The following is a 72089-nucleotide window of genomic DNA, read 5'->3' on the forward strand; positions in this document are numbered from 1 at the left end:
CTCCGGTGCAGGGGCGGCGGCTCCGCCGGCGTTTCTTCGCAGCCCGGAGGCCCCCCGCACACCCCTTGCTGGGCGCCGCCATGTTGCGGTGGCCTCCGGGAGCATGGACGCCGGCAAGATGGCCGCCGGTCCGGGGACGGCGCATGCGCAGCTTCAGATCTCGTGCCGAGATCTCGGGGGACGAGATTCAAATCTCGGCAACGAGATCTCGTCCCCCGAGATCTCGGCACAAGATCTGAAGCTGCGCATGCGCTGTCCCCGGACTGGTGGCCATCTTGCCGGCGTCCATGCTCCCGGAGGCCACCGCAACATGGCGGCGCCCAGCAAGGGGTGTGCGGGGGCCTCCGGGCTGCGAAGAAACGCCGGCGGAGCCGCCGCCCCTGCACCGGAGCACAGCCCGATGCCACCACCGCAGAGCCCACCTGTCCCTGCCACAGCTGCCCCTGCCCACCTGCCCCAGCACAGCTGCCCCTGCCCCAGCTGCCCCTGCCTCAGCTGCCCCTGCCCCAGCACAGCTGCCCCTGCCCACCTGCCCCTGCCACAGCACAGCTGCCCCTGCCCCTGCCACAGCTGCCCCTGTCACAGCTGCCCCTGCCCCAGCTGCCCCTGCCCCAGCACAGCTACCCCTGCACAGCCCACCCGCACCAGCCCCAGCGCAGCTGCCCCAGCACAGAGCCGCCGCCACCGCACGAGCCTGGACCACTGAATGACCCCTGTGACCACTCCTCCACCTGTGCCGGATCCCTTCCCAGGTAAGCTGAATTCGGACTGTAAGACGGACCCCCATTTGACACATTATTATTTTTTTTCCCTATTTTCCTTCTGAAAATAGGGGTGCGTCTTATGGTCCGGTGCGTCGTATAGTCCGAAAAATACGGTATATTACAAAGTTCCTTATTTTCATGTGTACAATTGATTTATGAAATAAAAATTAAAACGAGAGTTACTCTTTAAAGATTATGTCATCTGACGAACAAGTGTTTCGATCATTTGTCAGCTGAATGATTCTTAGGAAAGCTCGCTCCTGATTATCAGCCAGTGGAAATGCATGCATTGCTTTACAGATCCGCTTGAATTATGTTTCATTATAACTTGGTAGCCATTAGGCTCACTACTAGATACACATATAAAGTGACGGTAGACTCAAGAAACTCTAGATAAGGATCCCATGATATTTATGTGCCCATGTAATGCAGTTGGCAAAAAGATTTTCCATCCAGTAGCGCATTAACATCACTATACAACATATATACAGCTAGACACATATGAAGTCCACATCATAGAGCTTAAAAACCCATTAATGAATGGTAAACACTGCTTAACAATTACATTTAGGCATATAAACCATTCCATCAAGACCTTTACTAGGCAAGACCTTTTTGTGCCTGTGAGACCGGTTTGGAGATGTGGATCATAAAGTGGATCCCTCAGGTCTCCTATGCTACCCTGTCTGGGGGCATCTATAGGATAGAATATTTTCATGTAAACATCTGTTAAAACACTGGCAGGACTAATGGAAACGTGGCGCATAATTCATGCCGACCAAACCATGGGCAGCATGAAGAAGAGACCTGCTCCCCTATTACAAACTTACAGGATTTCATATTTATAAATCTTGCCAGGTGACAAATCGGGGACCGGTGTTCATGCTGACTTCTAACTGATGCTCATCTAGACCTACAAACCTCTTCCTATCTACATATAGGGAGAGATTTGTCAGTCTGGCTTAGCGGGTGGGGAGAAAACAGAAGGAACATACCTGCACCAGCTGAGCTGGCGGGAAGAAGCCAGAAGGAACATTCCTCCACCAGCTGAGCAGGCGGGGAGAAGCCAGAAGGAACATACCTCCACCAGCTAAGAGGTCGGGGAGAAGCCAGAAGGAACATACCTCCACCAGATGAGAGGGAGGGGAGAAGCCAGAATGTACATACCTCCACCAATAGTCAACTCTACTCTGGTTTTAAATATGTTATCCTCTGAATTACAGAATAATTTTATCATAAAACATGCATGTTTGTAATGAGGGAGCTGTCAATGCATTGATTGCACAGTGTTAGATCGGGTTGGGATATGTGTATTGAAAATGGAAGAACATCGTAATATAGAGCTCTAAGAAAAGATACTTGCAATTAATATTTTATGTGGAATACCATTATCTACTAAAACAGACATTTCAGGAGAACTAATGATCTACTGATCAAACTAATGAACTCCCAGCAATGGGATTCTATGATTAGCTCGCCTACTGTATTACCACCCATCCCTTGAAGATTGTGAGCCCTCGCGGGCAGGGTCCTCTCTCCTCCTGTACCAGTTATGACTTGTATTGTTTAAGATTATTGTACTTGTTTTTATGTATACCCCTCCTCACATGTAAAGCGCCATGGAATAAATGGCGCTATAACAATAAATAATAATAATAATAATAATAATAATTAGCTAGCTTTCGGGTGACCAATGAACTAAAAGGGAGTTGCTCACCATCTTTATCAAAATTGATAACAATAACTTATTTAAAGCAAACATTACTGATAGGAATTGATTCGGTAATATACGTCTGTTCTTTTTATATAATTAATAAGCAGAATACAGCATCAATAATATTTAGTAGTTGAATGTATAATAATCACAGATAACCATTTTAACTAATTGATCTTTCCCATTAATGAGGCTTTGTCTTCTTGTGAAATTTAGTCTACTTTTTTCAGTCTGTGCTTAATATTGGCAATCTTCAAAAAGTCATTGAGCACCGGGCATCATTATATCGCGACACTTGACTAAACACTGGCTAATACGTATTGAATGGCTTTTACTAGAATTAAAAATTAGTGTTCATTCATTTGTATCATGTAATATTAGGCTTAGTTCTTATCAATATTACCAGCAGGCTCCTCATCTGGTCTAACTTTGAAGCAACTTGTTATTTTTTTGCGACCTTTATTATGTGTTTCTTAGTATATAATGTGACAGAGTCACTGGCATAGTATGAAAAGGGAAATACGTGTCACTGCGCATACTGCGGTCAGTGATGTAAAACCAGTGTGTTTTTGCCTCCAGCACGCTAAGTGCTGAAAGAGTTAGTAGTAACCTATGTTATGGGCTGGTTTTAGTGGACCTCCATAGAGCGGGTGGGCGGAGGTCCATCATATGTTCACATGCAGAGTCCTGCCAGGATCTGTGTGAGGTCAAGGTCATGTGACCATCACATGGGTGTTAAATACCTGGCCATGAGAGTCAGTGTGTGTTGTTTAATGGGAGAGTAGGAGCTCCCACATAACTCCCTAAAGGACTGTAAGGGATAACTGCAGTTGAACCCTGCCGGGAATGGACTCATAAGGATTGTGTTTTTGTTCGTTTTACCATTATGCCAGCAAGGCTCCGTGTATTTTGCTGAACTCTGCCAAGGTTTCGGCTATCCACAGTAAACCAGCAGATGAACCTCTACCAGAACGTTTTCTGTGTCTACCTGAGCAAGCAGCTAAATGTGTCAACCCCTCACATGTGGTGTTTTCAGTGCAGGCAGAGTTCCAGAAACACGAATAGAAACTGAGGACAACTGGGTGAAATCTGCCATTCAGGATGAGACGTCCGGCAGCATAGAAGAGCATGTGAAACATCTCATCCAACTACATCAGCAACACCAGCTCGCCAGTCAACAACATAATTTGGCGCAACAGGAGACAAATAAGCTGTTAGCACAGCAGCTTCAATCAATCAGGAACACCGACTGATAGCACTCTGGTCACTTCACGTGTCCTGCTGGGTGCAAGACAAGCAGCGCTCGCAGCTCACGGAGAGATAGCCGAGTCGATGCGCGACCACTGGCGTGCAGGACCTGTGGCACGTGTCTGCAGAGAGAGGGCCCAGGGCAGAGCCAGCCACCGCACTCCCAAAAGAGGTAGCAGATAGCGTCGGGGACCGGCAGGACAGAACAATGGTCAGGCGAGCCGAGGTCAATACCGGAAGGACAGCGAGGTACAAGCGCAAGATACAGAAGAGAGGTCAGGTACAAGCCAAGTGTCAAAAACCATGGAGAGTGACAGAGGTACCAAGGGAACAGGCAAAACGGGCAGTCAAGGCGAAGCAGGAGTCAAAAACCAGGCAAGCAAACAGACAGTACCGAATCAACAGACAAATACCAAACGGGGAAACAGACCGGGAAAGAAACAGGAGATCATGCGAAAAGCATGCACAAGGCACAAACACAAAGGGGTCAACTATCTCAGCCGAGAGCAGAAATATAACTGACAAAGAACGAAGCCCAATATAGGCTATTTAAAGCCCTCCCATAGCCATAGAGAGGCAAACAGCATTAACCCCTGACGTACAAGCCAACAACTTTCACACAAACCATGACAGTACCCCCCTCTCAATGGGGGGGCCATTGGACCCCCAGGCCTCTCAGGATGTCTGGCATGAAATGCCCGAACCAGACGGTCAGCATGTACAGAGTGAGCAGGAACCCACTACCGATCCTCTGGACCATACCAATGAACCAGATACTGCAACGAGTGGCGTACCAGACGAGAATCCACAATGTATCCAACCTCATACTCTATGTGACCCTCAACCAACACCGGGGGAACAGCTGACACAGAGTCATCTTCAACCGACCCCAAAGGTTTCAAAAGGGATTTATGGAATACATTAGAAACCTTAAAGGATGCTGGGAGGCGTAAACTATATGCTACCGGATTGATTTTCTCCACAATTTCATATGGACCAATGACTTTGGACCCTATTTGGATGATGAAACCTTGAGGTTGATATTCCGTGTGGAAAGCCAATCCTTCTCCCCAACCCAAAATGCATGACCAGAGATTCTCCTCTTACCTGCGAAAAACGTATACCTCCTCTGAGACTTGGAGATATTTCGACTAATGATAGGCGATCACTAAAATGCTTGGGTGGTCGTTGCTCGGGTTGAGCAAATTGGAATACTAAGGTACTCGGACAGAACAACGAGCCCAATGTAAGTCTATGGGTGACCCGAGCATTTTTACCACGATCTCTTTTTAAGGTCTAAAAACATCTGAAAATGATGGAAACACTGCTCAAATGACACTGGGACATCATGGGGATCACCCCTGGAAGCATTCCTGACTCCTAGTTCACAGCTTTAAACAATGTTGTCAGAGTTTCATGCCATTTTTACCGGTGCACCAAAAAACATACCAAAACTAAACCAAAATGGATTTTGCTGGGAAATATGTTAAGGTACATCCTTTCCAGGTTAATGACTTGTATATAAGGCAAAATAATTAACCCCAGACCAAAATGTTCCTCCCCCACTTGGGCTATGTTCAGACGCAGCGTTTTTGAACTTTAACATTGCTTTGAACTAGAGATGAGCGACTTTGCCTTTTTTTCTTAAAAGTCGGGTAGAACGAAATCGGCCGACTATAGGGAAAAGTCGGGGTGCAACTGAAACACGAAACCCAATGCAAGTCAATGGGGAAGCAAAGTCGGCAGTGAGTGGAGGACAGTAAACACACCTACAGTGCCCATTTCAATGCCAACGACATCAATTTTTATTACTTAAGCTTGTCAACCTTAATTTACTTTGTAATAATAGTTACGCATTGAAAACTGGGGGTTATTTGGCTAAAGTTGTGGGGGGGTAGGGCTGGCGCCAGGTTTTCGTGTGCCCTGGGCCAAAGTGTGTCAGTGCGCCCTTTTAACACATTACCACAATTCATAATGCTCCGATATGGCACAGGAATATAGGTATAGTACAATGAAAAATACTTCACTGCTTACATGACATGACTGATATCTATTTTAAATTCTACAATAGCTCAAAAAACGGACAGTCTATTACTCCATACAGTATTATGGCCACCACCTAATGCGCCATACAGAATAATGAGCCCCATATAATTCTCCCTACAGAATAATTGGTCCCATATGATGTTCCATACAGTATATGATGAGCTCCACATAATGCTACAGTCTATGTTGGTCCCAATGGATAATGCAACACTGTCTTATGGGCCCAAATAATGCTCCATAGAGTCCATATATAATGGGCCCCATTTCTAATGCTCCAGTGTATAATGGGCCCCGTAAATGCTGCTCCAGTGTCTGATGTCCCCCATTTGGAATGCTCCAGTATATGTTGGTCCCCATGGACGATGCTCCAGTGTGTTATGGGCCCAAATTATGCTCCATATATAATGGGCCCCATTTCTAATGCTCCAGTGTATAATGGGCCGCGTAAATGCTGCTCCAGTGTCTGATGTCCCCCATTTGGAATGCTCCAGCATATGATGGGCCAAATGGATGATGCTCCAGTGTATGATGGGCCCCATATATCATTGTCCAGTGTATATTGCTCCCCCAAAAATGCTCCCAACATTTGAAAAAATTAAATTACCTCTCCTCGCTGGGCACTGCTCTACTCTGGACTCCTCAGCATTGCCATCTTCAAGCTCTCTGCACTTGTACTGTTTCAGTAGAGGGCATACAGACGTGATGTCATCGCGCTCTGTAACCTGAATGTCACTGTCAGGAAAGGCGGAAGACGTCATGGCAGTGGAGCAGGGAGAGGTAAGTATTGCAAGTGCTGTGGCCCTGAGCAAGCATGGGGGGCCCACTCGTGGGAGACGGCACTGGCACAGGACCCCTCATAGTACTATGGTATAGAATCATAGAATCGTAGAGTTGGAAGGGACCTCCTGGGCCATCTGGTCCAACCCCCTGCTCAAAGCAGGATTCGCTAAATCATCCCAGTCAGATGTCTGTCCAGCCTCTGTTTGAAGACTTCCATTGAAGGAGAACTCACCACTTCTCGTGGCAGCTTGTTCCACTCATTGATCACTCTAACTGTCAAAAAGTTTTTTCTAATTTTTAATCTGTGTCTCCTCCCATTCAGTTTCATCGCATTGCTTCTAGTCTCTCCTTGTGCAAATGAGAATAAAGTTGATCCTTCTACAATGTGACAGCCCTTTAGATATTTGTAGACAGCTATTAAGTCTCCTCTCAATCTTCACTTTTGCAAACTAAACAATCCCAAATCCTGCAACCTTTCCTCATAAGACAGGGTTTGCAGACCGGTCACCATTCTGGTTGCTCTTTTCTGAACTTGCTCCAGTTTGTTGATGTCTTTTTTAAAATGTGGTGCCCAAAACTGGATACAATATTCCAGATGAGGTCTGACCAAAGAGGAGTAGAGGGAAATAATGACTTCACGTGATCTAGACTGTATGCTTCTGTTAATACATCCTAGAATTGCATTTGCCTTTTTTGCTGCTGCATCACACTGTTGACTCATATTCAGTCTGTGATCTATTAGTATACCCAAGTCTTTTTCACATGTGCTGTTGCTTAGGCCTATTCCTCCCATTCTGTATATGCTTTTTTCATTTTTATTGCCCAGATGTAGTACGTTGCATTTTTCCCTGTTAAAAACCATTCTGACGGAGAGTGGGCCCTCCCACCGGCAGAGACACTTTTGCGTACTATGTGGGGCCCTGTGCCACTGCCGTCGCCCACGAGTAGGACCACCCACCTGCTCAGGGAACCGGCACCTTCATCTGCACCTTCCTCTGTGTCACCGTGTAAGGTGGTATAGCATGCGGGAAGGGGCACCTGAGTTTCATCAGTGTCACATTCTGGTTCTGTAGAGTGCGAGGGGAATGTAGTGCTGTGGGTCAATGTACCAGCAGAATCATCTAGCATTGGCTGTGCATCAGTGCACTCCATCTCCAATTCATGTTGGACTGGGGAATTCAGCATTTCACTTCATAACACAGGCATGGCATGTGAAAAGAGCTTCATGGAGTAATCTGAAGTGTGGGCTGCCGCATCCTTCACTTTTAGTGGGGGTGAAGGAGACAAGGAAAGGGGTGGTTCCTAACCAGAAGCCTGCACTGACGACTTAGTGCTTCCATTTTTTTAAACTTCAGAAAAGGAGGCGATAGAGCTGGAGGCTTTTTCGGCAATGTAAGGCAAAACCAGTTCCTGATGGTCCGGCTTTCAAAGCAGTTTACCTACTCCCAGAAAAGGGAGCCTTAAAGGCCTTCTTGTGCCAGATGATGACACAGGCTCAACACCTCCTGCCTTAGCTGCTATTGTGCTTTTGGCACTACCAGCAGATGCACCACCACCACCATCAGTACCAGTTGGCCCCCCACACCCTCAACCGCGGCCTCTTCCATCATATTTAATAATTTTTGTGAAAATGGACTCAAAATTCCAGCAGATATATGGTACTGTTTCAGAGGCGGACAGCTCTACACAGTCTAGGGATAATTGTAAATCTCTGTATATATTTCAGGAGTCAGACACAGATGGTCACAGGCTCAGTATGGATTAGACAATAATATAAAAATTTGCAAAAGGGTACAGTATCACTAGATACAAGGTATATATAGTATAGTTTAAACATACTGAATCTCTGTATACATTTCAGGAGGCAAACACAGACACTCTCAGGCCCTGTATGGATCAGACAACAATATAGAAAGTTGAGAAAGGGTACTATGGCGTCCCTAAGGGTACGGTCGCCACAGAGGTACTGCACCTCATCCAAAGGTGTGGTATCCCACCCTCAGGTAAGGAGGGATCACCACTCAGGAATCCTAACCCTGCACTCAACACATACACTCGTTAGTCAGTGCTTTCTGGGTGTACCTGGATGGAGGATGGCCTCATCCCAGACTGACTAGGAAAGGGTGTTGGGGTTAGTGTGGAAGGTAGGTATCAATCAGAGAGAGCAGGGTGAAAGTTGGTGGGTGGAGCTAGTCTGAGGTAAATGGATCTTTCTAGAGAGTTGTCAGTCGGTGACAGGACAGAGTAAGAGCAGGATTGCTGTGAGAGGGCTGAGGGTCAGAGAAGAGAGAAAAATCTTGTTCAAGCTCCTAGACTGGAAGGAAGGGGTCCTTGGGGCACAGGAAGTGCAATAAGCCACCAGTGAAGGCCGTTTCTGGAGAAGGAAGGACCAGGCCTCGATGGGGAAGGTGGCTCCTGAAGGGAGTAGAAAAATACAGGGCTCAGCAAGAAAGACGGAGGCTGAAGTAACTTTAAGTGCCTCAGTTGCAGCCACATTCAATACTCAAAAAGGCAGCAGTTGGAATAAAGGACCCCGGAGCCTGACCCACGTCGCCTGGTGTGAGAGAGATCAGCGCAGAGACACGGCCTAGAAAGGATACACAAGGAGGAGTCTTGAACAGGTGTTCCTGATCTACCTTGGAGTTTGCCGGACCCCTGCCTCGGATGACACAGTACCAATCAGGTCATCTTGTGCACAAAACTTACATAAAGTCACATACAGATAGTCAGCATGTATGTCTCCGTGATACCAGCCGGGACACGGTACTGTGTGAGGAGCGTACAGCTGTATACGGTGTGGGAAATAATGAACGTTCGTTCACTGTGCAGAAAAAAGAATAAAAGTATTAGTGCTGTGTAAAAAGCTGTCTGTACAGCAGTGTACACACAGCAATACTGCTATAAGGCAGGCTAATAATTGGCACTGCTGCACACCAGAAAATCCTCCCCTGTGACTGCACAATAACTGTACCCAACAATTGCGTTCAGCACAAGCACGTAAGAACTTCTGTTTACAGGCCTAAGTGTCTCCCTAAAGACAGGGGCCAGAGCGAGCTAAACCCCCCTCCACAGAGGTGTAAGTGGAGGCCCACATGACAGTGGGTTGGAGGGAGGGGGTTAACTGTCCCTGGGGGTGGAGTATGGAAATAAGGGGGGCATTTGAAGTCGACTTATGGGGTGGTTACCTCAGTTCCCCGCTACAGAGCTGCAGAGACTGTCCCACGCCCAGATGGCATGGAGTCAATAACAGCTGGATTGGAGAGGCTGTGCACTGCAGCGTAGTTGCAGCCTGCCGGAGTGGATCGAGGAGCAGGTCACGGGGATCATCGGTGGAAGCAGCGGGTCGGCCGCTGCTGTCTCTTCCTGTGCGAGGCGGTGGTCAAGGGCCACGGAGCGTTTATTCCCCAACGCAGATCCCAGGACCCAGCGCTGGCGATGGAGCCCCTTCCAGGGACCCTCCGGGTTGGGTGCCTGCTGGTAAGTGTGCGGGCAAGGCCCCGGGCTGGGAGGAATCAATGAGCCATGCTGGGGTTAAGTCGGAACTGTTGTTGTCCATTTTCAGTGACGGGTTTAACCTTCCCGCCCCTCCTTTTGAGATACCACGGGTGATTAACAATCTGAGGTCAGCTGACCAATATGCTGAGGTGGTGTCGTAACAGTTGGGGAAGGAGGCTAAGTTGGGAAGGATGTCTGTGCTGTTTAGGGATCCTCCGTTTTATGATTTGGTAGTCTCGCCCCTGGGTGTAGTGCCTAAGAAAGAGCAGCATAAGTTTAGGCTCATTCATCATCTGTCTTTCCCTCGTGGTAGGTCGTTGACTGATGGAATTGACCCGGAGCTGCGCTATTTGTTTTATAAGTCATTTGAGGAGGCGGCAAAGTTTGTCCGGAAATGTTGGAAGGGGGCACTTTTGACTAAAACGGATATTGAGTCGGCATTTATGTTGATCCCTGTTCATCCTGATAGTGTTAAGTTGTTGATGTGTTACTGGGGTAGTGTTTTTTTGGGTTGATAGGTGTTTGACAATGGGTTGATCGGTGTCTTGTGCGTTTTTTGAGGCACATTCTTTTCTCGAATGGGTTGTCTGTGAAGTATCGGCTTTTGATTCCTTGATTCATTACCTGGATGATTGTTTGTGTATCGGTTGGGCTAATTCTGTTTGTTGGGAGAGGTTAGTTAGAGCGGCGGAATGGGTGGTGGAGCGTTGTGTTGTACCGCTTGCTCCCGGTAAAACAGAGGGGCCTTGTACGTGCCTAGTGTTTTTGTGAATCGTGATTGATTCGTTAAAATGTGAGCTCCGTTTGACGCAGAATAAGGTAAAGGCGTTGCGGGATGCGATGTCTGGGGCAAGACGGTTGAAGAAATTGTTGTTGACATAGGTGCAGTCACTACTTGTGAATTTGACTTTCGGTTGTCGCATTATTACAATGGGGCGGGTCTTTTCTCGGCGGCTGGCGCTTTACAGTGAACATAAGGCTGATTTGGAATTGTGGGACTATTTTTTGGAGCAATACAACGGACGTTTTTGGCTCATGGAGGAGGCAGTTGTAAATGATGACTTGGAGTTGTTCACAGATGCGTGTGATGGAGTGTGTTTTTGGTCATATTTTCGGGGCCTGTGGTGCGCGGCTGCATGGCCTGAGGAGTGGTTTCAGCTGGGCCTTGTTAGGAATATTGCTTGGTTGGATATTTTGCCTATACTGGTGGCTGTGAACCTATGGAAGGAGGAGTTTCGGGACAGAAGGATCCGTTTTAATCGTGACAACATGGGAGTTGTGTGTTCCATTAACAGCTTGACGGCTTCCTCTCCTCCAGTTATTCGAGTCCTACGGCATTTAATTTTGACTTGTTTAACGCTTAATGCTCATGTGACGGCTAATCAGGTGGCAGGTATTAGGAATTCCATTGCTGATTCTTGATCTCGTTCACAGTGGTAGCGTTTTCGGTAATTGTCCCCGGATGCTGAAGAAATGGGATTCTTTGAGTCCAGCCGGGCTTTGGAAGATGGTCTCAGGGCTGCAGAACCTATCATACGGGCATCTCTGTCTTCTATTACTTGGTCGATCTATCAGTCAGTATGGATTTAACCGTAATACAAAATGTTGGAAAAAGGTACTGTATCAGTAGATCCCAGGTGTTTCCAGGCTAGGGGTAATTGTAAATCTCCATCTATACTTCAGGCTTCAGACAAAGACAATCACAGGCTCAGTATGGATTACACAAGAATATAAAAACTTGAAAAAGGGTAATGTTTTACAAGTGTTTAGCTGCATACAGTGTTGGTGTCATTTTATATCTCCTTATATTTTACCAGAGTAAGACAGAAACTCTCACAGGCTCAGTATGGATTACACCAGAATATAAAAATGAGAAAAAGGGAAATGTATTTGAAACGTACACTAGTCTACAGTGTTGGAGTACTTTGAAATCTTCGTTTATATTTCAGTGTCAGTCAGCCAGTCCAGACTCACCGCAAGTACAGACGTAAAGTTGAGTGATTTCAGAAGTGTTGGAATTACTAATCACCGGAAAACCTGCCGGGAGAATTCGCAGAGGCGATGCTGACCCTCAATAACTTTTACTGTGGATACAGCTAGAATGCAAATTATTGATGAAAGGGTTGCTGTATCGCAGTAGCGTCGATCCCATCACCGTTACTCATCTCCATCAAATTGTGATCACAGGGGGAGCTGTAGACATGGTCCTCACTGCCTATCATGATCTGTCTGGTCACTTTTGAGTGCAAAACACAAAAGCCACAGGCCATAGGGGATTCTATTGGATTGCCATGAGAGGATACATTGAAAAATGGTGGCAGGAATGTCACATGTTTGTGACTATGAAAAATGTGAAAGGTGATCCAAAAGCACCACTGCATCCAATTGGGAGTTGATGTCCATTACTAATGTTAGCCATTGGTAATCTGAAGGTAGAGGCCAGCAGGACAGGACATAGCTATATCTTCACCATCATCGATCAGTACACCAAATTTGTAGTGTCCGTCCCTGTGAAGGATTTAACTGGCCAGACTACACAGCAGTGGAGCAGGGAGAGGTAAGTATTGCATGTGCTGTGTCCCTGAGCAAGCAGGGGGGACTCACTCGTGGGTGCCAGTACTGGCACAGGGCCCCTCATGGTACGCCAGTGTGTCTGACGGCAAGTGGGCCCCCCACTGTCAGAGACACTTTATTGTACTATGAGAGGCCCTGTGCCAGTGCCGTCGCCCAAGGGTGGGGCCACACACCTATTCAGGGCAACAGCACTTGCCCGGGTGAGGCAGGTGGTGACCCTGGTTCTGGTGTGGGGGGCAGCCCATTTAGGGAGGTTTAAATAATGGCATATGTTGATTGTGTAGGCTGGACTTTCAGCTGCTGCAAATGGAGGAATTGGAGAAGTCAGAGGAAGAGTAGGACAAAAGCGAGCCTTTTTTCTGCCAACCTATGTGTTATCAGGGGAGGGTGGGACAAAATCTTTTGAAACCCATGCATGGTTCATTTTAATGAAGGTTAGATCATCAACATTTTGGGTCGACTGACGGGTCCTTTTTCTGTCAGGATTGATCCAGCAGCACTGAAGAATCTTTCAGATAGCACACTACCAGCAGGGCAAGCGAACTCCTGTAAGGCATATTGTGCCAATTCAGGCCATGTGTCCAGTTTTGAGGCCCAATAATCAAAGGGGAATGACCTGTGAGAGAGAACCTCGATAAGGGAGGAGAAGTATTTTGTAACCATAGTTGACAACTGCTGTCTCTTGTCACTTGCAATCGATTCTGTATTAGCTGTCGTGTGCGCGGGACTTGAGAAATCAGACCACAACATGATCAGGAAACCCCTGTCTCCAATGCCAGTTCGGCTGTGTGCACCACGAACACCTCTTCCATTTTGCCCACTACGGCTCATAGGAGAACCAGCTCCGCTGCTGTGTGCTGGGAATGCCTCAAACAACCGGTTTACCAGAGTTGCTTGTTTGTTACCCAATATTAGCTCTAGGCTCTCCTGTGGCATGATGTTGTGTAATTTGCCTTTATAGAGTGGATCCAGGATGCTGGCCAACCAACCAGTAGTCGTCATCCCTCATCATTTTGGCAATGCGGGGGTCCCTTTTTAGGATCCGCAAGGCATAGTCACACAAGTGGGCCAATGTTGCAGGTATCAATGCTGCACTGCCAGTGGTGGGTGGATGAGCACTTTCTGGCAAATCCACATCCCAACAGTCACGCACAAACCCTGTACCTGACCTTGGCAGGCCCACAGTTTCTCTTGCCCCCTGAGAAGCATCCTCCTCCCCAAAATAATCATCCCCTCTTCCTCCTCCTCATCTTCCTCTTCTTCCTCCACTTCGTCCACGCCAGTTCCCTGACCAGACAATGGCTGACTGTCATCAAGGCTTCCCTCCTCCTCCTCCTCCTGTTGCTCCTCTGCGGCAGACGCCTGATCCTTAATGTGCATAAAAGTTTGCATGAGCAGACGCATAAGTGGTATGCTCATGCTTATGATGGCATCGTCTGAGCTTACCAGCCGTGAGCATTCCTCAAAACACTGAAGGACTTTACAGAGGTCTTTCAGCTTTGACCACTGCACACCCGACAACTCCATGTCTGCCCTCAAACTGCCTGCCCGTGTAGCCTCCCAAAAATGCATTACAGCCTGCCTCTGTTCGCACAGCCTCTCAACCATGTGCATGGTGGAGTTCCATCTTGTAGCATTGTCTATGATTAGGCAGTGCTTGGGGAGGTTGAGTGATCGCTGCAGCTTCTGCATATGACTGGAGTGGATGGTCGAGCGACGGATGTGCGAGCACAGACTTCGCACCTTATGGAGCAGGGCTGCTAACTCCGGATAATTATTTAGGAAGCACTGCACCACCAGGTTCAAGGTGTGAGCCAGGCAAGGTATGTGTGTGAGTTTTGAAAGGGCTATGGCTGCCAGAAAATTCTACCCATTATCACTGACTACCTTGCCTGGCTCAAGATGTAGACTGCCCAGCCATGACTCAGTTTGTCGATACAAGTAGTCGGCCAGTACCTCCACGGTGTGTCTGCTGTCGCCCAAAGACATCATTTTTAAAACAGCCTGCTGCCGCTTACCACTAGCTGTTCGATAGTGGGACACCTCGTGTGCAACACTGACAGATGTGGATGGAGTGCTCGTGCGACTGCGCTCTGTCGACGAGCTTTCACTTCTGGAGGAGGAGGAGGGTCTAACGCCTACAGCCAACTGTTTCTTATACCGTGGGCTAGGCAGCACTGTTCTACCGCTGCTGTCCCCTGTGGAGCCTGCATCCACCACATTAACCCAGTGCGCAGTGATGGACGCGTAACGGCCCTGGCCTCGCCTACTGGCCCATGCATCTGTTGTGAGGTGCACCTTTCCACTCACTGATTGTTTTAGTGCATGGACAATGTGGTCTTTCACATGCCGGTAGAGGGCAGGGATGGCTTTTCGAGAAAAGAAGTGCCGACTGGGTAGGTCATAGCGTGGGACAGCGTAGGCCATGAGCTCTCGGAAAGCTTTGCTTTCTACCAAACGAAGGGCATCATCTCTAATGAGATCAGTTTGGCAATGTAAGCATTCAAAGCCAGTGTACTCTGACTAGAGGATGAGTACTTTCTTGTCCTACTCAAAGTAGGGTGAGCTGGACTTGAGAGCTGCATATGGGGGAACTAGCATTGGACATGATGGACTGAGAAGAGGTTGGTGATGGTGAGGGTGTTGATGGCCTAGATTCAGTATTTCCTCATGAAAATATTGTGATTGCCTGACTTCTTTGGCCTAGCGACGACACCTCAACATTTCTTGATGGTGGTGTGCTTAGCGTTGACCTTACAGTGGGGGAAGCGATGGAGTGTTGCCGGCTAACTTCAGTCAGAGCAGGTGCACATGTGCTACCTGAGGTTTTTTAGTCTGTCCATGCCTGCAAGTGCATGTTGGTTAAATGTCTAAGCATGCAACTGGTATTCAAATTTCGTAGATTTTTCCCTCTGCTAAAGGTCCTTCGGCACTTCTTACAGATAATCTTTGCGTAATCAGTAGGATTTTATTCAAAAAAGTGCCACACTGGACTCTTCCTACTATGGTACAAATTTTCAGGGCTTGCACGTTGGTCTAATTTGACCGCCTGGCCAAGCTGTCCTGCAACTCTTAGTTTTCTTGCCAAGTTTTTTGACAGCTACGGGCCTGCCGCATAACCTCTGCTGCGATGACGAAGCCTGCTGCGGATCCTTCTCCTGTTTTGATCTATTGTCACCAGCACCCTCTTCCCCCAATGGATGCCAATCCGAGTCAACAACTGGGTCATCCATGACCTCGTCTTCAATGTCATCTGCACCTTCCTCTGTGTCACCGTGTAAGGTGGTATAGCATGAGGGAAGGGACACCTGGGTTTTATCAGGGTCTGATTTGGGCTCAGTAGACTGCAAGGGCAATGTAGTGTTGTGGGTCAATGTACCAGCAGAATCATCTAGCAGTGGCTGTGCATCAGTGCACTCCATGTAAGATTCATCTTGGACTGGGGAATTCAGGATTTGACTGGATAACCCAGGCATGGTATGTGAAAAGAGCTCCATGGAGTAATCTGAAGTGTGTGCTGCATCCTTCACTTAAGGTGTGGGTGAAGGACACAAGGAAAGGTGTTGTTCCTGACCAGAGGCCTGCACTGACGACTGTTATGAATGGGTCACCGAGGAGAAAAAAACAAAACAAGCTAAGTCACAGAAAACCAGAGAGGTTGGTAACTATGCAGATTGCAGATCCCTGATCCAAACAACACAACTAGCAGCAGCCGTGGAGCGTACCTACGATTATCCTAGACGCTTCGTCACAGCCAGAGAACTACATAAGCCTGAAGCAAGAAAAGGGGAAAACTAACTGCCCCAGAGCAGACCCCAAAGGAAAGATAGCCCCCACACATGTATTGACGGTGAAACAAGATGAAAGCACAAATGCAGGCAGGAAAATAGGCTGAGCAAACGATGTGGCCCAAACTAACTAGAAAGGATAGGAAAGGAAAGACACTGTCTACAATCTGCAAAAAACCCTACAAAAATAATGTCCAACACGTCTGATAAAATTAACCCTGAAGTCACTAGACTTCTCCCACTATATCAGCACTCTGAAATATTCTGAGACAGAGCAAAAAGAGGCCAATCTAATAAGGGACAAAAAGCAAATTGGCAAATACAGGTAAATAAGAGTGGAAATTCAGCACAGCCCCAGCCGGGGCTGGCTGACCACACAAAAAACTGAATAGACCAACAAAATCAAGTGTGAACATTAGCAGAAAAACTTAGCTTTAGATGACTGGAACAGAGCTGAAAACCAAGACCTGACAAGCCAGAAGGAATCACCAGCACCAGAATAGGGAGTCGGCAGTCTTAAATCCAGTCTGAGATTCCTGAGGTCCAATCGTCATCCTCATTATCAGGTGGCAGATCTCTACTGATTAAATCAGTCTCACTACCTCCTGTTACCACCAGAGGGAGCCTGGCAGGAGAACTCACAACTGGTGGACCAGAAAATGAACTCACAACAGTACCCCCCCTTGAGGAGGGGTCACCGTACCCTCATCCACGCCACCAGGCCGATCAGGATGGGCCCGGTGAAAAGCACGAACCAATCTATTGGCATGAATATCAGAGGCAGAGACCCAAGAATTATCCTCCTGGCCATAACCCTTCCATTTGACCAAATACTGGAGTCTCCGTCTAACCAAATGAGAATTCAATATTATCTCTACCTCATATTCCACATTGCCTACACAGGGTCAGGAGGTGCTGCTATAGGCACCACTGGCTCAACAAACCTCTTCAACAGAGATTTGTGAAATACGTTATGGATCTTGAACATAACTGGAAGAGCCAATCGAAAAGAAACAGGATTAAGAATCTTATAAGGTCCAATAAATCTCGGCTTAAATTTTGGAGATGCAACCTTCATAGGAATATTCTTAGACGACAACCAAACCATATCAACCACTTTAAACTGGGGACCAATGGTCCTATGCCAGTTGGAAAATCGCTGGGCCTTTTCCTGAGAGAGTGACAACTTATCCAGCACTTGGTCCCATATCTGCTGCATTCTCTCAACCACAGTGTCCACACCTGGGCAGGACGAAGATTCCACTTGCCCTGAAGAGAATCGAGGATGAAACCCAAAATTACAGAAAAAGGGTGATATCAAAGTGGCAGAACTAGCTCTATTGTTCAGTGCGAATTCGGCCAAGGGCAAAAATGAGACCCAATCATCCTGATCAGCAGATATAAAACATCTCAAATAAGACTCCAAGGTCTGGTTTGTTCTCTCAGTCTGTCCATTGGTCTGGGAATGAAATGCGGACGAGAAGGATAACTGAATTCCCAGATTGGAACAAAAGGCTTTCCAGAATCTGGAAACAAACTGGACTCCTCTGTCGGACACAATGTTCTCAGGAATCCCATGTAACCGAACCACCTGTTGTAAAAACAAGGGCACCAATTCAGCGGAAGATGGCAACTTTGGGAGTGGTACAAGATGGACCATCTTCGAAGATCTATCACAAATCACCCAGATAACAGTCATCCTCTGAGAGACAGGAAGATCAGAAATAAAATCCATTGAGATATGGGTCCATGGCCTCTTTTGCACCGGCAGGGGCATCAGCAACCCACTAGAACGAGAACAGGGTTTAGACCGAGAACAAGTCCCACAGGACTGTACAAAATTCCTGACATCACGAGAAAAGGCAGGCCACCAAAAAGACCGACTCACCAAATCTCTGGTACCAAAAATACCTGGATGACCAGCCAATATGGAGCAATGAATTTCAGACATCACCCTCTTTCTCTACTGGTCAGGAACATACAATTCTCCCATAGGGCAACGCTCAGGTTTATTCTCCTGAAATTCCTCCAGGGCGCGTCTCAAATCGGGCGAAATGGCAGAAAGAACTACCCCCTCACCTAGGATGGTAGTAGGCTCGGTCACACTAAGGGAATCGGCAAAGAAACTCCTAGAAAGGGCGTCTGCCTTAACATTCTTAGTGCCCAGAAGAAAAGAGACCACAAAATTAAAACGCGTGAAAAACAAGGCCCATCTAGCCTGTCTAGGATTCAAGCGTTTGGCCGACTCCAGATAAATCAAATTCTTGTGATCGGTGAGGACCACAACTTGATGTCTAGCTCCCTCCAACCAATGTCTCCACTCCTCAAACGCCCATTTCATGGCCAACAATTCCCGATTCCCCACGTCATAGTTGCGTTCAGATGGGGAGAACTTTCGAGGGAGAACTTTCGAGAAAAGAAGGCACAAGGATTCATCTTAGAAGTCACAGGGTCTTTTTGGGACAAAACAGCTCCTGCACCAATCTCAGAAGCATCTACCTCCACCTGAAATGGAAGTGAGACATCAGGTTGCCGTAAAACTGGAAGTAAATCTCTGCTTAAGCTCCTGAAATGCTGAGACAGCCTCAGGAGACCAATTCAGCACATCAGTGCCCTTCTTGGTCAGATCAGTCAGTGGTTTGACAATACCAGAAAAATTACCTATAAATTTACGATAGAAATTAGCAAAACCCAAAAACTTCTGGAGGGCCTTCAAAGAAGTAGCCTGAACCCAATCATAAATGGCCTGTACCTTGGCCGGGTCCATTTCAATAGTCGATGAAGACAAGATAAATCCCAAAAATGAAATCCTCTGTACATCAAAGATGCATTTCGATCCCTTAACAAACAGGGAACTCTCCCTCAAAATCTGGAACACAGTCCGGACGTGTTCCACATGAGAATCCCATTCACTAGAAAAGATCAAAATATCATCCAGATAGATGATCAAAAACTTATCCACAAAGTCATGGAAAATATCATTCATAAAGGACTGGAAGACAGAAGGGGCATTAGTGAGCCCAAAAGGCATCACCAGGTACTCAAAATGTCCCTCCGGAGTATTAAACGCCGTCTTCCATTCATCCCCGTGCTTGATGCGAATAAGATTATACGCCCCCCTGAGGTCAAGCTTAGTAAACCAGCAGGCACTCTTAACTATGGAGAATAAATCAGACATCAGAGGTAACGGGTACTGATATTTAACCGTCATCTTGTTAAGGGAGCGATAATCAATACACGGTCTTAATGAACCATCTTTCTTGGCCACAAAAAAACCCCAGCACCTAAAGGTGACGAGGATGGTCTAATATGACCCTTTTCCAACGACTCCTTAATATAGGATCGCACAGCATCATGTTCGGGTACTGATAAGATGAAAAGCCGACTCTTGGGAAATTTACACCCAGGCATCAACTCAATTGCACAGTCATAACTCCTATGAGGAGGCAAAGACGCAGACTTGCTCTCACTAAATAAATCAGAAAAATCGGCTAGATAATCAGGAATATCATGAGACGGAGGAGAGGTGGAGAAAACAGGAGTGTCCCTAAGAACACACTGACAACCCCAACTCACCACAGACCCAGATTTCCAATCCAAAACTGAATTATGAGTTTGCAACAAAGGAAAACCCAGAACAATAGTATCATGCAAATTATGCAGCACCAAAAATTTACAATTTTCTTGGTGGTCTGGGGCAACTCGCATTGTCACCTGGGTCCAAAACTGAGGTTTATTCTCCGCCAAAGGAGTAGCATCAATACCCCTCAAAGGAATAGGCATCCGCAGAGGCGTCATGGAAAAACCACAACGTTTAGCAAAGTCCAAATCCATCAGATTCAATGCTGCTCCTGAATCCACAAAAGCCTTCGTGGAAAACGTGGATAAGGAGCAGATCAGTGTAATTGCCAAAAGAAACTTAGGTTGTACACTGCCCACAGCAAATGTGTGTGCAAAACGATTCTCTCGTTTAGGGCAGACAGAAATAGTATGAGAGACGTCTCCACAGAAAAAACACAGCTTATTACGCCTTCTAAACTCCTGACGTTGCGCCCTAGACAAAACCCCATCACATTGCATAGGTTCAGACGTTTGTTCAAAAGGTGGCAGCGCCTCCTGTGTAGTTTTACGTTCACGTAAACGCCGATCAACTTGAATGGCTAATGACATAGAATCATCCAGACCAGAAGGAACAGGAAATCCCACCATAACATCTTTTACGGTCTCTGATAAACCCTTCCGAAATAGAGCTGCCAATGCATCATTCCATGTAGTAAGGACCGCCCACTTTTGGAATTTTTGACAGTATAACTCTGCAGAATCCTGACCCTGGTTTAATGCCAACAGGGTTCTCTCAGCTTGATCAACAGCATTAGGTTCATCATACAACAACCCAAAGGCTTGAAAAAATGCATCCACATTAGTCAGAATAGGATTTTCAGGTGTCAGAGAAAAAGCCCAATCCTGGGGATCGCCGCGCAGCAAGGACATGACAATTTTAACCTGCTGCACAGAGCTCCCCGATGAGTTAGGTCTCAAGGCAAGGAATAATTTACAATTAATCTTAAAATTCAGAAATTTAGACCCATCCCCAGAAAACACATCAGGAGTAGGGATCTTAGGTTCAGCAGCATGTGACTGAATGAGGAAGGTGGAAATTCACAGTACTTCAGCAGCAAGTTGCTCCACACGATCAGTCTATTGCTTAATATCCATTAGGAAAAAAAAATCCTCCTATGGCCCAAGAGAAAAAGAGGAAAAAATATAAAAAAAAAATAAATTCTGATATTTTCTTCTTTTTTTTTTTATACAACTTTTTCCTGCTTTTGAGTACCCTAGAATCTACGGTATGGCTGCTGATTCTGTTATGAATGGGTCACCGAGGAGAAAAAAACAAAACAAGCTAAGTCACAGAAAACCAGAGAAGTTGGTAACTATGCAGATTGCAGATCCCTGATCCTAACCACACAACTAGCAGCAGCCGTGGAGCGTACCTACGATGGTCCTAGACGCTTTGTCACAGCCGGAGAACTACATAAGCCTGAAGCAAGAAAAGGGGAAAACTAACTGCCCCAGAGCAGACCCCAAAGGAAAGACAGCACCCACACATGTATTGATGGTGAAACAAGATGAAAGCACAAACACAGGCAGGAAAATAGGCTGAGCAAACAATGGGGCCCAAACTAACTAGAAAGGATAGGAAAGGAAAGTCACTGTCCACAATCTGCAAAAAACCCTACAAAAATAATGTCCAACACTTCTGATAACAAAATTAACCCTGAAGTCACTAGACTTCTCCCACTATATCAGCACTCTGAAATATTCTGAGACAGAGCAAAAAGAGGCCAATCTAATAAGGGACAAAAAACAAATTGGCAAATACAGGTAAATAAGAGTGGAAATTCAGCACAGTCCCAGCCGGGGCTGGCTGACCACACAAAAAACTGAATAGACCAACAAAATCAAGTGTGAACATTAGCAGAAAAACTTAGCTTTAGATGACTGGAACAGAGCTGAAAACCAAGACCTGACAAGCCAGAAGGAATCACCAGCACCAGAATAGGGAGTCGGCTGTCTTAAATCCAGTCTGAGACTCCTGAGGTCCAATCGTCATCCTCATTATCAGGTGGCAGATCTCTACTGATTAAATCAGCCTCACTACCTCCTGTTACCACTAGAGGGAGCCTGGCAGGAGAACTCACAACTGGTGGACCAGAAAATGAACTCACAACAGATGACTCTGTGCTTGCAGTTTTTGTAACTTCAGAAGAGGAGGCAATAGAGCTGGAGACTGTTTTGGCAATGTAAGCCAAAACCTGTTCCTGATGCTCCGGCTTTAAAAGCGGTTTACCTACTCCCAGAAAAGGGAACCTTAAAGGCCTTCTTGTGCCAGACGATGATGCAGACTCAACACCTCCTGCCTTAGCTGCCATTGTGCTTTTGCCAGAACCAGCTGATGCACCACCACCATCAGTACCAGCTGCACCCCCCCGCCCTCGTCCGTGGCCTCTTCCACCAGACTTCCTCATGTTTGGGAAAATGTACCAAAAACACCAGCAGAGAAATGGTACTGTATGAGTAGTGTACAGCTGTGTAAGGTGTATATAAGAAGTGAAATCTCTGTATATATTTTGTGAGTCACAGACGCTCACCAAGTATGTATTTCACCGTAATCCAACAAGCAGATATACGGTACTGTATCAGAGGTATACAGCTGTATACGTTGTTGGTGAAACTGTCAATCTCCGTATATGTATTTACGGAATGTCACACACACACGCTGACTCTGTGTAGGTGTGACCGTAATAAGAACACCAGATATCCGATACTGTTTGAGAATCGGACAGCTCAATACGGTGTATAGAGAAATGGAAATGTCCGTATATGTATTTACGGAGAGTCACATACACACGCTGACTCTGTGTAGATGTGACCGTAATAAGAACACCAGATATCCGATACTGTTTGATAAGCGGACAGTTCAATACGGTGTATGGAGAAATGGAAATGTCCGTATATGTATTCACAGAGTCTCACAGACACACGCTGAGTCTGTGTAGATGTGACCGTAATAAGAACACCAGATATCCGATACTGTTTGAGAATCGGACAGCAAATACGGTGTATGGAGAAATGGAAATGTCCGTATATGTATTTATGCAGTGTCACACACACATGCTGACTCTGTGTAGATGTGACCGTAATAAGGGCATCAGATATCCGATACTGTTTGATAATCGGACAGCTCAATACGGTGTATGGAGAAATGGAAATGTCCGTATATGTATTTACAGAGTCTCACAGACACACGCTGACTCTGTGTAGATGTGACTGTAATAAGAACACCAGAGATCCAATACGGTTTGAGAATCGGACAGCTCAATGCGGTGTATGGAGAAATGGAAATGTCCGTATATGTATTTGTAGAGTCTCACAGACACACGCTGACTCTGTGTAGATGTGACCGTAATAAGAACACCAGATATCCGATACTGTTTGAGAATGGGACAGCTCAATACAGTGTATGGAGAAATGGAAATGTCCGTATATGTATTTATGGAGTGTCACACACACACACGCTGACTCTGTAGATGTGACCGTAATAAGGACACCAGATATCCGATACTGTTTGATAATCGGACAGCTCAATACGGTGTATGGAGAAATGGAAATGTACGTATATGTATTTATGGAGTGTCACACACACACGCTGACTCTGTGTAGATGTGACCGTAATAAGAACACCAGATATCCGATACTGTTTGAGAATTGGACTGCTCAATACGGTGTATGGATAAATGGAAATGTCCATATATGTATTTATGGAGTGTCTCACACACACACACTGACTCTGTGTAGATGTGACTGTAATAAGAACACCAGATATCCGATACTGTTTGAGAATCGGACTGCTCAATACGGTGTATGGAGAAATGGAAATGTCCGTATATGTATTTATGGAGTGTCACACACACACGCTGACTCTGTGAAGATGTGACCGTAATAAGAACACCAGATATCCGATACTGTTTGAGAATCGGACACCTCTATACGGTGTATGTATGGAAAAATGATAATCTCTGTGTATTTTTTTAAAAGAGTCACACACATATAGCATGTATTTGTCCGTGATACCAGCCGATACACGGTAGTGTGTGAGGAGCATTCACCTCTATACGGTGTGTGAAAAAATTTACATTCAGTATCTACTGTGCAGAAAAAAAGGAATAAAAGGATTTTTGCTTAGAGATGAGCGACTTTGCCTTTTTTCGGGTCGAGTCGGGTTTCATGAAACCCGACTTTCTCAAAAGTCGAAGGCCGACTGAAACACGAAACCCAATGCAAGTCAATGGGAAAGAAAAGTCGTCAGTGAGTGGAGGACAGGAAACACACCTACAGTGCCCATTTTAATGCCAAAAACATCAATTCTTATTACTAAAGTTTGTCAACCTTATTTTACTTTATAATAATAGTTAGGCATTGAAAACTGGGGGTTATTTGGCTAAAGTCGTGGGGGGGGGGGTAGGGCTGGCTCCAGATTTCCGTGTGCCCAGGGCCAAAGAGTGTCAATGGGCTCCTTTAACACATGCCACAATTCATGATCCTCTGATACGGCAGAGAAATAGCGGTATAGTACAATGAAAAATACTTCACTTCTTACATCTCATGACTGATATCCATTTTAAATTCTCCAATAGCTCCAGAAACGGACAGTATATTACTCCATACAGTATTATGGCCACCGCATAGTGCGCTATACAGAGTAATGAGGCCCATATATTTCTCCATACAGAATCATTGGTCCCATATAATGTTTGAAACAGTATATGATGAGTTCCACATAATGCTACAGTATATGTTGGTCCCCATGGATGAAGCTCCACTGTCTTATGGGCCAAAATAATGCTCCATGTATAATGGGCCCCATTTCTAATGCTCCAGTGCATAATGGGCCCTGTAAATGCTGCTCCAGTGTCTGATGTCCACCTTTGGAATGCTCCAGTGTATGGTTGGTCTCATATATCATTCTCCAGAGTATAGTGCTCCCCAAAAATAGCTGTCCCTACATTGAAAACAATTAAATACGTCTCCTCGCTAGGGAATCCCTGTACTAGTCTGGACTCCTTGTCGTCTCCATCTTCCAACTCACTGCACTTGGACTGTTTAGGCAGAGGGCGTACAGACGTGATGTCATCGCGCTCTCTGACCAGAATGTCACTGTCAGGAAACGCGGAAGATGTCGGTGGAGCAGGGAGAGGTAAGTATTTCAATTTTGCAAGTGCTGTGATCCTGAGCAAGCAGGGGGGGCCCACTCGTTGGCGACGGCTCTGGCACAGGGCCCCTCATAGTACGCCGGTGTGTCTGACGGTGGGTGTGCACCCCCACAGTCAGAGACACTTGATTCTACTATGAGGGACCTTGTGCCAGTGCCATTGCCAAACAGTGTGCCCACTCTCCTGTCAAGGGCAACGGCACTCGCACGGGTGCGGCCCTGTGGGATGAGGCAGCCCAGTTAGGGAGGTGGAAAAATCGGCATATGTTGATGATGGACATTCAGCAGCTGCAAATGGAGTAATTGGAGAAGTCCGCGGAAGAGGAGGACAAAAGCAAGCCATTTTTCTGGCAACCTACGTGTCAGCAGGGGAGGGTGGGACAAACTCCTTTGAAACCCATGCATGGTTCATTTTAAAGGTTAGATCATCAACATTTTGGGTCGACAGACGGGTTCTTTTTTTTCTGTCAGGATTGATCCAGCAGCACTGAAGACTCATTCAGATAACACACTAGCAGCAGGGCAAGCGAGCTCCTGTAAGGCATATTGTGCCAATTCAGGCCAGGTGTCAAGTTTACTGGCTCAATAGTCAAAGGGGAATGACTGGTGAGGGAGAACATCGATATGGGAGGAGAAGTAGTTTGTTACCATAGTTGACAACTGCTGTCTCCTGTCACTTTCGATCGATGCAGTATTACCAGTCGTGTGAGCGGTACTTGAAAAATCAGTCCACAACATGGTCATGAAACCCCTGTGTCCAACGCCACTTCGGCTGTGTGCACCACGAACACCTCTTTCATGTTGCTACCTACGATTTGTTGGAAAAACATCTCTGCCGCTGTGTTCTGGGAATGCCTCAAGCAAACGGTTTACCAGAGTTGCATGTTTGTTAGCCAATATTAGCTCTAGGTTCTCCTGTGGCATGATGTTTTGGAATTTGCCTTTATAGCGTGAATCCAGGATGCTGGCCAACTAGTAGTCTTCATCGTTGATCATTTTGGCAATGCGGGGGTCCCTTTTTTGGATCTGCAAGGCATAATCAGACATGTGGGCCAATGTTCCAGGTGTCAATGATGCACTGCGAGTGCTGGGTGGAGGAGCACTTTCTGGCAAATACACATCCATCCAGTCACGCACAAACCTTGTACCTGACCTTGCCACGCCAACATTTTTCTTGCCCCCTGAGAAGCATCCTCATCCCCAAAATGATCATCCCCATCATCCTCCTCCTCTTCCTCCACCTCGTCCACGAGACTTCCCTGACCAGAAAATGGCTGACTGTCATCAAGGCTTCCCTCCTCCTCTTCCTCCTTGGCTGCAGACGCCTGCTCCTTAATGTGTGTCAAAGTTTGCATGAGCAGACGCATAAGTGGGATGCTCATGCTTATGATGGCATCGTCTACGATAACCAGCCGTGTGCATTCCTCAAAACACTGAAGAACTTTACAGAGGTCTTTCAGCTTCGACCACTGCACACCAGATAACTCCATGTATGTCTGCAAACTGCCTGCCCATGTATCCTCCCACAAATTAATTACAGCCTGCCTCTGTTCGCACAGCCTCTGAACCATGTGCAGGGTGGAGTTCCACCTTGTTGCAACGTCGATATTTAGGCGGTGCTTTGGAAGGTGGAGCAATGGCTGCAGCTTCTGCATAAGACTGGAGTGTACGGGCGACCGGTGGATGTGCGAGCACAGTCTTTGCACCTTATGGAGCAGGGGTGTTAACTCCGGAAAATTATTGAGGAAGCACTGCACCACCAGGTTCAAGGTGTGAGCCAGGCAAGGTATGTGTCTGAGTTTTGAAAGGGCTATCGCTGCCATAAAATTCCGGCCGTTATCACCAATTACCTTGCCTGCCTCAAGATGTAGACTGCCCAGCCATGACTCAGTTTGTCGCTGCAAGTAGTCGGCCAGTACCTCCGCGGTGTGTCTGGTGTCGCCCAAACACATCATCTTCAACACAGCCTGCTGACGCTTACCACTAGCTGTTCGATAGTGGGACACATCGTGTGCAACACTGGCAGCTGCGGATGGAGTGCTCGTGCGACTGCGCTCTGTGGACAAGCTTTTGCTTCTGGAGGAGGAGGAGAGTCGAACGCCTACAGCCAACTGTTTCCTATACCGTGGGCTAGGCAGCATTGTCCCACTGCCGCTGTCCCCTGTGGACCCTGCATCCACCACATTAACCCAGTGCGCAGTGATGGACTCGTAATGGTCCTGGCCATGCCTACTCAACCATGCATCTGTTGTGAGGTGCACCTTTCCACTCACTGATTGCTTGAGTGCATGGACAATGCGGTCTTTCACATGCACGTGGAGGGCTGAGATGGCTTTTCGCAAAAAGAAGTGCTGACTGGGTAGGTCATAGCGTGGTACTGTGTAGGCCATGAGCTCGCGGAAAGCTTTGCTTTCAACCAACCGGTAGGGCATCATCTCTAACGAGATTAGTTTGGCAATGTGGGCGTTCAAAGCCAGTGTACGCGGATGAGAGGATGAGTATTTCTTGTCCTACTCAGAGTCTCTGGTAGGGTGAGCTGGACTTGAGAGCTGCATATGGTGGAACTAGCGGTGGACATGGCGGACAGAGAGAGGGTTGGTGATGGTGATGGTGTTGGTGGTGTTGCTGATGGCCTAGATTTAGTCTTTCGTAGCAATAACATTGTGATTCCATGACTGCTTGGCCCTTGCGATGACTCCTCTACATTTGCTGCTGGTGGTGTGCTAACCGGTGGGCTTACAGTGGGGGAAGCGATGTAGCGTTGCTGACAACCTTCATTCGGACCAGGTGCACATGTGGTACGTGAGGTTTGGTAGTCCGTCCATGCTTACAAGTGCATGGTGGTGAAATGTCTAAGCATGCAACTGGTATTCAAATTTCTCAGATTTTTCCCTCAGCTAAAGGTCTTTACGCACTTCTTACAGATAACTTTTGCCTGATCATTAGGATTTTGTTCAAAAAAGTGCCACACTGCACTCTTCCTTCTATGGAAGACATTTTGATAGTGTTGAGCTTTCCGATACCGCAAGTATCGGGTATCGGCCGATATTAGCTGTATCGGAATTCCGATACTGACTTCCGATACTTTTTCATATCGGATACCGGAATCGGAAGTTCCCATAATGCTATCAGCCCGCTCGCTTTGATTCAGCCAATGGGATTCCTCAGAAGTGTGGGCACACCCTGTTAGGCATGTAGGCATGTTAACTATTGGCATGGCTGTGATTGGCTGCTGAAATGATGTCATGATGCACTATAAAAGCCACTGCCGCCGCCATTTCTGGTCACTCTGCTGTGAATTCAGTTAGGGACAGGCTGCTGTTGAAGACTGTGAGGGACAGTTAGAAATAGCGATTCTCAAAACAATATTGTGCTTTACCAAGGCTACATAAACCACCACTGTAGCTTGCTTTTCCCTAGCAGCAGTGTTCACAGCTGTCTGCAAGGGCTGTGTGAGTGCAGCTCAAGCTGTGGAGTGGGTCCTGCAGCCACGTCTGGTTGTAGGCCGCCCAGCATGCCTCACTGCTGCCTCATACATATTTTTCTTTTTGAGCTGCTTATTTTTAAAAAATTCTATCTAGTGTGCTTCCATCCGTATCCATATACGTTGGTTGCAAACACTAGTAGTAGACAGCGGAGCCTTTCTGCAGCCTTTCAGTGCTAGTGCCCACTTAGCTGCACTGTTCACGGCTGTCTGAGAGGTCTCTGACTGTGTGTGAGTGCAGCTCACGCTGAGTAGTGTGTCCTGCAGCTACGTCTGGTTGTAGCCCGCTCAGCGTGTCACTGCCTCACACATTTTTCTTTTATTGCAGCTCATTTTTTCTCCTATTAGTGTGCATCCATCCGTATCCATATACATTGATTGGTTGCAAACACTATATAGGAGTAGATAGAGGAGCCTTTTTCATGGCATGTGCCCTTCAGCTGCAGCCAGATTAGTATTACCCAATTTTTTTGGAGCCTCATCTTTTGCATTGTAGGTTACCTGCCTGCATTGTAATAGCTCCAGAAAGTTGGTGATACTCTGACTTTCAAATCTTTGTTCACATCCTTTTAGTTTTTTTTCTCAGAAAAAAAAACAACAAAGTTCACCAAACAGTACATTTGAAAGTTGTGTAGGCCACATTAGCTCCCATTAAAGTGTAGTCAACACACACACTTCATAAAATTAGTGTTTCTTATACCTGTAACCAGCTGTTCAGGAATAAGCACACTAAGGCCCCCCTTTGTACTTTTCTGCCTATCTTTCTCAGTCTAGCAAGATGAAGAAGGCAGGGAGTAAGGCACGTGGCCATGGAGTTTCAGCAGGGAGAGGACGTGGGGATTCTGCAGGGAGAGGACGTGGGGATTCTGTGCCTGCTGTTGGCACCAGTGAGTCAGCATCCCCCAGTTTTAGCAGACAACAGTCCTTTATGCGCAGCTTTGTAGGACCTCACCGTACCCCACTGCTGCGGGAGGAACAAATTGAAGCCGTTGTCGGATGGATGCAGCTAACGCATCGACTTCAGTTACTTCCACATCCTCTCAGGGCCAGAGCACCGAAGAGCAACCATCTGTCTCTTCACCACCTGCCAAAGTGCCCAGGCAGTCAGAGAGCCCTGGACAGGAGCCATCACAGTCTCTACTTCTGTTCTCGGAATCTGTTGTTTTGGAAAGAGGGGGCCAGCCAGCAGCATTCCAGAATGTGAAGAAGAGGGAGTATGCAGTGATGCGCAACTTCTTTGTCCCTCTGAATCTGAAGAGGCGGGTGGGCCAGTGCCTATGGTCAGCACACCTCAGTACGCATCAGATGATGACGAGACTCAGTTACCACTTTCTGGTGCGTACAGTGCTGGCAAGACAACCCAGGAGAAGCAGGTGTTTGAAGAGGGGAGTGTAGATGATGAGGTCCTTGACCCATCATGGCGTTTGGAACAGGAAGGTGGTGGGAGCAGCTCTGAGGAAGAGATTCCCCGAGCGGCCAAAACCGGAGGGAGAGGGAGGGGGCAGACTTGGTTGCCTGTAGCCTCCACTTCGGCACCCGTTAGGAGCATTCCACTTTTAAAAGGCAAGAAGGGCGCTCCCAAGACTTGCAGTGCGTGGTCCTTTTTTGACACAGTTGCAGATGACATTTGCTTTGTCAAATGCAAGCTGTGTCATCAGAGAGTCAAAAGAGGGAAAAATGTCAGCAACCTCAATACCACTAATATGTGGAAACATGTGCGGACCAAGCACGAGCTGGAATTACACAGACACACTGAAGACTTTTGCCAACGTACAGCACCACCTACCACCTCTTCAGCTCGTGTTGGGGCCTCTTCCTCCAGCTCACACACAGCTGGTTCGGCTTCCTCACAGGATCGCCAAGGAAGAACCTCTGGCACTGTTGTCCGGAGACCCTGTGACATTCCACCCACAGCACCATGTTCCAAGTCATCCTCACACTCCCAGGCCACTCGGCAGCCATCGGTAGCACAGGCATGGGAGAAAAGGCGGCCATACTCGGCAAACCATCCCCGAGCACAGGCTCTGAATGCTGGCATTGCCAAACTACTGGCCCTTGAAATGCTGTCATTCAGGCTGGTGGAGACTGACACCTTCCGGGACTTCATGGCATTGGCAGTCCCACAATACACTGTACCCAGCCGCTTTTATTTCAGCAGGCGAGCCGTCCCTGCCCTGCAGAAACATGTGGAGGCAAACATAAAACATATAAAACATGCGCTACTAAACGCCGTCAGTAGCAAGGTCCACCTGACCACCGATGCGTGGACCAGTAACCATGGACAGGGACGATACCTTTCCCTCACTGCCCATTGGGTCAATGTTGTGGAGCCGGGTACAGATCTGGAGAGTGGCGCTCTACGTGTTCTGCCAACTCCACGGATTGCAGGAATCCAGTCTGTACACATTGACTCCTCCTCCTACTCCAGTTCCTCTGAAACAGCGCAGCAGGAGCCTGTTACGACCGATATGAGCACAGCCGTGGCCAAACGTCAACAGGCCGTACTGAAATTAATTTCATTGGGGAATCGAAGCCACACAGTGCAGGAGCTCTGGAATGCCATCAAGCAGGAGAGCGACGTGTGGTTTCTGCCAGTGAATCTCCAGCCGGGCTTGGTAGTGTGTGACAATGGCCGAAATCTGGTGGCAGCTCTTGGCTTTGGCAACCTCACTCACATCTCATGTCTGGCACATGTGCTCAACTTGGTCGTGCAGAGCTTTCTGAGGGACTATCTGGATCTTGATGCACTGCTGCACAAGGTCCGCATAGAGTGCGCTCACTTGCGGCGTTCCAGCACGGCAAGATCGCGCCTTGCTGCTCTGCAGCGCCGATTACGCCTTCTATAACATCGCATCATATATGACCTACCCACCAGGTGGAATTCAACGTTACATATGTTGGAGCGGTTGTGTGAGCAGCAGGCAACAGTCATGGAGTACCAGCTGCATCAGGCACAAACAAGTCGCAATGTGCGCTGGTCACACTTCAGCACCACTGAGTGGGCCTCTATGAAGGACATCTGCTTCGTTTTGCGTGCCTTCGATGATTCCACGCGGATGGCGAGTGCAGATGATGCACTAGTCAGCATGACTGTCCCCCTTATCTGCATGCTTCAAAAAACACTGCAAGCACTAAGGGATGAGGTTTTGGAAGAGGTGGAGGATGAGGAGTCCCAAATGCCATCTGCTTCTGGACAGTCTGCGTGCTTTCTCACAAATGCCTAGGCAGGGGACACTTTGTGAGGAGGATGAGGAAGAGTCGATGGAGGAGGAAGACATCTCTCCACAGGAGGGAGGTACACAAAGCTCTAGTCAGTATGTACAGTGAGGGTGGGGTGATGCAGAGCAGGCAGAGATCACGCCTCAAGCAGGGGACAGCGGTTCTTTGGCAGCTGGGAGCCTGCAGCACATGGTTGACTTCATGCTGCAGTGCCTGAGAAACGACCGCCGCATCGCCCACATTCTCTACACGGCTGATTATTGGGTGTACACCCTCCTAGATCCTCGCTACCGGGACAACTTGCAAACCCTCATACCAACGTTGAACTGGGAGCGTAAACTGCGGGAGTACCAAGACACACTGGTGCAGTCCATCATGTTTTCCATTCCACCCGACAGCAGTGGTGCTAGTGCTTTACAAAGCACCTCTGTGCGTCGACCCAGTGGAGGAAACTCAGCACAAGGAGGGAGCAGAGGCAGCGCCTCAGCACAAGGCAAGACCACTATGGCCCAAATGTGGCAAAGTTTTGTGTGTCCGCCACAATGGCAACACCATCACTGACGGCTCCAGTCAGCAGGAGGCAACGTTTCCGTCAGATGGTGACAGACTACATGTCTTGCCCTGTGAGTGTACTCCCAGATGGCTCTTCCCCCTTCAAGTTTTGGGTCTCTAAGCTGGATACATGGCCAGAGCTTAGCCAGTATGCATTGGAGGTGCTGGCTTGCCCTGCTGCCAGTGTATTATCGGAACGCGTCTTTAGTGCCGCAGGTGGTGTACTAACAGACCGTCGCACGCGACTTTCTTCCGATAACGTCGACCGGCTTACTTTTCTGAAAATGAACAAGGCCTGGATCTCCCCAGAATTTGCAAGTCCTCTTCCCGACTAAATAATTGGTTGGCAACTGTATCCGGGTCTCCTGTTGTGTTCATGTTTCTACCACCTGAACTATAATCCCTGGGCTTCAACACAGCCAGTTGTTGCTCAGATGTGTCGTCTGCACAGAGAAAAACACTAGCTCCTGTGTTAGTGGGGTTCAGTAACGCCAGCTGCTCCCCTGCTGTGTGGACAGCAAAGTCTCCTGCTCCATCCACATTCAAACTACTACTGATTTTTAACCCTGCTCCACTTAGGCCTCTGGCTCCACTGTCTCTAGTATTTCCCCTGGCCTCAAACCCCGCCAGTGACAGCTCTTAAGTGGCGTCTGCATAATCCACACTTGTTCCAGTGTTACTTGGCCTCAGTCACGTCAGTTGATCCCCTGATGTGTGTCCGGCAAGGTCTCCTGCTCTGTCCACATTCCCATTACTAGTAGTGTGAATGAGGACAGAGCAGGAGACCTTGCCGGACACACATCAGGGGATCAACTGACGGGACTGAGGCCAAGTAACACAGGAACAAGTGTGGATTTTGCTGACGCCACTTCAGAGCTGTCACTGGCGAGGTTGGAGGCCAGGGGAAATACTAGAGACAGTGGAGCCGGAGGCCATAGTGGAGCATGGTTACAATCAGTTGTAGCCTACTACCTCTATAAAACGTGCTGCAAGTTGGCCTCAGCCAGCTCCATGCCTCATCCTGGGCTCCAACAACGTCAGTTGGTGTTCAGAAGTGCCGTCTTCACAGAGAAAAACACACTAGCTCCTGTGTTAGCGGGGTTCAGTAATGCCAGCTGTTCCCCTGCTGTGTAGACGGCAAAGTCTCTTGCTGCCTCCACATGCCAATACCATCAGGCCTCAGCCTGCTCCATGCCTCATCCTCGGCTCCAACAACGTCAGTTGGTGTTCAGAATTGCCGTCTTCACAGAGAAAAATACACTAGCTCCTGTGTTAGCGGGGTTCAGTAACGTCAGCTGTTCCCCTGCTGTGTGGACGGCAATGTCTCCTGCTGCCTCCACATTCAAAAAACAGCAGGCCTCAGCCTGCTCCATGCCTCATCCTGGGCTCCAACAACGCCAGTTGGTGTTCAGAAGTGCCGTCTTCACAGAGAAAAACACACTAGCTCCTGTGTTAGTGGGGTTCAGTAATGCCAGCTGTTCCCCTGCTGTGTAGACGGCAAAGTCTCCTGCTGCCTCCACATGCCAAAACCATCAGGCCTCAGCCTGCTCCATGCTTGATCCTGGGCTCCAACAACGCCAGTTGGTGTTCAGAAATGCCGTCTCCACAGAGAAAAACACACTAGTTCCTGTGTCAGGGGGGTTCAGTAATGCCAGCTGTTCCCCTGCTGTGTAGACGGCAAAGTCTCCTGCTGCCTCCACATGCAAACTACTACAGATTTGTAACTTTGGTCAACTTAGGCCTCTGGCTCCACTGTCTCTAGTATTTCCCCTGGCCAACAACCATGCCAGTTACAGCTGTGAAGTGGCGTCTGCACAATCCACACTTGTTCCTGAGTTACTGTGGCTCAGTCCCGTCAGTTGATCCCCTGATGTGTGTCCGGCAAGGTCTCCTGCTCTGTCCACATTCACATTACTAGTAGTGTGAATGAGGACAGAGCAGGAGACCTTGCCGGGCACACATCAGGGGATCAACTGACAGGACTGAGCCTAAGTAACACAGGAACAACTGTGGATTGTGCTGACGCCACTTCAGAGCTGTCACTCGCGTGGTTGTTGGCCAGGGGAAATACTAGAGACAGTGGAGCCTGAGGCCTAAGTGGAGCACGGTTACAATCAGTAGTAGTCTACAACCTCTACAAAACGTGCTGCAAGTTGGCCTCAGCCTGCTCCATGCCTCATCCTGGGCTCCAACAACGCCAGTTGGTGTTCAGAAGTGCCGTCTTTGCAGAGAAAAACACACTCGCTACTGTGTCTGTGGGGTTCAGTAATGCCAGCTGTTCCCCTGCTGTGTAGACGGCAAAGTCGATTGCTGCCTCCACATGCCAACAACATCAGGCCTGAAGAGAGAAGGAAGATCCGGCACTGGAGACTTAATAAAATCCACGATAAGTTTTATTCACATAATTTCATAATTTTCATTTCAGAGTCTCTGAGGAAGAACCTGGTGTAAGGTTCGAAACGCGTCAGGCGTGGGGGGTCTGTTTTCCCCTTTATGGTTTTATCATGAAATTATGTGAATAAAACTTATCGTGGATTTTATTAAGTCTCCAGTGCCGGATCTTCCTTCTCTCTTCATGTTTGCAACACATGGTGGTCAGCCATTTGATCCCTAGGCACGACCGGCTTACAGGACTATTTTGGTGAGCACAAATTTCCCTTTCCCCTTCCTAATTTTCTAAACATCAGGCCTGAGCCTGCTCCATGCCTCATCCTGGGCTCCAACAACACCAGTTGGTGTTCAGAAGTGCCATCTTCGCAGACAAACACACACTAGCTCCGGTGTTAGTGGGGTTCAGTAATGCCAGCGGTTCCCCTGCTGTGTGGACGGCAAAGTCTCCAGCTGCCTCCAAACTCACACTACAACGCTTTTTCTCCTCGCTCCAAGTAGGCCTCAGCCTGCTCGGAGCATTGATCCTGGGCTACAACACAGCCAGTTGTAGCCTGGAAGTGCCGTCCGCACAGATAGAAACACTCGCTCCTGTGTTAGTGGGGTTCAGTAATGCCAGCTGCTCCCCTGCTGTGTGGACTGCAAAGTCTCCTGCTCCATCCACATTCAAACTACTACTGATTTTTAACCCTGTTCCACTTAGGCCTCTGGCTCCACTGTCTCTAGTATTTCCCCTGGCCTCAAACCCCGCCAGTGACAGCTCTGAAGTGGCGTCAGCACAATCCACACTTGTTCCTGTGTTACTTGGCCTCAGTCACGTCAGTTGAGCCCCTGATGTGTGTCCGTAAAGGTCTCCTGCTCTGTCCACATTCCCATTACTAGTAGTGTGAATGAGGACAGAGCAGGAGACCTTGCCGGACACACATCGGGGGATCAACTGACGGGACTGAGGCCAAGTAACACAGGAACAAGTGTGGATTGTGCTGACGCCACTTCGGAGCTGTCACTGGCGGGGTTGGAGGCCAGGGGAAATACTAGAGACAGTGGAGCCAGAGGCCTAAGTGGAGCACGGTTACAATCAGTAGTAGTCTACAACCTCTATAAAACGTGCTGCAAGTTGGCCTCAGCCAACTCCATGCCTCCTCCTGGGCTCCAACAATGCCAGTTGGTGTTCAGAAGTGCCATTTTAACAGAGAAACACACACTAGCTCCTGTGTTAGTGGGGTTCATTAATGTCAGCTGTTCCCCTGCTGTGCGGATGGCAAAGTCTCCTGCTGCCTCCAACATCACACTACATGTTATTTTCCACTTGCTCCAAGTAGGCCTCAGCCTGCTCGGAGCATTGATACTGGGCTTCAACACAGCCAGTTGTAGCTTGGAAGTGCAGTCCGCACACATAGAAACACTCGCTCCTGTGTCTGTGGGGTTTAGTAACGCCAGCTGTTCCCCTGCTGTGCGGATGGCAAAGTCTCCTGCTGCCTCCAACATCACACTACATGTTATTTTCCACTTGCTCCAAGTAGGCCTCAGCCTGCTCGGAGCATTGATCCTGGGCTACAACACAGCCAGTTGTAGCTTGGAAGTGCCGTCCGCACAGATAGAAACACTCGCTCCTGTGTCTGTGGGGTTCAGTGACGCCAGCTGTTCCCCTGCTGTGCGGATGGCAAAGTCTCCTGCTGCCTCCAACATCACACTACATATTATTTTCCACTTGCTCCAAGTAGGCCTCAGCCTGCTCGGAGCATTGATCCTGGGCTTCAACACAGCCAGTTGTAGCTTGGAAGTGCCATCCACACAGATAGAAACACTCGCTCCTGTGTCTGTGGGGTTCAGTGACGCCAGCTGTTCCCCTGCTGTGCGGATGGCAAAGTCTCCTGCTGCCTCCAACATCACACTACATGTTATTTTCCACTTGCTCCAAGTAGGCCTCAGCCTGCTCGGAACATTGATCCTGGGCTTCTACACAGCCAGTTGTAGCTTGGAAGTGCCGTCCGCACAGATAGAAACACTCGCTCCTGTGTCTGTGGGATTCAGTGACGCCAGCTGTTCCCCTACTGTGCGGATGGCAAAGTCGCCTGCTGCCTCCAACATCACACTACTACTGACTTTTAACCGAGGTCCACTTAGGCCTCTGGCTGTACTGTCTCTAGTATTTCCCCTGGCCTCCAACCCCGCCAGTCGCTGCTCTGATGTGTCGTCTGCACAATCCACACTTGTTCCTGTGTTACTGGGGCTCAGTCACGTCAGTTGATCCCCTGTGGTGTGTCCGGCAATGTCTCCTGCTCTGTCCCCATTCCCATTAATAGTTGTGGGAATGTGGACAGAGCAGGACACCTTGCCGGACACACATCAGGGGATCAACTGACGTGACTGAGCCCCAGTAACTCAGGAACAAGTGTGGATTGTGCAGACAACTCTGCAGAGCAGCAACTGCCGTGGTTGGAGGCCAGGGGAAATACTAGAGACAGTAGAGCCAGAGGCCAAAGTGGATCACAGTTACAATCAGTAGTTGTGTACAACCAATATAAAACTCGCTCCAAGTTGGCCTCAGCCTGCTGCCTGATTGACCCCTGGGCTTCAACATAGCATGTTGCTGCTCAGAAGTGTGTTTGCCACTGGTACTCCCTCCTGCCCAGCCGGGTTCCAGCAACGTCAGCTGTTTCTCAGCAGAGCCTTTGGCCTAGGTGCCTCCTTCATGGTATCCGAGTTCCGGCAATGTCTGCTGGTCCTTGGTAGTGCTTTTTAGCACAGGTACCTCCTGCTTAGAAACCGTGTTCCAGCACCGTCAGCTGGTCCACGGTTGTGCCATTGGCTCTTGTTCCTTTTGCTGCCCCTCCGGGTTCCAGCACCGTCAGCTGGTTCTCGGCAGTGTCTTTGGCACGGGTACTCCCTCCTGCCCAGCCTGGTTACAGCATGCCTGCTGTTTCCGGGTAGTGTCGACGTCACTTTGCCACTGATACTTTGTCCTGTCGTGTTGCGGTCGGGTTAGCCGAGTCTATGGTGCCTGCAGTTTCAGTGCTTCCTATGTGGGCAGCGGGTTCTGGTAACAAAGGCTGGTTCCATAGTGCCAATAGGACAAGCACTCACTGTAGGACTGTGGGTTTCGGTAACTGCGGCCGGCTCGCGGCCTTGCAACTTTGTTTTTCGTGGGTACCTTCTGCTACCCATCCGGGTTCCAGCACCATCAGCTGGTTCTCGGCAGTGCCTTTGGCCTAGGTGCCTCCTTCTTCGTATCTGAGTTCCAGCAACGTCTGCTGGTCCTTGGTAGTGCTTTGGAGCACAGGTACCTCCTGCTTAGAAACCGTGTTCTAGCACCGTCAGCTGGTCCACGGTTGTCCCATTGGCTGTTGTTCCTTCTGCTGCCCCTCCGGGTTCCAGCACCATCAGCTGGTTCTCGGTAGTTCCATTGACTCTTGTAGCTAATGCTACCCATCCAGGTTCCAGCACCGTCAGCTGGTTCTCGGAAGTGTCTTTGGCACGGGCACTCCCTCCTGCCCAGCCTGGTTCCAGCACGCCTGCTGTTTCCGGGTAGTGTCAACGTCACTTTGCCACCGATACGTTGTCCTGATGGTGTTGTGGTCGGGTTAGCCGAGTCTATGGTGCCTGCAGTTTCGGTGCTTCCTATGTGGGCTGCGGGTTCTGGTAATAAAGGCTGGTTCCGTAGTGCCAATAGGACAAGCACCCCCTGTAGGACTGTGGGTTTCGGTAACTGCGGCCGGCTCACGGCCTTGCAACTTTGTTTTTTTCCTGGGTACCTTCTGCTACCCATCCGGGTTCCAGCACCGTCAGCTGGTTCTCGGCAGAGCCTTTGGCCTAGGTGTCTCCTTCTTGGTATCCGAGTTCCAGCAACGTCAGCTGGTCCTTGGTAGTGCTTTGTAGGACAGGTACCTCCTGCTTAGAAACCGTGTTATAGCACCGTCAGCTGCTCCACGGTTCTCCCATTGGCTCTTGTACCTTCTGCTGCCCCACCGGGTTCCAGCACCATCAGCTGGTCCTCGCTAGTGTCATTTGCTCTTGCAGCTTCTGCTACCCATCCGGGTTCCAGCACCGTCAGCTGGTTCTCGGAAGTGCCTTTGGCCTAGGTGCCTCCTTCTTGTTATCCGAGTTCCAGCAACGTCTGCTGGTCCTTGGTAGTGCTTTGGAGCACAGGTACCTCCTGCTTAGTAACCGTGTTCCAGCAACGTCAGCTGGTCCACGGTTGTGCCATTGGCTCTAGTTCATTCTGCTGCCCCTCCGGGTTCCAGTACCGTCAGCTGGTTCTCGGCAGTTCCTCAGCCTTCTTGTACCTTCTGCTACTTTTCCAAGATCAAGCTTGTGGAAATGGTTTTTGATTCTCACTCTGGATCTCCCTGACAATGACCCTGAAGACGACCCTGAAGACCACACAGAAGAATACCTAAAAGATGACCCTGAAGAAGATGACCAAGAGGACAAAGAGCTCGAAGACAACCACCAAGATGCAGAACAACAAGAGACAGAAGACCAAGAAGCATAAAAACCAAAAGCAGAAGAACATGAAGCATAAGACTAACAATCAGAGCAAATGATATTATCTAATTTATAAGCAGAAGAAGACAAAGCAGTGTATGGGGGTGAGTCCGTTCCTCCTCGTGGTGCCCCTGGAAAAGGCCTGCTGTTGCAGGCCAAACTGAACATGGACAAATCCTGTTGTAAATCTTTTGTGACAGGTTGAACAGAAGGTGTAATCTTCAAACTTTTATAGATAACAACTACAGGAATGCCTGACACAAATAAGAATATGATGAAGAAGACTAGGAAGAAGAATAAAAGAAGAAGAAGAATAAGAAGAATAAAAGAAGAAGAAGAATAAGAAGAATAAAAGAAGAAGAAGAAGAAGAATAAAAGAAGAAGAAGAAGAAGAAGAAGAATAAAAGAAGAAGAAGAAGAAGAAGAAGAAGAAGAATAAAAGAAGAAGAAGAAGAAGAAGAATAAAAGAAGAAGAAGAAGAATAAAAGAAGAAGAAGAAGAAGAAGAAGAAGAAGAAGAAGAAAAGAAGAAGAAGAAGAAGAAGAAGAAGAAGAAGAAGAAGAAGAAAAGAAGAAGAATAAAAGAAGAAGAAGAAGAAGAAGAAGAAGAAGAATAAAAGAAGAAGAAGAAGAAGAATAAAAGAAGAAGAAGAATAAAAAGAATAAAAGAAGAAGAAGAAGAAGAAGAAGAATAAAAGAAGAAGAAGAAGAAGAAGAAGAAGAAGAAGAATAAAAGAAGAAGAAGAAGAAGAATAAAAGAAGAAGAAGAAGAAGAAGAAGAATAAAAGAAGAAGAAGAAGAAGAATAAAAGAAGAAGAAGAATAAAAGAAGAAGAAGAAGAAGAATAAAAGAAGAAGAAGAATAAGAAGAATAAAAGAAGAAGAAGAAGAAGAAGAAGAAGAATAAAAGAAGAAGAAGAAGAAGAATAAAAGAAGAAGAAGAAGAAGAATAAAAGAAGAAGAAGAAGAAGAAGAATAAAAGAAGAAGAAGAAGAAGAATAAAAGAAGAAGAAGAAGAAGAAGAAGAATAAAAGAAGAAGAAGAAGAAGAAGAAGAAGAAGAATAAAAGAAGAAGAAGAAGAAGAAGAAGAATAAAAGAAGAAGAAGAATAAAAGAATAAAAGAAGAAGAAGAAGAAGAAGAAGAAGAAGAAGAAGAAGAAGAAGAATAAAAGAAGAAGAAGAAGAAGAAGAAGAAGAAGAAGAAGATACTGCTGCTGCTGCTGAAGATGAAGGCGAAAGTGTGGGAGAAGTAAAAAAGAAGGTGAAGAGCATGGAAGTAGTGAAACATACATATCTGACAAAAAATTAAAGACTTTAACATAGTCAATATCTTTGTAACTACGAATGTCTTTAAAAAAAAAAAAAAAAAATACTGCGATTCCATTTGATTGGGCTAAAGCTCTATGTCTCCTACACCTCCCACAATACATTCTACATAATTATTAGATGTTTTTCTCCATGTAGAATTAACCAACAGGGAAAGAAAGGGTTTTTTTTAATTCCGATATTTCTGTTCCATTGACTTGAATGGGACTTCCGGGATCGGAATCGACGATACCCGATACTTTTTTTAGATCAGCCGATCCATTCCGATACGATATTTTTTAGTATCGGGTGGTATCGCTCAACACTACATTTTGAGACTATCAGAAACACCGCACTGAACTTGCTCACTGAGCCAGTGCGCGTGTTCTGAGTAAAGCGAACTGTGCTCAAAGATACCTGTGGAGCGGGCAGCAGCCAAGTAGATGCGTACTTCAGAGCTGCAGGACCTGTAGCACGTGACTGCTAGGGGCATGGCCTAAACTCCAGAGAGCTAGGAGCTGCAAGAGAACTCCAAGCAGGGTAACTGCGAGACAAAGTTACCAAGTGGCATAGACAGGGAGGATAGTCAGGACGTAGCCAATGAGTCATACACAGAGATAGCTGCAAGGTACAAGAGGGGCGAGCAGAGAGTAGTCAGATCACAGGCAATGAGTCATACACAGAGAGGATAGCACAGTACAGAATCAACAGGCAAACTCACAATGGGGAACAGAATCGGGTCAGAACCATATAAACAAGCTATAGCAACTAATAGGCACAGGCACACAGAGGTCAGCACACTCGGCCAAAGGCAAAAGTATAACTGGCAGGGATTGGAGCTTCCCAGGGGTTTAAGAAGCTCTCCCAGAACCAGAAAGAGGCCACAATCATTAACCCCAGGTGTGCAGGTCAAAACCTGCACTGAGCTCCAGACATTAACCCCTGACGTGCAGCTCAAAAACCTGCACTGGGATCATGACAGAGACTTTGCACGCTGTGCTAATTTGACCATCTGGCCAAGCTGTCCTGCAACCCTTTTGGTTTTTATAACACGTTTTTGGACTGCTACGGTCCTGCCACATAACAGCTGTTGCGATGTCGTTGCCTGCTGCGGATCCTCCTCCTCCTCTTCTGAGCTATTGGCAGCGGCACCCTCTTCCCCCAATGGATGCCAATCTGGGTCAACAACTGGGTCATCCATCACTTCCTCTTCAATTTCATGTGCACCTTCCTCTGTGTCACCGTGTAAGGTGGTATAGTATGCGGGAAGAGGCACCTGAGTTTCATCAGGGCCAGATTCTGGCTCAGTACACTGCGAGGACAATGTAGTGCTCTGAGTGAATGTACCAGCAGAAAAATCTAGCAGTGGCTGTGCATCAGTGCACTCCATGTCAGATTCATCTTGGACTGGGGAATTCACAATTTGACTTGCTAACCCAGGCATGGTATGTGAAAAGAGCTCCAAGGAGTAATCGGTAGTGTGGCCTGCCACATCCTTCACTTTTGGTAGGGGTGAAGGACACAAGGAAAGGTGTTGTTCCTGACCAGGAGCCTCCAATGACGACTCAGTGCTTTTATTTTTTGAAACTCCAGAAGAGGAGGCGAGAGAGCAGGAGGCTGTGTCAGCAATGTAAGCCAAAACTTGTTCCTGAAGCTCCGGCTTTAAAAGTGGTTTACCTACTCCCAGAAAAGAGAGCCTTCGAGGCCTTGTGGAGCCAGACGATGACGCAGGCTCAACACCTACTGCCTTAGGTGCTATTGTGCTTTAGCCACTACCAACAGATGCAACACCACCACCATAGGGACCAGCTGGCAACCCCCGCCCACTTCCATGGCGTCTTCCACCATACTTGCTCATTTTTGTGAAAATGTACCCAAAATACCACCAGCTATATGGTACTGTAAAACAAGGTAGAAGGTGTATCCACTATTGGTGAGAATTTGAATCTCACTATAGATTTGAGGACGCAGAGCTATTGTCTCTGGCCCAGTAGAGATTACACCTCAATGTAACAGACTGAAATTGGATGGTGTATGACAAGGTGTAGGGTGTTTATAGGATTGGTGAGAATTTGAATCTCACTATAGATTTGAGGACGCTGTACTATGGTCTCAGCCCAGTAGAGATTACACGTCAATGTAATAGGCTGAAATTGGATGGTGAATGACAAGGTGGAGGGTGTCTATAGGATTGGTGAGAATTTGGATCTCACTATATATTTGAGGACGCAGAACTATTGTCTCTGGCTCAGAAGAGATTATACCTCAATGTAACAGACTGAAATTGGATTGTGTATGACAAGGTGTAGGGTGTCTATAGGATTGGTGAGAATTTGAATCTCACTATAGATTTGAGGACACAGAACTATTGTCTCTGGCCCAGTAGAGATTACACCTCAATGTAACAGACTGAAATTGGATTGTGTATGACAAGGTGTCTATAGGATTGGTGAGAATTTGAATCTCACTATAGATTTGAGGATGCAGAACTATTGTCTCAGGCCCAGTAGAGATTACACCTCAATGTAACAGGCTGAAATTTGATGGTGAATGACAAGGTGGAGGGTGTCTATAGGATTGGTGAGATTTTGAATCTCACTATAGATTTGAGGACGCAGAACTATTGTCTCTGGCCCAGTAGAGATTACACCACAATGTAACAGGCTGAAATTGGATGGTGAATGAAAAGGTGGAGGGTGTCTACAGGATTGGTGAGATTTTGAATCTCACTATAGATTTGAGGACGCAGAACTATTGTCTCTGGCCCAGTAGAGATTACACCTCAATGTAACAGACTGAAATTGGATTGTGTATGACCAGGTGTAGGGTGTCTATAGGATTGGTGACAATTTGAATCTCACTATAGATTTGAGGATGCAGAACTATTGTCTCAGGCCCAGGAGAGATTACACCTCAATGTAACAGGCTGAAATTGCATGGTGTATGACAAGGTGTAGGGTGTCTATAAGATTGGTGAGAATTTGAATCTCACTATAGATTTGAGGATGCAGAACTATTGTCTCTGGCCCAGTAGAGATCACACCTCAATGTAGCAGGCTGAAATTGGATGGTGTATGACAAGGTGGAGGGTGTCTATAGGATTGGTGAGAATTTGGATCTCACTATATATTTGAGGACGCAGAACTAGTGTCTCTGGCTCAGAAGAGATTATACCTCAATGTAACAGACTGAAATTGGATTGTGTATGACAAGGTGTAGGGTGTCTATAGGATTGGTGAGAATTTGAATCTCACTATAGATTTGAGGACGCAGAACTATTGTCTCAGGCCCAGTTGGATTACACCTCAATGTAACAGGCTGAAATTGGATGGTGAATGACAAGGTGGAGGGTGTCTATAGGATTGGTGAGATTTTGAATCTCACTATAGATTTGAGGACGCAGAACTATTGTCTCTGGCCCAGTAGAGATTACACCTCAATGTAGCAGGCTGAAATTGGATGGTGTATGACAAGGTGTAGGGTGTCTATAGGATTGGTGAGATTTTGGATCTCACTAGAGATTTGAGGATGCTGACAATGATGCTCTCAGTCCAAGTATGGACACAGGCAGCCTAATAAGCAGGACTGCTGCACAGTGCACACACAAAAAGGTGGAAAAATGAACCCTTGGTAACTGTGCAGAAAAGAGGAAGAAAAGTATTTTTGCTTTTAGAAAAGCAGCTTGCACAGCAGTGTGCAAACAGCAATGCAGCTATCAGGGAGCCTCATAAGGCAGCTTAATAACCTACAGAGCTGATGCACAAAAATAGAGCCTCCCCTGTCACTGCACACAAAGTGTTGTGTTGTAAGTGGAAATTGTTAACAGCAGAAGTGGTTTTTTGGTTCTTCTTCCCTGCCTAACGCTCTCCCTACAGAATCAGCAGCAGCAGCTCTCCCTATGCTAAGATCGGCATAAGTAAGATGGAGGTCGGCGTTCACGCTCTTTTATAGCCCCTGTGACGCCACACAAAGCCAGCCAATCACTTGCATCTTCTCAAAGATGGTGGTGACCGATGCCTATGTCATCGCGTTGCTCACAGTGTGCGTCCTCCATCATTGGCTGAAAAAGGGCGCTGGAAGCATCTTTTGAAACGCGACTTTGGCGCTCTGGTCGCCGACCTCGTGGCCGACCTCACGCTATGGTCGGGTTTCATTTCATGAAACCCGACTTCAGCTAAAGTCGCCGACTTTTGAATGTGACCGACCCGTTTCGCTCAACTCTATTTTTGCTTTTAAAAAAGCAGTCTGCACAGCAGTGTGCAAACAGCAATGCAGCTATTAGGGAGCCTTATAAGGCAGCCTAATAACCAACAGAGCTGCTGCACACAAATATAGCCTCCCCTGTCACTGCACACTATACTGTTGTGTTGTACAGTGACATTCCCTATCAGCAGAAGCAATTTTTTTGTGGTCTGCCTAAGCACTCTCCCTATTGAGAACGAGCAGCAGCAACCTCTCCCTATGCTAAGAGCGGCAGAAGTAAGATGGCGGTTGGCGGTCACAGCCTTTTATAGGCACTGTCACGCCACACGAAGCCAGCCAATCACTTGAATGCCCTTCTCTAACATGGTGAGGGCCGCTGCCTATATAATCACATTGCCCAGAATGTGTGCGTCCTCCATCATTGGCTGAAAAAGGGCGCTTGAAGCATCTTTTGAAACGCGACTTTGGCGCTCTGGTCGCCGACCTCATGGCCGACCTCACGCTATGGTCGGGTTTCAATCGGCGAAACCCGACTTTAGCCAAGGTGGCGGATTCTGAATTTGGCCGACCCGTTTCGCTCTACTCTACTTTCAATCAATACAAATGCATTTACTTGGAAATTTCATTGCAACATTTAACAACCCTAGCTGGCCATGTGGTGTGTGACACATAAGCAGACACATCTTGCTTCATTTAGGAAGGAGGGACTCTTAAAGTCACAGAGACTATTTTTACCAGGGCATCAGGCGGCATTAATCTTCTTAAAGGGCCATTATTATACAGTGGGTCTCCGAAACGGTTATTGCCTATGCAGTGAGTTGATGGGCTGCCAAGAATTACGACACACCACAATACCCCTTTCACGAGAGGTACAGGAGGGCTTCAAGAAAAAATGTGGCATTGAATGCAAGGCCTGGCTTGCCCCAAGGTTACATGCACCCCAATAAGCTTTTCAAGCCACGTACTGGATGGCCACTGGAAAATCCACTTCACATTATTCATTTTGTACTCCCATTCTGTTTTCTTATGCATTGACTGCAAGGCCTGCCCTGCTACCAAGTCATATGCACCCCAATAAGCCTTTGAACCCACATACTGGATGGGCACAGGAAAATCCACTTCATATTGTTCGTTTTGTACTCCCATTCTGTTTTCTTATGCATTGACTGCAAGGCCTGTGCTGCTACCAAGTCATATGCACCCCAATAAGCCTTTGAACCCACATACTGGATGGGCACAGGAAAATCCACTTCACATTATTCATTTTGTACTCCCATTCTGTTTTTTTATGCATTGACTGCAAGGCCTGCCCTGCTACCAAGTCATATGCACCACAATAACCTGAATCCCCCTTGGAAGAAACATGTAGGAGGGACTCTTAACAAAAAATGTCCCATTAAAAAGGAGCGGGTCTCCTAGACTTGTAATGGCCATACACTAAGTGTATTGGGCTGACAAACATTTTCCTCTGTGGGGTACATCTCAACCTTTTCCATAACAAGTATTTAACGCCCAGCAAAACCCCCCACCCTTGTTAGGATTTCAACACTGACTGTAGCAGCACGGAACATGCTAACGCTGGTGATCTAGTGGCGGCGGATGATGAGACATGGAGGAAAGCCTGATTAAAAACTATGCCCAATTTAACCACTTTCTGACATCTGACGTACTATCCTGTCCATTGGACCTGGGCCCCTAGGCCGATGGATGGGATAGTACGTCATAGCGATTAGTGGCGCTCACGTGGTGAGCGCCGCTGATCGCGGCCGGGTGTCAGCTGACACCCGGCACTATGTGTCAGGGGTGGTCACGGACCGCCCCCGACATGTTAACCCCTGGCACACTGCGATCTAACACGATCGCAGTGTAACGGGGGTTTAGGGAAGCATCGGCAGGGAGAGGGTTCCCTCCGTGCTTCCCTGAGACCCCCACAGCAGCACAATGTGCAGCGCTGCTGCGGGGGCCTCCTTCCCTGCAGGTCCTCGGATCTAAAATGGGGGCGGGGACCTTTGGGGGCCTGCAGGGAGCCGGCTTCCTCATGCCTGCAAAGCGCCAGCATGAGGAAGCCTCCAGCACTGCCAAAAGAAATTCATGAAATGCTGGTTTTTGTTCATTCTGCGTCCCAAAAATCGGAATAAAAAGCGATCAAAAAATGTCACGTGCCTGAAAATGGTACCAATAAAAATGTCAACTCGTACCGCAAAAAATAAGACCTCACATGACTCGGTGGGTCAAAATATGGAAAAATTATAGCTCTCAAAATGTGGTGATGCATAAACTATTTTTACAATAAAATGCATCTTTTAGCGTATGACAGCTGCCAAACGTAAAAACCCACCATATATAGTAAATCAAACCCCCCTTTATCATCCCCTAAGTTAGGGAAAAATAATAAAATTAAAAAAATGTATTTATTTCCATTTTCGCATTAGGGTTAGGGTTAGGGCTAGGGTTAGGGTTAAGGTTAGGGCTGGGGCTAGGGTTAGGGCTGAGATTAGGGTTATGGGTGTGTTGGGGTTAGGGTTGGAGTTAGAATTGGGGGGTTTCCACTGTTTGGGCACATCAGGTTCTCTCCAAATGCAACATGGCATCTGATCTCAATTCCACCCAATTCTGAGTTGAAAAAGTCAAACGGTGCTCCTTCCCTTCTAAGCTCTGTTAAGCGCCCAGTCTTTTACCCCCACATATGGGGTATCAGCCTACTCAGGACAAATTGCACAACTTTTGGGGTCCAATTTCTCCTGTTACCCTTAGGAAAATAAAAAATTGGGGGAAAACATCATTTTTGTGGAAAAAAAAATGATTTTTTTTACTTTCACGCCCGGACGTTATAAACTTCTGTGAAGCCCTTGGGGGTTCAAAGTGCTCACTACACATCTAGATAAGTTCCTTAAGGGGTCTAGTTTCCAAAATGGGGTCACTTGTGGGGGGTTTCCACAATGTGATTTTCTGGATTTTTTTTTCTCAGTTTGTCTCCCATAGTTGAGGTCTACCTATGATGTAAATTACAGACGTCTCTCATCTTTTTAAGTGGTGGAACTTGCACTATTGCTGACTGACTAAATACTTTTTTGCCCCACTGTATAAGACTACCAGAGTACTCAGCACTGATAGTCACGGATCGACTCCAAGAAACATTTCTTATATAGTGTTAATCATGTGAAAACATTTACAAGAAAATAGGGAATACCATACACTCATCCCTTACTATAATGTTTTCACCACTCATATATCCAATGGAGCCATTAATACCATTCCTCCAATTTATAGGAGTAAATGCTTAGACGGTCTATGGTGTTAAACTCGCTCAATCAAAGCATCAGACCCAGTATATATCCAACATCATCAATGCCTGGGTTTCCATAGACCCTCTAGCAGCAACAGCAATATCTTATGTATTCAAAAGTGGCATATCCGGCAGACTGAGGTACAGCTTATTTATATAACATCTCCCCATTCAGGGATACACATGATGTAAAGGTACCTCCTTCAATACAGCAAAAAAATTTTTGCACTCATAACAAATAAAAAGGGAGGATCTCACCCATGTTACACATCAAAGGGTTCCTCCATATAATACATCTCCCGTCTCCCACAACATTTTATTGGGCCCTGCTGTCTCAATTTAGTTTGATTGATTAACGAGAAGAGAGGAAAAAAAAAAACAAAACAATCCTTAGCCTTCTATATATTCAGACATAGTTTGGGGAAAGCATTTATGCAGGGGGCATTTATGCACACTTTATCGACGTACTGACAGTTATAACATGGCAGTTAGACAGGGCAGGAGAGAGGTAAGACATTTATATACATCTACTCCCTGTACATTTGGAGTATAACAAATATATACCATATGCATTTGTGTAATTTATATCCTGGCCGCTGCATTCACACACATCCACCGCCCTGGCATTAACTCTCCAATATCGGCCCCAAGCTTCTTTCCTCTCCTGTGTATAGCACTCACGCTCTTTTACATTGTTAAATTGCACAGATCCAGTCAGTCCCCTGTTATGAATGAGTCACCGAAGGAGGAAAAAACAAAAATACAAGCTAAGTCCAGAAAACCGGAGAGGTTGGTAGCTATCGGATTGCAGACCCCTGATCCTATCCACAACAACTAACAGTAGCCGTGGGGGGTTCCTACGATGCCCTAGACTCCTCAATCACAGCCGGAGAACTAAATAGGCCTAAAGAAAGAAAGGGGAAATCTAAACTGCCCCAGAGCAGAGCCCAAAGCAATAGGCAGCCCCCAACATATAATGACGGTGAAGCAAGAGGAAAACACTAACACAGATAGAAAGATAGGTTGAGCAAACGATGGGGCCCAAGCTAACTAAAAAGGACAGGATAGAAAAGCTGCAGTCTGCAATCCGTAAAAAAACCCTACCAAAATATGTCCCAACCGTCTGATAGGAAAAACAGGCCGTGAAGTCGCTAGGACTTCAAAAAGACTATATCAGCACTTAGGTAAATTCTGAAGACAGAGCAAAGAGACAAACTGATCAGAGACAAAAATGGAACTCAGCACACCCCCCGGTCGGGGATGGCTGAACTCCAAAAAACAAGGTAAACAAAACAAAACTAAAAAGTTCAATAGCAGAGCAAAAATTTATCTTTGGGAAGCAGGAATCAGACTGGTCTCCAAGAATCCAGCAGCGAAATCACCAGCGACTCAGAAGGGCGTCGGCTGCCTTATATCCAGTCAAAAATTCCTGTTACCCAGTCATCATCTACCAGATCAGGTGTTTGGTAATCAGCCTCACTACCTTCCTTCACCAGAAGAGGGAGTTCATCAGACATCGACGGTGAAGGGGAAAATGAACTCACAACAGCACCTCCCCCTTGAGGAGGGGTCACCGAACCCTCATCCACGCCACCAGGGTGATCAGGATGGGCCCGATGAAAGGCACGAACCAATCTTTCGGCATGAATATCGGATGCAGGGACCCAAGAATTATCCTCCTGGCCATAACCCTTCCATTTAACCAAATACTGGAGTCTCCGTCTAGCCAGGCGAGAATCCAGTATCTTCTCAGCTTCATATTCCACATTACCTTCAACCAATACCGGGTCAGTAGGTGCCACCACAGGAACTACTGGCTCCACAAACCTCTTTAACAGAGACTTATGAAACACGTTATGGATCTTAAATGTAACAGGAAGAGCCAATCGCAAAAGAGACGGGATTAAGAATCTCAAAAATCTTGTAAGGTCCAATAAACCTAGGTTTAAACTTTGGAGAAGCCACCTTCATAGCAATATTCTTTGATGACAACCACACCATATCACCCACCTTAAACTGGGGACCAATGGTCCTATGCCGGTTGGAAAACCGCTGGGCCTTTTCCTGGGAGAGAGACAACTTATCCACCACTTGGTCCCAGATCTGGTGCATTCTCTCCACCACAGTGTCAACACCTGGGCAGGCAGAAGGCTCCACCTGCCCTGAAGAGAATCGAGGATGAAACTCAAAGTTACAAAAAAAAGGTGACATCAAAGTGGCAGAACTAGCTCTATTATTTAAAATAAATTCGGCCAAGGGCAAAAATGAAACCCAATCATCCTGATCAGCAGAAATAAAACATCTCAAATACGACTCCAAAGTCTGGTTTGTTCTCTCCGTCTGCCCATTGGTCTGAGGGTGAAATGCAGAGAAGGACAACTGAATTCCCAGCTTGGAACAGAAAGTCCTCCAAAATCTAGACACAAACTGAACTCCTCTGTCAGATGCAATGTTCTCAGGAATCCCGTGCAAGCGAACCACCTGTTGCAAAAACAAGGGAACCAACTCTGAGGAAGATGGCAACTTAGGGAGTGGTGTTGTGAGTTCATTTTCCCCTTCGTCACTGAGGTCTGGTGAACTCCCTATTCTGGTAAAGGAAGGTAATGAGCCTGATTATCAGGCACCTGAGCCTAATGATGATGACTGGCTGAGTGGAGTCACGGACTGGATATAAGGCTGTCGACGCCCTTCTGCCCTGCGGGTGATTTCTCTGTGGACTTCTAGGAGACCAGTCTGATTCCTGCTCCTCTAAAGCTAAGTTTTCTGCTTTGCCTGTTAGCATTTGTGTTTTATTTTTGTTTGCCTTGCTTTTCTGGATTCTGCCATTCCCTGCTGGGGTGAGCTGAATCTCCTTTTGCCGGTTGCTCTGTCTTCAGAATATTCCTGAGTACTGACATAGCTTTTTTGAAGCCTAGCGTCTTCAGGGCCTTTTTCACTGTCAGTCTGTTGGCTCTTATTTTCATAGGGTTTTTCACGGATTGCAGACAGCAGCCTTCCTGTCCTTTCCTATCTAGTTAGCTTGGGCCCCGTCTTTGCTCAGTCTATCTTTCTGTCTGTGTTAGTGTTCTTTCTTCACCGTCATTATATGTTGGGGGCTGCCTTTTGCTTTGGGGTCTGCTCTGGGGCAGTTTAGATTTCCCTTTCTGTCTTTAGGCTATATAGTCCTCCGGCTGTGATCGAGGGGTCTAGGGCATCGTAGGAACCCCCCACGGCTACTGCTAGTTGTGTTGATAGGTTCAGGGGTCTGCAATCCGATAGCTGCCAACTTCTCTGGTTTTCTGGACTTAGCTAGCATTTCTGTTTTTGCCTCCTACGGTGACTCATTCATAACAGAATCACCCGCCATACCGCAGATCCAAGGGTACTCAATAGCAGGAAAGAATTGTGTTTAAAAAAAAAAAAAAGAGTGTGTATATTCTTTCCTCTATATCTCTGAGGCCGTAGGGGGAATTTTTTTTTTCTCTCAATGGAGATAAAGCAATTGTCTGATCATGTGGAGCAGCTCGCTGCGGAAGTGCGGGGAATTTCCGCCTACCTTGCTCGTTCGCATGCTGTTGAACCAAAGATCCCTACACCTGATATATTTTTTGGGGATCGATCTAAATTTTTGATTTTCAAAAATAATTGTAAATTATTTTTTGCCTTGAAGCCTAACTCGTCAGGGAGCTCCTCGCAGCAGGTTAAAATTGTCATCTCTTTGCTGCGTGGCGATCCCCAGGATTGGGCGTTTTCTTTGAAACCAGATGATCCTATTCTGACTAATGTGAACGCATTCTTTCAAGCCTTGGGGTTGTTGTATGACGAACCTAATGCTATTGATCAGGCTGAAAAGACCCTGTTGGCATTGAACCAGGGTCGAGATTCTGCAGAGTTGTACTGTCAAAAGTTCCGAAAGTGGGCGGTCCTTACTACCTGGAATGATAATGCCTTGGCTGCTCTCTTTTGGAAGGGTTTGTCAGAAGCCGTAAAAGATACTATGGTGGGATTTCCTGTTCCCTCTGGTCTGGACGATTCTATGTCATTAGCCATTCAGGTTGATCGGCGTTTACGTGAACGCAGGATTGCACGAGAGGTGTTGCCACCGGTTGAACAGACGTCTGAACCTATGCAATGTGATAGAGTTTTGTCTAGGGCGCAACGTCAGGAGTTCAGAAGGCGTAGTAAGCTGTGTTTTTTCTGTGGAGATGCCTCGCATATTATTTCTGTTTGTCCTAAACGAGAGAAACACTTTGCACACACGTTTTCTGTTGTTGGTGTTCAACCTAAGTTTCTTCTGGCAATTACTCTGATCTGCTCCCTGTCCACATTTTCCGCCAAGGCTTTTGTGGATTCAGGAGCAGCGCTAAACCTAATGGACTTGGATTTTGCTAAACGTTGTGGATTTCCGATGACACCTCTGCAGACGCCTATCCCTTTGAGGGGGATTGATGCTACTCCTTTGGCGAAAAATAAACCTCAGTTTTGGACCCAGGTGGTCATGCGGGTCGCCCCAGACCATCAAGAAAATTGCAGATTTTTGGTGTTGCATGGTCTGCATGATGCCGTTGTTCTGGGGTTTCCCTGGTTGCAAATTCATAATCCAGTTTTGGATTGGAAATCTGTGTCTGTGGTGAGTTGCGGTTGTTGGTGTGCCTTTAGTGAGGCTCCGGTTTTTTCCACCTCTCCTCAGTCGCATGATGTTCCTGACTATTTGGCGGACTTTTATGATGTATTTAGTGAGAATGAGTCTGCATCTTTGCCTCCTCATAGGAGTTATGACTGCAATTGAACTGAGCCCGGGGTGCAAATTTCCCAAGGGTCGGCTCTTCAATTTATCTGTACCCGAGCACGAGGCTATGCGATCCTATATTAAGGAGGCGTTGGAGAAGGGTCATATTAGACCATCCTCTTCACCCTTAGGTGCCGGGTTTTTTTTTGTGGCCAAAAAGGATGGTTCTTTAAGGCCTTGTATTGATTATCGTGCTCTCAACAAAATTACTATTAAATATCAGTATCCGTTACCCCAGATTTCGGATCTATTCTCTAGAGTTAGAGGGGATTGCTGGTTTACCAAGCTTGACCTCAGGGGGGCGTATAATCTTATCCGCATTAAGCAGTGGGATGAATGGAAGACGGCGTTTAATACTCCGGAGGGACATTTTGAGTACCTGGTGATGCCTTTTGGGCTCACTAATGCCCCTTCTGTCTTCCAGTGCTTCATGAACGATATTTTCCGAGACTTTGTCGATAAATTTTTGATTATCTATCTGGATGACATTTTGATGTTCTCCAAGGATTGGGATTCTCATGTGGAACATATTCGGACTGTGTTCCGGGTCTTGAGGGAGAATTCCCTGTATGTCAAAGGATCGAAATGTCTTTTTGGAGTACAGAGGATTTCATTTTTGGGATTTATTTTGTCTCCGTCAACTATTGAAATGGACCCGGCCAAGGTACAGGCCATTTATGATTGGGTTCAGCCCACTTCTTTGAAGGCCCTCCAGAAGTTTTTGGGGTTTGCTAATTTTTATCGGAAATTTATAGCAAAATTTTTTAGTATTGCCAAGCCATTGACTGATCTGACTAAGAAGGGTGCTGATGTGTTGAATTGGTCTCCGGAGGCTGTTGCTTCCTTTCAGGAGCTGAAGCGAAGATTTACCTCCGCCCCGGTTTTGCGGCAACCTGATGTCTCACTCCTGTTCCAGGTAGAGGTGGATGCTTCTGAGATTGGTGCAGGAGCTGTTTTGTCCCAAAAGGATCCTGTAACATCTAAAATGAAACCCTGTGCTTTATTTACCCGAAAGTTCTCTCCATCTGAACGTAACTATGATGTGGGGAATCAGGAACTGTTGGCCATGAAATGGGCATTTGAGGAGTGGAGACATTGGTTGGAGGGAGCTAAACATCAAGTTGTGGTCCTCACTGACCACAAGAATTTGATTTACTTAGAGTCGGCTAAACGCTTGAACCCTAAACAGGCGGTGACCAAGCCTGCTACCATATTAGGCGAAGGGGTAGTTCTTTCTGCCATCTCGCCCGATTTGAGACGTGCTCTGGAAGAGTTCCAGGAGGACAAACCTGAGCGTTGTCCCAGTGGAAAGTTGTATGTTCCTGACCAGTGGAAAAAGAGAGTGATGTCTGAAGTTCATTGCTCTGCATTGGCTGGTCATCCAGGTATTTTTGGTACTAGAGATCTGGTGAGTCGCTCTTTTTGGTGGCCCACCTGGTCTCATGATGTCAGGAATTTTGTGCAGTCCTGTGGGACTTGCTCCCGGTCTAAATCTTGTTCTCGCTCTAGTGGGTTGTTGATGCCTTTGCCGGTCCCCAGGAGGCCAATCTCAGAAGCGTCCACCTCTACCTGAAACGGGAGTGAGACATCAGGTTGCCGCAAAACCGGAGCAGAAGTGAACCTTCGCTTCAGCTCTTGAAAGGAAGAAACAGCCTCCGGAGACCAATTCAGCACATCAGCACCCTTCTTAGTCACATTAGTCAATGGTTTGGCAATACCAGAAAAATTAGCTATAAATTTACGATAAAAAATAGCAAAACCCAAAAACTTCTGGAGGGCCTTCAAAGAAGTAGCCTGAACCCAATCATAAATGGCCTGTACCTTGGCTGGGTCCATTTCAATAGTTGACGGAGACAAAATAAATCCCAAAAATGAAATACTCTGTACATCAAAAAGGCATTTCGATCCCTTGACATACAGGGAATTCTCCCTCAAAATCCAGAACACAGTCCGAACATGTTCCACATGAGAGTCCCAATCCTTGGAAAAGATCAAAATATCATCCAGATAGATGATCAAAAATTTATTCACCAAGTCTCGGAAAATATCATTCATGAAGCACTGGAAGACAGAAGGGGCATTAGTGAGCCCAAAAGGCATCACCAGGTACTCAAAATGTCCCTCCGGAGTATTAAACGCCGTCTTCCATTCATCCCCATGCTTAATGCGAATAAGGTTATACGCCCCCCTGAGGTCAAGCTTTGTAAACCAGCAAGCACCTTTAACTCCGGAGAATAAATCAGAAATCAGGGGTAACGGATACTGATATTTAACAGTAATTTTGTTGAGGGAACGATAGTCAATTCAAGGCCTTAATGACCCATCTTTCTTAGCCAGGAAAAAAAACCCCAGCACCTAAGGGTGAAGAGGATGGTCTAATATGACCCTTCTCCAACGACTCCTTAATATAGGATCGCATAGCCTCGTGCTCGGGTACAGATAAATTGAAAAGTCGACCCTTGGAAAATTTACACCCAGGGCTCAGCTCAATTGCACAGTCATAACTCCTATGAGGAGGCAAAGATACAGACTCATTCTCACTAAATACATCATAAAAATCAGCCAAATAGTCAGGAACATCATGCGACTGGGGAGAGGTGGAGAAAACAGGAGCATCACTAAGGGCACACCGACAACCCCAACTCACCACAGACACAGATTTCAAATCCAAAACTGGATTATGGATTTGCAACCAGGGAAACCCCAGAACAATGGTATCATGCAAATTATGTAACACAAAAAATCTGCAATTCTCTTGATGGTCTGGGGCGACCCGCATTACCACCTGGGTCCAAAACTGAGGTTTATTCTTCGCCAAAGGAGTAGCATCAATACCCCTCAAAGGGATAGGCGTCCGCAGAGGTGTCATAGGAAATCCACAACGTTTAGCAAAATCCAAGTCCATCAGGTTCAGAGCTGCTCCCGAATCCACAAAAGCCTTAGCGGAAAATGTGGACAGGGAGCAGATCAGAGTAATTGCCAGAAGAAACTTAGGTTGAACACCACCCACAGCAAATGTGTGTGCAAAACGTTTCTCTTGTTTAGGGCAGACAGAAATAATATGCAAGGCATCTGTCAGAGACACTGCACTGAAGTTGCTTACTGAGCCAGTGCGCGTGCCCTGAGTAAAGCGAACTGTGCTCAAAGCTACCTGTGGAGCGGGCAGCAACCGAATAGATGCGTACTTCAGAGCTGCAGGTCCTGAAGCACGTGACTGCTAGAGGCGTGGCCTAAACTCCACAGAGCTAGGAGCTGCAAGACAATTCCTAGCAGAGTAACTGCGAGACAAAGTTACCAAGGGGCATAGACAGTGAGAATAGTCAGGACGTAGCCAATGAGACACACAGAGATAGCTGTAGGGTACCAAAGGGGGCGAGCAGAGAGTAGTCAGGTCACATGCAATGAGTCATACAAAGATAGTTGCAAGGTACAAGAGGGGCGAGCAGAGAGTAGTCAGGTCACATGCAATGAGTCATACACAGATAATAACGCAGTACAAAATCAACAGGCAAACTCACAACGGGAAACAGAATCGGGTCAGAACCATATAAACAAGCTATAGCAACAAACAGGCACACGGGAGTCAGCACACTAGGCCAATGGCAAAAGTATAACTGGCAGGGATTGAAGCTACCCAGGGGTTTATGAAGCTCTCCCAGAACCAGAAAGAGGCCACAATCATTAACCCCAAGTGTGCAGGTCAAAACCTGCACAGAGCTCCAGACATTAACCCCCGGTGTGCAGCTCAAAAACCCGCACTGGGATCATGACAGTACCCCCCTCTCAACGGGGGGCCTCCGGACCCCCAGGCTTCCCCGGGTACTTGGCATGGAACGCCTGAACCAGGCGATCTGCATGTACCAAGCGAGCAGGGACCCATGAGCGCTCTTCTGGTCCATATCCCTTCCAGTGGACCAGGTACTGCAAAGAGCGGCGCACCCGCCGAGAGTCCACAATATGTCCGACCTCATACTCCAATTGACCCTCCACCAGCACTGGAGGAACAACAGTCTCAGAGTTCTCTTTGACAGATCCTGCTGGTTTCAACAGAGACTTATGGAACACATTAGATATTTTTAAGGAGGCGGGGAGACGCAACCTATATGCCACAGGGTTGACTATCTCCATAATCTCGTACGGACCAATGAACTTTGGTCCCAACTTAACTGATGGTACCTTTAAGTTGATGTTACGCGTGGAGAGCCAAACCTTCTCTCCCACCTGAAACATGTCTCCCGAGGCTCTCTTTTTGTCCGCAAAATATTTGTATCTCCCCTGGGCTCAAGAGATATTACGCTGGACCTCAGCCCAGAGGTCTTTTAACCGTTGAACGGACCCCTCTGCTCCTGGACAACCAGAATCCACCCAAGAAAACTCCCCAAAATGCGGATTAAAGCCATAGTTAATCAGGAATGGGGACATGTTGGTGGACTGACTCACCCGGTTGTTAAAAGCGAATTCAGCCAACGGTAAAGCATCACACCAATCCTCCTGTCTGGCGGAAGTCAGACACCTGAGAATTTGCTCCAGGGATTGATTGGTGCGTTCTGTCTGACCATTACTCTCCGGGTGATATGCTGACGAGAAGGAGAGTGAGATGCCCAATTTCATACAGAACGCCCTCCAAAATTTGGCCTCAAACTGCACACCTCTGTCAGACACAACATTCAGGGGTACCCCATGCAATCGGACCACATGCTGCACAAACAATCTTGACAACGTTTCTGCTGAAGGTAATGCTGCCAAGGGAATGAAATGGGCCTGTTTAGAAAACCTATCCACCACCACCCAGATCACGGTATTGCCCCTGGAAGGTGGAAGGCCGGTAATAAAATCCATGGAAAGATGAGTCCATGGCCTATCAGGAACCGGTAAAGGTATGAGTTCCCCAGCCGGTCGGTTATGCGAGCTTTTGGAACGGGCACATATGCCACAAGCAGAAACAAATTCCTTGACATCGGACCTTAACGAAGGCCACCAAAAACCCCTGGCTACTGCCTCTCTAGTGGCTGTGATACCTGGATGAGCACTCAGCCTAGAATCATGAAACTCCTGCAGAAGTCTAGGCCGCAATGAATCTGGAACAAACAGTTTATCGCTTGGCCTGGTGGCCGGAGCTAGGGCCTGAGCCCTTAGGATTTCTTGTTCCAACTCAGTTGAGACCCCCGCCACTACCACCCCTGGGGGAAGAATGGAGGACGGCGGCTCAGGGGGAGACACTGGATCAAAACTTCTGGACAGGGCATCCGCTTTAACATTTTTGGACCCCGGTCGAAAAGTAATTGAGAACTGAAATCGTGAAAAAAAAAGTGACCAACGGGCCTGTCTAGGAGTAAGCCTCTTAGCAGATTCAAGGTATGCCAAATTTTTGTGATCCGTGACAACCGTGATACTGTGAGCCGCCCCTTCCAAAAAAGTGCCTCCATTCCTCAAACGCCAGCTTGACCGCAAGAAGTTCTCTATTGCCTACATCATAGTTTTTCTCAGCTGAAGAGAACTTCTTGGAGAAGAAGGCACAGGGTTTGAGATTGGTAAGGGTGGCCGGACCCTGGGACAGCACAGCCCCCACCCCCACTTCAGAAGCATCCACCTCCTCAATGAATGGTTTGGACGGGTCAGGTTGCACCAACACCGGGGCAGACATAAAACATTTCTTAATCGCTGAGAAGGATTCCTTAGCGAGTACAGACCAATTTTTTACATCAGCTCCCTTCTGGGTAAGATCAGTGAGTGGTTTCACCACTTGTGAGAAACCTTTAATGAATCTCCGGTAATAGTTCGCAAATCCTAAGAAGCGCTGGAGCCCCTTGAGATCTCGAGGCTGAACCCAGTCAGCGATCGCCAGCACCTTCTTAGGATCCATACGAAACCCCTCACAGGACACAATCAACACCAAAAAAGACAGCTCCTGTACAAAAAACGAACATTTTTCCAATTTGGCGAACAATTGGTTCTCCCTGAGTCTCTGGAGAACTGTCTTTAGATGTTGCAAGTTAGATTGACTGTCCGGGGAATACACCAAAATATCATCCAAATAAATAATAACAAAACGGCTTATCAGATCAGAAAACACAACATTGATGAAATTTTGGAAAATAGCGGGTGCATTAGTTAACCCAAATGGCATTACCAGGTTCTCAAAGAGTCCTTCTGATGTGAGGAATGCCGTTTTCCACTCGTCCCCTTCCCGAACCCTTATCAGATTGTAGGCCCCCCGCAGATCTAACTTGGAGAACCATTGGGCCCCAGCTAACTGGTTACATAAGTCTGGGATGAGGGGAAGCGGATAAGAGTTCCTAACCGTTATCTTGTTCAGTTCCCGAAAGTCGAGGCACGGCCGCAAACCACCATTTTTTTTCTTCACAAAGAAGAACCCTGCTGCCACAGGTGACACAGAAGGCCTGATATGCCCTTTGCGGAGACTCTCAGCTATGTACTCCTTCATGGCTTGGCGCTCAGGCCCAGACAAATTGAACAATCGAGCCTTGGGTAACTTGGCTCCGGGTACTAAATCAATGGCACAATCATAGGGTCTATGTGGTGGCAGCGCCTCAGCCTCACTTTTGGAAAAAACGTCTTCGAAATCTTTCAGGTACTCCGGAATACCTTCCAGATCGACAGACGACACAGACACGGATTTAACAGCGTTAACAAGATGTCCCCGGTTACCACATTTATTATTGCATCCCCATTGAGTGATTTCCCCTGTAACCCAATCAATGGTAGGATTATGGCGTTGAAGCCAAGGCATCCCCAGTACCAGTCCTGCAGGCAAGTTATCTAGCACCAGACAACTTAGTTTCTCCACATGAGTGGAACCCACTTTTAGAGAAAAATGTTCAGACCTGCAACAGATACCATCTTGGTTAAGAGGAGATGAGTCAATTGCCACAAGTTTAACAGGATCATGAAGCCTGACTGTCCCTATCTTATTAAGAGTCATAACCTTGGTATCAATCAGGTTCACAGCCGAACCGCAGTCAATAAAAGCAGTAGTCTGAACAGGACCATAACCAAGTTCCAGTTCCACCTGCAGCACCATTTTTGCACATGAGGAAAATTGTACCTGAAGGTCTGGGTAGCCTCCTCGATTACTACCCAGACCTAGTCGTTTCCCGCCATCTTGGAGGATGACGGACAGGAGGGGCAGTCCTTCTTCCAATGTCCAGATTTCCCACAATAGAAGCACAACTGCTTTTACCGGCGGCGTCTTCTTTCTTTTCCCTCACAGGTGACAGCGCTCACCTCCATAGCCATAGGAAGAGTCTGGGTCTCATCTCCACTGAAGAATAAGGGCGATTCCCGTTGCATAATGCCTCTAGCCCGCAGCCTGCGATCCATGTGAACCGCTTGGACCATGGCATCCTCCAGGGAGTCAGGCGGAGGCGGAGTGCCAAAGCATCCTTCAGACGTTCACACAGGCCTCTGTGGAACAGCCCCCGAAGGGCGGCATCACTCCAGGAAATCTCCGCTGCCCAACGTCTGAATTCAGTACAGAACCATTCGGCCGAGTGCTCCCCCTGACAGACACTCATTACTTTGTCCTCAGCCAACCGCACTCTATCAGGCTCATCATAAATAAGCCCTAAGGCTTCAAAAAATGCATCCACAGACATTCTATCAGGGGCAGAAGAGGAAAGCGAGAACGCCCAGGCTTGTGGGGACCCCCTAAGCAGGGACATCACCACCCCCACCCTCTGTTTCTCATCCCCAGAGGAGCGGGGTCTCAAAGAAAAAAAAAAGCTTACAGCCCTCCTTAAATGCCCTGAAGTCATCCTTGTTACCAGAAAATATATCTGGCAATTTAACCGGGGATTCAGGTGGGATTAAAATGACATCGCTATTCCCCACCTGCTGGAAGCCTGCGGAAAGTACCCCCTGAACTGAGTCCTCAACCCGCCGTTGGGACTAGGCCAGAGATTGGTGTTCAAAACTAAGCTTCTGCAGTGACTGAGTCAAGCTTTTCACCTGCTCAGATAAAGCACACATTGGGTCCATGCTGCAGAAGTGAGGAGAGAGAAAGAAAAAAAGAAAAAAATTGTAGGCCAGTTATAATGTCAGAGACACCGCACTGAACTTGCTCACTGAGCCAGTGCGCGTGTCCTGAGTAAAGCGAACTGTGCTCAAAGCTACCTGTGGAGCGGGCAGCAACCGAATAGATGCGTACTTCAGAGCTGCAGGACCTGAAGCACGTGACTGCTAGAGGCGTGGCCTAAACTCCACAGAGCTAGGAGCTGCAAGACAATTCCTAGCAGAGTAACTGCGAGACAAAGTTACCAAGGGGCATAAACAGTGAGAATAGTCAGGACGTAGCCAATGAGACACACAGAGATAGCTGTAGGGTACCAAAGGGGGCGAGCAGAGAGTAGTCAGGTCACATGCAATGAGTCATACACAGATAGTTGCAAGGTACAAGAGGGGCGAGCAGAGAGTAGTCAGGTCACATGCAATGAGTCATACACAGATAATAACGCAGTACAAAATCAACAGGCAAACTCACAACGGGAAACAGAATCGGGTTAGAACCATATAAACAAGCTATAGCAACAAACAGGCACACGGGGGTCAGCACACTAGGCCAATGGCAAAAGTATAACTGGCAGGGATTGAAGCTACCCAGGGGTTTATGAAGCTCTCCCAGAACCAGAAAGAGGCCACAATCATTAACCCCAAGTGTGCAGGTCAAAACCTGCACAGAGCTCCAGACATTAACCCCCGGTGTGCAGCTCAAAAACCCGCACTGGGATCATGACAGCATCACTACAGAAGAAACACAGCTCATTACGCCTTCTGAACTCCTGACGTTGCGCCCTAGACAAAACTCTATCATATTGCATAGGTTCAGACATTTGTTCAACAGGTGGCAACACCTCTCGTGCGGTTATGCGTTCACGCAAACGCCGATCAACCTGAATGGCTAATGACATACAATCATCAAGACCAGAGGGAACAGGAAATCCCACCATAGTATCCTTTACGGTGTCTGACAAACCCTTCCAAAAGAGAGCTGCCAAGGCACCATCATTCCAGGTAGTAAGGACCGCCCACTTTCGGAATTTTTGACAGTACAACTCTGCAGAATCCCGACCCTGGCTCAATGCCAACAGGGCCTTTTCAGCCTGATCAATAGCATTAGGTTCATCATACAGCAACCCCAAGGCTTGAAAAAATGCGTTCACATTAGTAAGAATAGGGTCATCAGGTTTCAAATAAAACGCCTAATCCTGGGGATCGCCGCGCAGTAAAGAGATAACAATTTTAACCTGCTGCGCGGAGCTCCCTGATGAGTTAGGCTTCAAGGCAAAAAATAATTTACAATTATTCTTAAAATTCAAAAATTTAGACCAATCCCCAAAAAACACATCAGGAGTAGGGATCTTTGGTTCAGCAGCATGTGAATGAGCAAGATAGGCGGAAATTACCCACACGGTGAGCTGCTCCACACGATCAGACAACTGCTTCATCTCCATTGAGAAAGAAAAAAAAATTCCCCCTACGGCCTCAGAGACATAGAGGAAAAAATATACACAAAAAAAAAAAAAAATTCTGACACCCTCTTTTTTTTTTTTACAATTCTTTCCTGCTATTGAGTACCCTAGGATCTGCGGTATGGCTGGTGATTCTGTTATGAATGAGTCACCGAAGGAGGAAAAAACAAAAATACAAGCTATCGGATTGCAGCCCCCTGATCCTATCCACAACAACTAACAGTAGCCGTGGGGGGTTCCTACGATGCCCTAGACCCGTCGATCACAGCTGGAGAACTAAATAGGCCTAAAGAAAGAAAGGGGAAATCTAAACTGCCTCAGAGCAGACCCCAAAGCAATAGGTAGCCCCCAACATATAATGACGGTGAAGCAAGAGGAAAACACTAACACAGATAGAAAGATAGGTTGAGCAAACGATGGGGCCCAAGCTAACTAAAAAGGACAGGATAGAAAAGCTGCTGTCTGCAATCCGTAAAAAAACCCTACCAAAAAATGTCCCAATCATCTGATAGGAAAAACAGGCCCTGAAGTCGCTTGGACTTCAAAAAGACTATATCAGCACTCAGGTAAATTCTGAAGACAGAGCAAAGAGACAAACTGATCAGAAACAAAAATGGAACTCAGCACACCCCCGACCGGGGATGGCTGAACTCCAAAAAACAAGGTAAACAAAACAAAACTAATAAGTTCAATAGCAGAGCAAAAACTTATCTTTGGGAAGCAGGAATCAGACTGGTCTCCAAGAATCCAGCAGAGAAATCACCAGCGACTCAGAAGGGCGTCGGCTGCCTTATATCCAGTCAGAAATTCCTGTTACCCAGTCATCATCTACCAGATCAGGTGTTTGGTAATCAGCCTCACTACCTTCCTTCACCAGAAGAGGGAGTTCATCAGACATCGATGGTGAAGAGGAAAATGAACTCACAACAGTCCCGCCTTTCAACATAAGAGACGCTCTCACAAATCACTTAACCATCTAGTCACTCTTTCTATCCTCCTTCTCCTAGTTGCAGGAGGCATTGCTCACAACCCTGGTCCCTCATGTTATAGAAAGTCTAACCCCCCAACTGCTACACTCAGAAACCCCTCTAATCTTATTAATATTCCCTGCATGCCATCTGTCTCTCTTAATTGTGCACTCTGGAATTCTCGCTCAGTGTGTACCAAACTCTCCTTCATTCATGACTTTTTCCTTTCTAATTCTCTTAACCTCCTGGCTCTTACTGAAACCTGGATCCAGCAGTCAGACACTACTGCTGCTGCTGCTGCTCTTTCATTTGGTGGACTACACTTCTCTCATACCCCAAGATCAGACAATAGAGCAGGTGGAGGCGTTGGTCTGCTTCTATCACCAAAATGTACCTTTCAGGTTATCCCTGAACTACCCTCACTAGTCTTCCCTTCTTTTGAGGTCCATGCCGTCAGACTCTACATCCCCTTCTCCATGCGAGTGGTGGTGGTGTATCGTCCTCCCGGCCCCTCCTGTCATGATCTCAGTGCGGGTTTGACTCGCACACGTGGGGTTAATGTTTGGAACCAGTGCTGATGACTGGCATTTCTGGGGTTAAAGGTTGTGATCCCGATGCAGGCTTACCTGCACACCTGGGGCTATGATTGTGGCCTCTCCCTGATTCTGGGGGAGGCTTCTTATAGCCTCAGGACGCTCCCATCCCTGTCAGTTATACTTTCGCCCTTGGCATTGTGTGGTGACCCCTGAGTGTGTTAGTGCTGTGTTCTGGTTGCTTGATTCTCTGTGTATGACTCGGTCTGTTCCCCGGATATCGCTTTGGATTCTGCCTGGTACCTCCTATGTCTGTTTGGTTTTGATCTCTGCTTGGCCCTGATTATCCGCTCTGTCTCCTCCCTGGTACTGTACTGTGATCCTGTGTATGAACTTTTGCTTTGTCTGACCTCCCTTCTGTTTATCCCTCCTGTACCTCGCTGGTCTGTACTGTGCATGACTTCTGCTTTGCCATAATCTGAGTTCTCTGGCTTCTCTGACACTATTAGTTGAAGCACGCCTGGTCACCTCTGCTGCCCTGCTCCCCAGGTAACTCTTAGTACTGTTTCTGTACTCAGGACACGTGCACTGGCTCTATGAGCAAGTGTAGCGCGGTGTCTCTGACATTATAACTGACCCTTTCAGTTTTTTTTTTTGTTTTTTTTTTCTGAAGAAAAAAAAAAGTGTGTGTTATCCTCATGGATCCCATACAAGCCTTGGCTGATCAGGTCAAGCACCTGACCCAAATGTTCCATAAGTTCAATGTGGAACAACGCACGATGGCCCAGACCCAGCAACAGTTGGTGGTTACTGTGCAGGGGGCTGTCGATGCAGGGGCTTCTGGTTCTGGGGGTAGGGATGTGTCATTAGCGTCCCCCGAATCTCCGGTCAAATTGCCAGACCTTTTCTCAGGGGATAAAAAGGAGTTCAGGTCTTTCAGAGAAGGATGCAAGCTTTTTTTTTCTCTAAGGCCCCGCTCCTCCGGGGATGAGTTCCAGAGGGTGGGGGTCATTATTTCCCTACTTCGGGGGGCTCCGCAAGCATGGGCTTTCTCTCTGTCTTCCTCTGCTCCTGAACGTATGTCGGTGAACGCATTCTTTGAGGCCCTCGGGCACATTTATGATGAACCTGACCGAGTGTGATTGGCAGAGGATATGGTGATGAGTGTCTGTCAGGGGAAACACTCAGCTGAGTGGTTTTGTTCTGAGTTCCGCCGCTGGGCGGCAGAGGTCTCTTGGAGCGATGCCGCACTCCGAGGACTCTTTCGCAGCGGCTGCAGGATGCCTTGGCGTTACATCCCCCACCTAACTCTCTCGAGGACGCCATGACCCAGGCCGTCCGGATGGACCGCAGGCTGCGGGCCAGAGGGGTGATGCAGGTGTATACTCCATTATTCCCCAGTGGAAAAGAGACTGCCCCTGAGCCCATGGATGTAGGCGCCCTCTCCCTGAAGGATACGGAGAGGAAACGCCGGAAGGACAAGCAGTTATGCTTTTACTGCGGTAAAACGGGACATTGGAAAAGGGAGTGCCCGAATTGCCCGTCTTCAAACCCGGTCGGCAGGAAACGACTAGGTCTGGGTAGTCAACGGGGAGGCTGCTCAGACCCTCAGGTACCATTTTCCTCGTTTTCTAAAGTAGTACTGCCTGTGGAACTGTTTGTGGATGGTAGTTCTTTTTCCTCTACAGCCTTCGTGGACTGCGGATCATCTATTAATCTTATTGACTCCCAATTGGTCACACACTGCAAGATAGGGACAGTTAGGCTCAAGGTTCCGATCAAGGTGATGGCCGTTGACTCATCTCCCCTCACTAAGGAGGGAATTCGCTTTATGTCTGATGTGTTTTTGCTCAGAGTGGGTGCTACTCATGTGGAAAACATAAGTTGTTTTGTGCTGGACAATCTACCTGCAGGGTTGGTGTTGGGCATGCCCTGGTTACAACACCATAAACCAGTTATTAACTGGAAAACGGGGGAGATTGTACAATGGGGGTTTAATGATTTTGAGTTATATGATAAATCCGCACTGCTGGTTGAACCTGTTAAATCTGTGTCTGTATCATCTGTCGAGCTGGGAGGTATTCCGGAATGCCTGAAGGACTTCGAAGATGTATTCTCCGAAAGCGAGTCCGAGACGTTACCGCCACATAGACCCTTTGACTGCGCTATTGAGCTGGTCCCGGGGGCTAAATTACCCAAAGCCCATCTGTTTAATTTGTCCGGTCCTGAGCGCTTGGCTATGAAGGAGTACATTACTGAAAGTCTGCGCAAAGGACACATACGTCCTTCAGTCTCACCTGTGGCGGCAGGTTTTTTTTTGTAAAGAAAAAAGATGGCGGGTTACGTCCCTGTCTCGACTTCCGGGAGCTTAATCAAATTACTGTACGGAATACGTACCCCCTTCCGTTGATTCCCGATTTATGTAACCAACTATCAGGGGCAAAGTGGTTTTCTAAACTGGACCTTCGGGGGGCATATAATTTGATAAGGGTCAGAGAGGGGGATGAATGGAAAACCGCGTTCCTCACGACCGAGGGACTCTTTGAAAATTTAGTCATGCCGTTTGGTCTTACCAACGCCCCTGCCATATTTCAGAATTTCATCAACGTGGTATTCTCAGATCTCATTGGTCGTTTTGTCGTTATCTACTTAGATGATATTTTGATATATTCCCCCGACAAGTATTCTCATTTGGAACATGTAAGAAACTGTGCTCCAAAGACTGAGAGAAAATCATTTGTATGCCAAATTGGAAAAATGTGTATTCTGTGTACAAGAGTTGTCCTTTTTGGGGTTAATTGTATCCGGTGAGGGTTTTCGCATGGACCCCAAGAAGGTGCAGGCCATTGCGGATTGGGTGCAACCCCGAGATCTTAAGGGTCTTCAGCGCTTCTTGGGGTTCGCCAATTATTACCGCAAATTTATCCGGGGGTTTTCGCAAGTGGTCAAACCTCTCACGGATCTAACATGCAAAGGTGCGGATGTGAGAAATTGGTCCTCGCTCGCAAAAGAGGCCTTTGCGACGCTGAAAAAATGTTTTATGTCTGCTCCTGTGTTAGTGCAGCCAGATCCGTCCAAACCATTCGTCGTGGAAGTGGACGCCTCTGAGGTGGGGGTGGGGGCGGTGTTGTCCCAAGGGCCTGCCACTCTAACCAACCTCAGGCCATGTGCTTTCTTTTCCAAGAAGTTCTCTGCTGCGGAAAGAAATTACGACGTAGGCAATAGAGAGCTTCTTGCGGTCAAATTGGCGTTTGAAGAATGGAGGCACTTTTTGGAGGGGGCCAGTCACCCGGTTACGGTGATCACGGATCACAAAAATTTGTCGTACATTGAATCTGCTAAAAGACTAACGCCCAGACAAGCCCGTTGGTCACTTTTTTTTTCCCGTTTTCAGTTTACAATTACATTTCATCCAGGGTCTAAGAATGTCAAGGCTGACGCCTTATCACGCAGTTTTCAGCCGGTGTCGCCCCCTGAGCCACCATCCTCCATTCTTCACCCTGGGGTTGTGATAGCAGAGGTCTCATCTGAATTGGAACGGGAGATTCAGGGGGCCCAGTCGCAGGCCTCGGCGGCCAAGCCAGAGGGGAAGTTTGTCCCAGAGCAACTTCGCCTGAAACTCTTGCAGGAGTTCCATGAATCCAAGCTGAGTGCTCACCATGGTATTTCAGCCACACGTCTGGCGGTGGCTAGGATCTTTTGGTGGCCTACCCTTGGTTCGGACATAAAAAAATTCATTGCTGGTTGTGGGGTCTGCGCTCGTTCTAAAAGCTCTCATAGCCGGCCGGCAGGGGAGCTGATACCCTTGGCAGTGCCCGAAAGGCCATGGACTCACTTATCCATGGATTTTGTTACCAATCTCCCTCCATCTAAGGGTAATACAGTGGTATGGGTAGTGGTGGACAGGTTTTCTAAGCAGGCTCATTTCGTACCCCTGTCCGCACTACCGTCAGCTGAGACGTTGTCCAGGTTGTTTGTGCAGCATGTGATCCGGTTGCATGGGGTACCCCTGAATGTGGTGTCTGATCGTGGTGTGCAGTTTGTGGCTAAGTTTTGGCGTGCTTTCTGCAAAAAATTAGGTATGTCTCTGTCCTTTTCGTCTGCATACCATCCTGAGAGCAATGGGCAGACGGAGCGCACTAACCAGTCCCTGGAACAGATCCTCAGGTGTCTAACCTCTGCTAGACAGAGTGACTGGTGCGATGCACTGCCATTGGCTGAATTTGCCTTCAATAGTCGGGTGAGTCAATCCACTGGTAGGTCCCCTTTCTTGATTAACTATGGGTTCAGTCCTCATTTTGGTGAGTTTTCTCGTCTGGATTCGGGGTGCCCCGGGGCTGAGGACTCTGTTCAGCGGTTAAAAGATACATCGGCAGAAGTCCAGCGGCGTATATCCAGGTCTCAAGGCAGGTATAAGTTTTTCGCGGACAGGAAACGAACACCTGGTCCCGTGTTTCGGGTGGGAGAGAAAGTTTTGCTCTCCACGCGAAACATTAAGTTAAAGATTCCGTCAGCCAAGTTAGGACCCAAATTCATTGGCCCGTACAAGATTGTGGAAAAAATCAATCCAGTGGCGTATAGACTGTGCCTTCCACCCTCTTTCAAGATCCCTAACGTCTTCCACAAATCTCTACTGAAACCTTTTGAAGCAGTCCGGGGAGACTCCGAGTCTGCCGCTCCTCCTGTTTTGGTCGAGGGGCAGGTGGAGTACGAGGTTGGTCATATCGTAGATTCCAGGTTGGTACGGCGGTCGGTACAGTACCTGGTTCATTGGAAGGGGTATGGACCGGAGGACAGGTCCTGGGTACCGGCCCGGTTGATGCATGCTGATCGCCTGGTACGGGCTTTCCATGCTAAGTACCCGGGCAAGCCTGGGGGTCCAGAGGCCCCCCCGTTGAGAGGGGGGTACTGTCATGATCTCAGTGCGGGTTTGACTCGCACACGTGGGGTTAATGTTTGGAACCAGTGCTGATGACTGGCATTTCTGGGGTTAAAGGTTGTGATCCCGATGCAGGCTTACCTGCACACCTGGGGCTATGATTGTGGCCTCTCCCTGGTTCTGGGGGAGGCTTCTTATAGCCTCAGGACGCTCCCATCCCTGTCAGTTATACTTTCGCCCTTGGCATTGTGTGGTGACCCCTGAGTGTGTTAGTGCTGTGTTCTGGTTGCTTGATTCTCTGTGTATGACTCGGTCTGTTCCCTGGATATCGCTTTGGATTCTGCCTGGTACCTCCTATGTCTGTTTGGTTTTGATCTCTGCTTGGCCCTGATTATCCGCTCTGTCTCCTCCCTGGTACTGTACTGTGATCCTGTGTATGAACTTTTGCTTTGTCTGACCTCCCGTCTGTTTATCCCTCCTGTACCTCGCTGGTCTGTACTGTGCATGACTTCTGCTTTGCCATAATCTGAGTTCTCTGGCTTCTCTGACACTATTAGTTGAAGCACGCCTGGTCACCTCTGCTGCCCTGCTCCCCAGGTAACTCTTAGCACTGCTTCTGTACTCAGGACACGTGCACTGGCTCTATGAGCAAGTGTAGTGCGGTGTCTCTGACACCTCCCATCAGTTCCTGGATCATTTTGCCACTTGACTTACACATTTTCTCTCCTGTGACATCCCTACCCTCATCTTGGGAGATTTCAACATCCCCATTGCTCTTCCCCTCTCCCCATCTGCTACTCACCCTTTATCTCTAACCTCCTCGTTTGGCCTTTTGCAGCTTACTAATTCTCCAACGCATGAAGACGGAAACTCCCTCGACTTGGTCTTCTCTCGGCTTTGTGCAGTGGATGATTTTGCAAACTCCCCTCTCCCGCTCTCTGACCACAATCTTCTTTCATTCTCTATCAAGAACTGCCAGGCTGCTCAGGTCACCCCCACTGTCCATACTTATAGAAACATACAGTCCATTAACACCCAGAAACTTACGAAGAACTTGCAGTCTTCATTGGCCCCTATCTCCTCCCTCTCATGTCCTGATTCTGCACTGAAGCATTACAATGAAACACTTCAACGTGCCCTGGATGAATTTGCACCCGCTATAAATAGAACACCACAACACAGACAGCGACAACCCTGGCACACCCTGCAAACACGTTTCCTGCAGTGGTGCTCCAGGTGTGCCGAACATCTGTGGAGAAAATCCAATCTACACGAAGATTTCATCCATTATAAGTTTATGCTTTGAACATACAACACTGCCCTTCACCTCTCCAAACAAACCTATTTCAACACCCTCATCACCACACTGTCCAATAACCCGAAACGTCTCTTTGACACTTTTCATTCTCTACTCCACCCAAGAGTACAGGCCAACCACGGAGCTCCGAGCTGACGATCTGGCCAATTACTTCAAAGAAAAAATTGACCAGATCCGACAGGAAATTATCTCCCAATCACCTCATACCATGCCCTGTCCTCCCTCCCCCACTGCATCTAGCTCACTCTCTGATTTTGAACCAGTCACAGAAGAAGAAGTAAGCAGGCTCCTTGCATCTTCTCGCCCAACCACTTGCATCAGTGACCCATTTACGTCACATCTCCTCCAGTCCCTTTCCCCTGCTGTCACCTCTCACCTAACTAAAATATTTAACCTCTCTCTCTCTTCTGGTATCTTTCCCTCCTCATTTAAGCATGACATCATACATCCACTACTTAAAAAACCATCCCTCGACCAAAACTGTGCCGCTAACTATAGACCTGTCTCTAATCTTCCCTTCATCTCTAAACTCTTGGAACACCTGGTCCACTCCCGTCCTATCCGCTATCTCTCTGATAACTCTCTTCTCGACCCTCTCCAATCCGGCTTCCGCTCCCTACACTCTACTGAAACTGCCCTCACTAAAGTCTCTAATGATCTACTAACAGCTAAATCTAATGGTCATTACTCCATGCTAATTCTCTTAGATCTCTCTGCAGCATTCGACACTGTGGATCATCAGCTCCTCCTCACTATGCTCCGTTCCATTGGCCTCAAGGACACCGTTCTCTCCTGGTTCTCCTCCTATCTCTCTGACCGCTCCTTTACTGTATCTTTTGCCGGTTCCTCCTCCTCCTCTCACCTACCCCTTACTGTTGGGGTTCCTCAAGGATCGGTTCTAGGCCCCCTACTCTTCTCCTTGTACACTGCCCCTATTGGTTAAACAATCAGTAGATTTGGTTTCCAGTACCGTCTCTATGCTGATGACACCCAATTATACGCTTCTTCGCCTGACATCACGCCAGTCTTTCTAGAAAACACCGGCGATTGTCTAAACGCTGTGTCTAACATCATGTCCTCACTATATCTGAAACTGAACCTGTCAAAGACTGAACTCCCTGTGTTTCCTCCCTCTACTAATGTACCTATACCTGACATTGCCATTTCTGTGTGTGGCTCCACTATTACTCCCCAGCAACATGCCCGCTGTCTTGGGGTCATACTTGATTCCGAGCTTTCCTTTGCCCCCCACATTCGATCACTGGCTCGCTCTTGTCATCTGCACCTCAAAAACATTTCTAGAATTCGACCTTTTCTTACTTTGAGTCTGTAAAAACTCTTACTGTTTCTCTTATTCATTCTCGTTTCGACTATTGTAACTCTCTTCTAATCGGTCTCCCTCTTACCAAACTCTCCCCTCTCCAATCTGTCTTGAATGCAGCAGCCAGGATCATATTCCTCACCAATCGTTACACCGATGCCTCTACCTTGTGCCAGTCATTACACTGGCTACCCATCCACTCCAGAATTCAGTATAAACTTATTACCCTCACCCACAAAGCCCTCCATGGCTCAGCACCACCCTACATCTCCTCCCTTGTTTCAGTATACCACCCTACCCGCGCCCTCCGTTCTGCTAATGACCTGAGGTTAGCATCCTCAATAATCAGAACCTCCCACTCCCGTCTCCAAGACTTTACACGTGCTGCGCCAATTCTTTGGAATGAACTTCCCAGGTCAATACTATTAGTCCTCAATCCACACAATTTTAAGCGTGCCCTGAAAACGCATTTATTCAGACTAGCCTATCGCCTCAACATATTAACCTAATCTATCCCTGTGTGGCACAGCCAAAAGTTTTACCATAACCAGGTTCCCCGCATCATGTTCCCACATGCTTTATGCATCCATTAGCCCTCTGTGTTTGTACTGATACACACTTAACATTATGGCTGGTCCATACAATCAGGGCAACTGTTACCCCCCACCTTTCATGTCTCCCTTCTTTTTTTTTTCCTCATAGATTGTA

Source organism: Dendrobates tinctorius, unplaced genomic scaffold, assembly GCF_039654945.1.
Source record: "Dendrobates tinctorius isolate UK_male_01 unplaced genomic scaffold, ASM3965494v1 ptg000036l, whole genome shotgun sequence".
Classification (NCBI taxonomy): domain Eukaryota; kingdom Metazoa; phylum Chordata; class Amphibia; order Anura; family Dendrobatidae; genus Dendrobates; species Dendrobates tinctorius.